The following is a 72089-nucleotide window of genomic DNA, read 5'->3' as shown; positions in this document are numbered from 1 at the left end:
GCGGCCTTCCGCAAGGCGACGACAATAACCCAATTAATTACGCAAGGAGAAGCATCCTGTACTACATCTGTAGTTTCATTAAATTTCCTCGATCCCCAATTTATAACAAGCGCTTCACGTCACATAGGATTGAATAGGAAGGAAATGAAGGCATAAGCCTCAAAGGAATCAAATCGAACGATGAGGAATCAAAAAGGGAAGTATTCCTAACAGCCGTGTAGCCTCTCGAAGATAAGCACGGACGTCTCTGTACCGATCCGCAAGACTCTATACTAGACTCGCTCATGACTCGTGAGACCTAAGTGAACCAAGTGCTCTGATACCATTTTGTCACGACCCAAAAATCCATTAAAGGTCATGATAGCGCCGGACACCATTGTCAGGCAAGCCAACAATACATACTTAACTTAATTACTCATTTTAGTATTTTTGAAATCAAAATTTCTTTAATAAAATAATAAAGATAGAACTCATAGAGTAAGTGATAAATATTTTTAGCAACTAAATTTCTAAACAATTCATAACCATTCCCAAAATCCGGTGTTACAAGTGCATGAGCATTTACTAGAAAATTAAAAATAAAATACAACATCTGTCCAGAATACAAAATTAGATAGGAAAAATATAATAACTCTGAAGGAGACTCTGTTGGCTATAGATCATAATATAGAATGCAGCTCACCTAAGTCCCCGCATTTAACCACACACCTACAAGACCGCTAGACATATCTGTTCCTGCACAATAAAAATATGCAGCAAGTGTAGCATGAGTACGTAAACAACATGTACCCGGCAAGTATCAAGCCTAACCTCAAAGAGGTAGTGACGAGAGGTCGACTTTGACACTCACTAAGGGTCAATAACATTAATAATAATAAAATAACAATAGCAATATTTAAATCGACCTGATTCATAGAATTAACAGAAGTTTTTCTTCAACCAGCAGAAATAATTAAATTCCTTCAAATGTGACAATTTCCAATTTATTAATTAACTTTGTAAGGTGAAATAATATATCAAGTATCGTGTAATTATTATTATTAGGCACGCTTTCTGCCGAGGTTGTACGGTCTGATCCATAGTATCGTGCATACTGCCGAGGGATGTGCGGCATGATCCATAAATGCATCTATCCTGCCGAGACATTCGGCCCACTCCACAAGAAAGGAGGACATTTTTTATGTACCTCCGGAAGGAGTGTATATTTATATAAGATCAATTCGAGTGGATGAATAATTTTTTTTAACAATTAATTAATTTAAACAGAAAAATAAGCATATGATATTTTCATCTTTTAATATCTTTCCCTAACAATTCACAGTATATATCAAATAATTAAATTAAATAAAAGATATAATTTACACAAGTAATTCATTCTTTGAGTCCCAAACTACCCGGACTTTAGCTTTAATAGTAGCTGTGCACGGACTCTCGTCACCTCATGCATACGTTACCCCCTCAATTAGCAATAATTATTAATTCAATTACTTATGGGATAATTTTCCCCTCACGAGGTTAGACAAGAACTTACCTTGTCTCAAAGCCTACTTCCGATCACGATGTCGTGTAAAAATCCCAATTTGGTGCCGAAAATCTGAAACTATCCAAATGTTATACAAAATAATTAGTACATGCTCAATAATTCGAAATAAGGCTATTAAATCAATTACCCAACTCAAAATGGTAATATTCCTTAAATTCACCCCGGGCCCACGTGCCCGGATTTCGGAAATTTCCGGAGGGAATCGTTTCCCATAATCTCAATAACTTAAACCCCGCTTTAAAAACGTTCTGCCCAGTCCAAGTCTACCCTTCTTCGCGATCGCGGAAGTGCCTTCGCGATCGCAAAGGCTAAGCACACTGCCTCCGTATTTTCCTCTACGCGACCGCATACCAGCCCATGCGAACGCGACGTTTTGTAACCCAAAACTTTGCGATCATACTCCTCCTCATGCAATCGCGATGAGCAAATGCGTAGCATCAGGCCATCCATCATTCCTTCTTTGCGAACGCGTTACAACAGCCGCGTTCGCATAGCACAACTACCCACAGCACCGCGATCGTAGGTCCATTATCGCGACCGCATAGAACATTTCACAACCGCCCCCAAACAACTCTACGCGATCGCGGACTTCCACTCGCGATCGCGTATAAGGAAACTAGCAACAGTCACGCCATCAACTTTAGCAGATCCCTAAAGTCGAATTTCAATCCGTTAACCATCTGAAATCCACCCGAGGCCCTCGAGAATTCAACCAATCATACCAACCAGTCCCATAACACATTACGAACTTGCTCGAGCCTTCAAATCACATCAAACAATATCAAAATTATGAATCACACCCCAATTCAAGCTTAATAAACTTTGAAACATCAAACTTCTACTATCGATGCCGAAACCTACCAAGTCACGTCCGATTGACCTCAAATTTTGCACACAAGTCATAATTGATATTACGGATCTACTCCAACTTTCGGAATCAATATCCGACCCCGATATCAAAAAGTTCACTCCCGGTCAAACTTCTCAAAATCATCCAAATTCCAACTTTCGCCAAATGACCTCAAATGACCTATGGACCTCCAAATCCACATGCAGACGCGCTCCCAATACCAGAATCACCATACAGAGCTATTCCCAAACTCGGAATACCAAACGGATATCGATAGCATTGAAATACCCCTCAACCCAAATTTATGAAATTCTTCCAAAATGTCAACTTCCACAATAGGCGTTGAAACGACTCCGGGTCATCCAAAACTCGATTCGGACATACGCCTAAGTCCAAACTAATCATACGAACCTGTTAAAACCTTCAAATCCTGATTCTGAGGTCGTTTATACAAAAGTCAAAGTTTGGTCAACTCTCCCAACATGAAGCTTCCAAATTTAGAATTTTCTTTCCAAATAAACTCTGAACTACCCGAAATTTAATTCTAACCACACGTACAAGTCATAACACCTGAAATGAAGCTACTCAATTCCTCGAACTGCAGAATGACATGCTAGGTCTCAAAACGACCTGTCGGGTCATTACATTGATTATCATTACCGTGACTCTTGCTTGCCATCTGCATAAAAATATATGTTACCACAAAATATAAATAAATATGAGACAAGAGTACTTGAAAAACTAATATGTTAATCCTCCTCATCATATTCTCACTCATCCGTCAATTCTTTCTCTTTGTTTGTTTTAATTCATCAACTAATTCTTGTTCTTCGTTTCCTATGGTTGTTATTTTCTACATATCAACTTCTTCTAATATGCGTTGAGGATTCTCCAAGTTATTTTCTAACTGATTTTCCACCAATTTTTGAACGATTGAAATGTCATTTTGATATGCAATATCTAACACATTCTCGACTTCTACCCTATTCACATGCTTAATTTTAATTACCACCTACCAATCAGACTTATTCCTCTGCAATAGATAAAAAGCATAATACACTTATCTAACGTCTTGTACAATGATAAAAAGATCATAACAATCATACTACCTCGTGTGATTACCATCAGTTATATTGTAATGCGAGTTTACACTTGTACCACTTTTTCATGTTAGGTCAAATCACTTGCATCGAAAAAGTATCACCTTCTTATTTGACCAACTTGAATCCTCTAACTCTGGAATCTCTAGAAGTACACCATAATAATTAGTATCTTCATCCTCGTTGCCATTGTCACCTTTAACCGACATCTCGTTGTTATTGCTTTTTTTATACTTAGCACATTCCTTGGTATAAAATTTACAACCATTCATATAGTAATTAGGTATTGTTGTGACCTATGGGGTTGACCCTAGATATATCTTTCAAGAATTGATTAACAATATTATTAGGATTAATGACCTACATATAGGGTGTGTTTGGTACGAAGAAAAATATTTTTCGGAAAATATTTTTTAATTTTTCCATATTTGGTTGGATTAAATATTTTTCTTATGAACTCATTTTCCTCTAATTGGTGAAAAATATTTTCTTTATCAAGAGAAAGAAAAATATTTTCCAAAACTCCTTCCCAACCTTCCCCACCCTCACCAACCCACCCCACCCCTCTCTCCAAAAAAGGCTTTATTTTTTCAAATTTTAGTTTTTCCTTTACCACCCACCCTATTACCCCTTCACCACACCCCACCCCCACCCCTACCCCCTCCCGCAAAAAATAAGTGGCACATGAAGCTGATTGTGAAATTTATAGCATATGGCACATGATTATCGAAGTAGTAAAAACAAAAATGAGTAATATTTGTTGCAAGATAGGCTTCACATATAGGTCCTTCAATCCTATTTCTATACTTAACAAACCATTTGCACTTTCCGGCAGTCATGCATAATTTCATATTAAACAAGAATGTTCAAAGAAAATTACAAGACATAATCATGTAATGATTTAGGATACATCCACCTGCATTGAACTGGGCCTCAAAATTGTGCCTCATGTATAAAGTGAATTGAAAGATGTTCTATCACATCTCAAAAACCACATAGAAATAGTATTTTCTGGCTTTGTAGTGATTACATGAATATTTTTATTCATCTTAAACAAGTTTCTCCTCTCAATAAGGTAGAATACAAGTCTTTGAAGAATAAACTTATTTCTGTGATTGATTTTCATATTCTTTCAGGCAAGCCATAAAATGCAATAGGAATTAAAGTTTCCATGAAAACATGACAATATTGGCTTTTCAAATGGGACAACTTCCCTTCATTCATATCTGCACGTTTTCCCAAATTTGATAAATATCCCTCAAGCAGCTTCCAGTTCTTAATCCACTTACAAATATATCTTTATCTTTCAAAGTGAACGTGTAACTAGACTTGGGCTTGAACATCATATTATTATTTGATGACTACAACCATAATTCATTTCGTCCAAAATATTGTTGTAAGTCTAGTCTAGCATTTGGGTTATCTTTTGTCTTACCTTTAACATCCATCACAGTAACGACACGACCGGTCATTATTTTTCTAGAACCTCTTCATGTATATACTTTTCTTGTTTTATGACTTGCGGGGTTAGTTGGTTTGGTTTTGGAGGTGTTCAGGTTAAATTCGAAATACTTAGTTCTAGTTCAACAATAATGGCCTAAGGTGACCATGTTTGACTTAAGTCAATACTTTGAGTAAGCAGCCTCGCAATAGGGATTTAAAGATTCTAAGTTATGTATGGTGATTTTGTACTTGGGCATATGTTCGGATTGAGTTTCGGGTGATCTAGGAGCAATTCACCGCTTATTGTTCAAAATTGGCACTTTGAAGGTTCTATAATTTGCAAATTTGATTTGGAGTGAACTCTAGTGATATCGGATCATGTTAAGCCTGGGGATGAATTCCTATTATCATATTGGACTTGTATGTAAATTTTGGTTCCATTCTGAGTTTTCTAAGTATGATTCGTCGCGTTTGAAGTTAGTTAAAAGAAGATAGAAGTTTGGAAAATTTATTAGTTTGGTTTGGGGTGTGATTCTTGGTTGTGATGTTATTTTATGTGTTTCGAGCCCTAGATTAGGTACAAATTTTATTTTTTGACATGTTGGTATATTTGTATAGGGTCCCAAGTAGCTCGGGTGAGTTTTGGACCACTCAGAGCATGTTCAAAGTTGGCAGATATTTGCTTGTACTGGTATGCTTCGAGATCACGAAGGAGGTCTGCAATAGCGATGAAGGAATTTTGGAGGGGCAATTGTTTCTCTTCAGGAACATGAAGTAGGCCCCACAAATACGATGTGGGACCTGGTTCCTATTCACGATCGTGAATGAGCCAATGTGAATGCGAAAAAGGAAAGAAAGAAGGGGGCTGGCAGGACTTGGCCTTCACGAACGCGGCAGGGGAGACCGCGAAGGAAAAGGGTTAGGTGGTAGTGGCCTTTGCGAATGCAGCTTGGAGCCAACAAATGCAAAGAGGCAGGACTGGCTAGGGTCAGCTTTGGTCTTCGCGATCGCTAGGGTTCTTCCGCAATCGCGATGAAGGATGCTTGAGTAGAATATAAGATTTAACTTTGGGACTTAACTCATTTCATTCTATATTCTCTTGGATTGGGCTATTTGGGAGCTTCTTGAAGCGCCATTCTCATCAAGTACCACTAGCTATATGATTCCTACTTGTTGTAAGCAAAACACATGGATTATAGAAATTATGGGGTTTTGGTTGGAAAATCTAGAATTGATAAAACTGGAATTTGATCACGAAAATTTGGCCTGAAATTAAAAATAAATAATATATTTGAGTTCGTGATGCTATGGGTAATATTTATCTTCAAATATTTCCGAAATCCAGGAGCGTGAGTCTGGGGTAGACTTCTGTTGACTTTTCGTGCAGGATTGAGAATTGTCTAACAATAATTTTATGGGTTCTTGAGTATATTTTGATTTTTTTTCACGTTATTTTGTCTAGTTTGGAGTCGCTCGGCATTTATTTGAGGTGTTCGCAAGGTATTGGAACCAATTATTAAATTTTGAAGCAAGGTAAGTCTAATTTATCCCCGTAAATATTCTATTTTCTATGTGCTACTTGCTATAGAAGCTGTGCACATACGAGGTGACGAGCGTCCGATGTGTAAGATAGATTCTTCATTATGTCCAGGTAGATTTAGACTTACATCAGGCCGTAACGACACTACTTGAATTAATCTTGTCTGATTAAATACTCGAATTAATGACTGTGCTTGAGACTACAACTTACGTGGTTGACCGAGCCTTGTTACTTTAAGTTCTGGGGGGGATACTTGATTATCTGTAGAGTTTATTTCTGCTGCGTTCATATCCTAGTGCAGTGCTTATTTGATCAGTAGTTTCGTGATTACTTAAACTCACACGTATCTTCGCGAATGTGGCTTGTGACCCGATAAAGGTTTCACTACTCTTATGGGATTGGGTTGTTCGCCTCAGCAGTATTATGAAATATTCTTAGGATAGTCGACCGTTCTTCCTGACGGTATCATGCGATACACTTATGGATCGGGCCGTACGACCTCGAGTGTTCTTGTAACACCATTCTTATGGGATTGGGTCGTTCGTCTCGACAGAATAATGCATAATATTTGTTAGGGATTCAGTGCATATATGATTCTTCCTACTTGAGATTTGACATTCGCACCCGATATTGGTCACATATATTCCATTTGAGGCTGCTATTGGTATGTGATGATGTTGTATTTATTCTTCAGTTGAGAATCATGTTATTCGTATTGATCTATATCGTTACTATTTGTTATGCTTTGTACCTGTCTACTTTTATGTACATTATTATCTGAATCACTAGTAAGTGTAGATGTCGACCCCCTCATCACTTCTACTTCAAGGTTAGACTAGATACATATTGGGTACACATTGATTTACGTATACATACTACACTTCTGCATTAATTATGCAACATGTATATCTGATGGTCTTTCTTGCGAAGCGGTGCAGAGACATTCATACTTACTTCGAGAGGCTATGGGTGTTAGTAAACTTCTCTTTCTTCATTTTATATCATGTTGTCGATGTTGTTCTTAAGTGGAAAATATAAAGCATGTATCGAGTGATGGCCCTGTGATGGATGACCCACTATAGGCATGATAGGGAACACATGTTTATGTGAAGGCATCGGGCTATAGCCTTGTGGTGGGCTATGGTAGGAATAGTGCTGGGTGAGATGATAGTATCTAGTGGCAGCCCCAAAGTAGTGTGGTAAAATAGATGTGTGCATTGAAGAATTCATTTGTGTAGCAAAATAATGAATATATGGAGTGGAAGGGAAAAATAGAGTAGTATTATCCTCAGAAGCAACTCGCCTCCTATTCTTCTTAGACTTCTCTCGACCTCAAAAGTTACCTTGATCATCATTACCTCGACTCGATCATCATTACCTCGACTCTTGCTTTCCATCTGCATAAAAATATGTGTTACCACAAAATATAAATAAATATAAGACATGCGTACTTGAAAAACTTATATGCTAATCCTCCTCATCATATTATCACTCATCCGTCAATTCTTCCTCTTTGCTTGTTTTAATTCACCAACTAACTATTGTTCTTCGTTTCCAATGGATGTTATTTTCTACGTATCAACTTCTTCTAATATGGGTTGAGGATTCTCCAAGTCATTTTCTAACTGATTGTCCACCAATTTTTTAACATTTAAAATGTCATTTTGATATGCAATATCTAACACATTCTCGATTTCTACCCTACTCACATGCTTAATTTTAATTACCACCGACCAATCAGGCTTATTCTTTCGCAATAGATAAAGAGCATAATACACTTGTCTAACGTCTTTTACAATGATAAAAAGATGATAACAATTATACTACCTAATGTGATTACCATCAATTATATTGTAGTGCGAGTTTACACTTGTACCTCTTTTTCATGTTGGGTTGAATCACTTGCATCGAAAAAGTATCACCTTCTTATTTGACCAACCAAATACTCTAATTCTAGAATCTCTAGAAGTACACCATAATAATTAGTATCTCCATCCTGGTTGTCATTGCCACCTTTAACGACATCTCGTTGTTATTGCTTTTTTTTTTTTTTATACTTAGCACATTCCTTGGTATAAAATTTAAAACCATTCACATAGTAATTAGGTATTGTTGTGACCCATGCGGTAGGCCCCTCGCTATATCTTTCAAGAATTGATTAACACTGTTATTAGGATTAAGGACCTACATATAGTGTTAAGAAAGTTATTAGTTGTATCATATGTATAATATGGAACTTTCAAAATCTATTATGATTTTACACTTAATGTCCCGACCCAAAATCTACTAGAGGTCGTGATGGCGCTTAACATCGCCATCAGATTAGCCAACAATGTATATTTAACTTAATTACTCATTTTAGTATCTTTAAAATCCTAATTTTCATCAATTAAATAGTAAAAAATAGAATTTACAGGGTTATTGATAATCGTTTCACACCTAAAATAAAGGACAACCCATAAGCACCCCAAAATCCGATTTCACAAGCGCATGGGCATCGACTAGGAAATAAAATAAAATACAACATCTCTTTGAGATACAAATTAGATAGGAGAATACAAATAACTCTGATGGAGACTCTGCAGGCTGCGGATCGTAACATGAAATGCAGCTCACGATAAGTACCTGCAATAGCCATGCCTCTGCGCCTAAAAGATCACCAGACTTATATGTATCTGCACAAAAATATGCAGCTAGTGTAGCATGAGTACATAAATCAACGCGTACCTAGTAAGTATCTGGCCTAACCCCAGAGAAGTAGTGACGAGGGGTCGCCATCGATACTTATTAGTGGTCCAATAAGACAGATACAATAAGAAGTAAACAGATATGGGGCAAAGTAAATAACCAAATTAAACAAGTGTAAATACGTCATACGATCCTCCTCTCTACAATAGACTCAAGCTCTTAATTAGAAATTACCTCCTCAATATATATATATATATATATATATATATATATATATATATATATATATATATATATATATATATATATATATATATATAATGGACCTCACCAGATAGGTTGTGCTAATTCAAATCAGGAAGACTCATAGATACACTAACTTCTTGTCAAAAATTACACACGATTTCCATGAGTATTTTATAGAAATGCCGAGGCGTATGGCCTGATCCCATCATAATCTATGCACTGCCGAGGGTCGAATGACACAAATCATAGATACATTTATTACTGCATAGGCGAACGGCCCGCTCCCATGAGAGTGTGGTTCATAATCTTGCTGAGGCGAAAAGCCCGATCCCATCATAATTTGTGCAATGTCGAGGGTCAAACAGCACGAACCATAGATATATCTATCCTTCCGAGGCGACCGGCCTGATCCCATTAGAATAAGAAGCTTTGACGGGTCCTTGACCCCACTCACGAAGGAACATGCGAGTTATAAGGAGCTTTGAGGAAACCCTTCGATGAGAACGCATAACGCGGGAGAAATTTATAAGAGGAGTACAATTATTCTGCGGCTAATCATAAAACTCGTTAAATCTCTACAATAGCAAGTTTATCACTATACATCTGTCTAGTCTCAAGTAGTAATGCGATGTAAAAGAATTTAATAAGCAAGAGATAACCCAAATAGTACAGTTATAGCATGGCGTGAACCTGACTCTATCCGGACAATAACATGAATGTAGCTACGTATGGACTCTCGTCACCTCGTGCGTACGTAGCCCTGGAACAAGTAACACATACCAATTACAACACCTAGGGGGTAGTTTCCCCCTCACGGATCTAGACATGACACTTACCTCACTCTAAAGTTCCATAACCGGCTCCAATGCCACTCTAACACCTCAAACCGATGCTCGTCGCTCCAAAACTAGTCAAGCAATGTGCAAACATTAAAAATATACTCTAATACTCATAATAAATCAATTTATAATAATTTTCAACTCCGCTCGAAAAGTCAATAAAGTCAACCCTCGGGTTCACGTGCCCGGATTCCGAAAATTATTGAAAATAAATATTACCCATAACCCATATGGTCTATATCCAGAAAATCATCCAATTTCGTCCATGAATCGATCCTCAAATCAAGGATTTACCATTTCTAAACTTTTGGGCTCAAAATCCCAATTTCTAAAATCCAAAAATGGATAAACCCAAACTTCCTTCATTGCGTTCACGGGACCTCCCTCGCGTTCGCGAAGAATAAAGTCCGCACTAGAGACCAGCAATTATTTCCGACACGGAAATGGGCATAACTCTCTCATACGATATCGTAATTCAGTGATTCTTCTTGCTATAACTCCATACTTACGATAAGGATCTAATCGTTCAATCCAATCACAAATAAAAGGTCGTTTTCACAATATGGTACCCTTTATGTCCAAAGAAACGACGTTGAAACATTAAATAAGAGCGCGATACAACCCAAACACATCTAAAATACACCTGAGGCCCCCGGGACCCCGACCAATCACACCGACCCGCTCTATAACATAGCACAGACCTACTCGAGGCCTCAAATCATACCAAATAATATCAAAAATATGAATTGCGCATTATTAAGCCTAATGAACTATTAAACTTCTAACTTCAACATATGATGCTGAAATCTATCAAATCACGTCCGATTGACCTCAAATTTTTCACACAAGTCTTATTTGACATTACGGACATACTCTAACTTTCGGAATCGGAATACGACCCTAATATCAAAAAGTCCACTCCCGGTCAAACTTCCAAAAACCTCCAACTTCCAACTTTCGCCAAATGACCCCAAAATGACCTACGAACCTCTAAATCCACATCCGGACGCGCTCCTAAGACCATAATAACCATACATAGCTATTCCCAGGCTCGAAATTCTAAACGGACATCGATAATATTAAAATACACTTCAACCCGAATTTGTAAAATTTTTCCAAAATGCCAACTTTCCACAATAGGCGCCAAAACATTCCCGGTTCTTCCAAAACCCGATCCGGACATACGCCCAGGTCCAAAATCATCATACGAACCTGTTGGAACCTTCAAATCCTGATTCCGAGATCGTTTACTCAAAAGTCAAACCTTAGTCAATTCCTCCAACTTAAAGCTTCCGAAATTAGAATTTTCTTTCCAAATCAACTCCGAACTTCCCGAAATTCAATTTTGATCACATGTACAAGTCATAATACCTGAAATAAAGTTACTCAAGGCCTCAAACCACCAAACGACATGCTAGAGCTCAAAACGACCGGTCGGATCGTTACACTTACACAATCTTTAAACCATGCATCAAATCTCGATTATATAGCATTATTCAAACTGACTCACGAAGTGGCTGTGCTACAAATTTAAAATTTTTATTAGTTGAATCTAATTAATCAATGAAATATTCCATGTTAATGAATAATAATTTTACATTTACTTAAGAAATGGTTGAACTTCCAGGCAATTTAGCAATACATGCGTTATAGCTCACTTATACTCTATATCACTCGGACCTCTTTTTCTACGAACTTCGACTTGGTTAATTGAAAACGGACATTGGTGGATGTAATGAATCATTATCATCTTTGACATTATGTTGATTTGGCCTATATCTAGCACATGGCACATGATTATCGAAGTAGTAAGAACAAAAATGAGTAATATTTGTTGCATGATAGGCTTCACATATAGATCCTTCAATCCTATTTCTATGCTTAGCAAAATATTTTCACTTTTCATTAGTCATTCATAATTTTATGTTAAATAAGAATGTTCAAAGAAAATTACAAGACATAATCAAGTTATGATTTAGGTTACATCCACCTACATTGAACTGGGCCTCAAAGTTGTGCCTCAAGTATAAAGTAAATTGAAAGATGTTCTATCACATCACAAAAACTACATGGAAATAGTATTTACCGGCTTTGTAGTGATTACATGAATATTTTAATTCATCTTAAACAAGTTTCTCCTCTCAATAAGGTAGAATAAATTTCTTTGAAGAATAAACTTATTTTTGTGATTGATTTTCATATTTTTTTAGGCAAGCCATAAAATGCAACAGGAATTAAAGTTTTTATGAAAATATGACAATATTGGCTTTTCAACTGGGACAACTTCCCTTCATTCATATCTACACGTTTTCCCAAATTTGATAAATATCGCTCAAGCAGCTTCAAGTTCTTAATCCACTTACAAATATATCGTTTATCCTCCAAAGTGAACGTGTAACTAGCCTTGGGCTTGAACATCATATTATTATTTGATGACTACAATCATAATTCACTTCGCCCGAAATATTGTTGTAAGTCTAGTCTAGCCTTTGGGTTATATTTTGTCTTACCTTTAACATCCGTCTTTGTAACGACGCGACCAATCATTATTTTTCTAGAATCTCGTCCCCCTATTTAAGACTCCATGTATGTACTTTTCCTGTTTTATGACCAATCATTAGTTTGTTTGGTGTTGGAGGGGTTTAGGTTAAACTCGTAACACTTAGTTCGACAATAATGGCCTACGATGACCAGATTTGACTTAAGTCAATACTTTATGTAAGCAACCTCGCAATAGGGATTTGAAAGTTTCAATATATTTGTATGGTGATTTTGTACTTGGGCATATGTTCGTATCGAGTTTCGGGTGATCTAGGAGCAATTCACCGCTTATTGTTAAAAGTTGGCACTAAGAAGGTTCCATAATTTGCTAACTTTGATTTGTAGTGGACTCTAGTGATATCGGATCCTGTTGAGCCTGGGGATCAATTAATATTATCATATTGGACTTGTATGTAAATTTTGGTTCCATTCTGAGTTTTCTAAGTATGATTAGTCGCGTTCGAAGTTAGTTGAAAGAAGATAGAAGTTTGAAAAATTGATTAGTTTAGTTTGGGGTGTTATTCTTGGTTGAGATGCTATTTTATGTGTTTTGAGGCCTCGATTATGTTCAGATTTTATTTTTCGACATGTTGGTATGTTTGGATGGGATCCCAAGTAGCTCGGGTGAGTTTCGGGCCACCCAGAGCATGTTTTAGGTTGACAGATTTTTGCTTGTTCTGGTATGCTTCGAGATCGCGAAGGAGGTCCGCAATAGCGATGAAGGAATTTTGGAGGGGCAATTGTTTCTCTTCAGGAATGCAAAGTAGGCCCCGCAAATGCGACTGGGGACCTTGTTCCTCTTCATGAACGTGAATGAGCCTATGTGAACGTGAAGAAGGAAAGAAAGAAGGGGGTTGGCAGGACTTGGCCTTCACGAACGCGGCAGGGGAGACCGCGAAGGCAATGGGTTAGGTGGCAGTGGCCTTCGCGAATGCAGCTTGGAGCCCACGAATGCGAAGAGGTAGGACTGGGCAGGGGAAGCTTTGGTCTTCGCGATCGCTAGGGTTCGTTCGCAATCGCGATGAAGGATGCTTGGGTAGAATATAAGATTTAACTTCGGGACTTAGCTCATTTCATCCTATATTCTCTTGGATTGGGCGATTTGGGAGCTTCTTGAAGCACCATTGTCATCAAGTATCACTAGCTATGTGATTCCTACTTGTTGTAAGCTAAATACATGGATTATGTGTGGATTTTAACATGATAATTTGTAAAAGTTATGGGGTTTTGGCCGGAAAATCTAGAGTTGATAAAAATGGGATTTGATCACGCAAATTGGACCTAAAATTGGAAATAAATATTATATTTGAGTTCGTGATGCTATGGGTAATATTTATCTTCAAATATTTCCGAAATCCAGGCGCGTGAGCCTGGGTTGACATTTGTTGACTTTTCGTACGGGGTCGAGAATTGTCTAACAATAAAATTATGGGTTCTTGAGTATATTTTGATATTTGTCACCTTCTTTTGGCTAGTTTGGAGTCGCTCGGCATTGATTTGAGGTGTTAGCAAGGTGTTGGAGCCAATTATTGGATTTTGAAGCAAGGTAAGTCTAATTTATCCCCGTAAACATTTTATTTGCTATGTGTTACTTGCTATAGGAGCTATGCACATACGAGGTGACGAGTGTCCGGTGCGTAAGATAGATTCTTCAGTATGTCCAGGTAGATTTAGATTTACATCAGGCCTTAACTACACTACTTGAATTAATCTTGTCTGATTAAATACTCGATTTCATGACTTAGCTTGTGACTAGAACTTAAGTAGTTGATCGAGCCTTGTTAGTTTAAGTTCTGGCGGGATACTTGATTATTTATAGAGTTTATTTCTGTTGCGTTCATATCCTAGTACAATGCTTATTTGATCAGTAGTTTCGTGATTACTTAAATTCACACGTATCTTCGCGAGTGTGGCAAGTGACCCGATAAAGGTTTCACTACTCTTATGGAATCAGGTTGTTCGCCTCGGTAGTATTATGAAATATTCTTATGATAGTGAACCATTCTCCCCGATAGTATCGTGAGATACACATATGGATCGGGCCGTACGACCTAGAGTGTTCTTGTAACACCATTCTTATGGGATCGGGTCGTTCGTCTCGACAGAATCGTGCGTAATATCTGTTAGGGAGTCAGTGCATATATGAATCTTCCTACATGAGATTTGACATTCACACCTAATATTGGTCATGTATATTCCATTTGATGCTGCAATTGGTATGTGATGATGTTGTATTTATTCTTCTGTTGAGAATCATATTATTCACATTGATATATTTCGTTACTATTTGTTATGCTTCTTACCTGTCTACTTTTATGTACATTGTTATTTGGATCACTAGTAAGTGTAGATGTCGACCCCCTCATCACTTCTTCTTCAAGGTTAGACTAGATACGTGTTGGGTACGTATTGATTTATGTACACATACTTCACTTCTGCATTATTTATGCAACATGTATATTTGGTGGTTACTCTTGCGAATAGGTGCAGAGACGTTCATAATTACTTCGAGAGGCTATGGGTGTTATTAAACTTCTCTTTCTTCAATTTCTATTGTGTTGTCGATGTTGTTCTAAGTCTATAACGCGCATGATGGTATCATCCCATGGTAGAGGGGTTTCTCTCCCGGTTGTCTGAGGTAGAAGCAGAGGTTGAGGAAGGGCTAGAGCTCCTGTTGGAGGACAAGGGCATCCTAGAGTAGCTATAGTGGCACCAGTGGATCCGGTGGAGGAACCTATTATTGAGGAGCAGAATGAGATACATGTAGCTAAGCAAGCCCCGATAGAGTTCACGATAGCGTTGGGCTTCCAGGAGATCATGGGTTGTATATTGCAATTTATGGACTCTATGACTCAGGCCAGACTATTTCAGACACACCCAACCACAACTCAGATTTGAGTGAGAGTCCATACCCCTACCGCTCATGCACCAAGGCATGCTGCGGCTATTTATCAGACCCTAGGGGCACTACCCGCGACAAGTGTTCAGCTGGTTGCAGAGGCTGGAGCAGAGACCGGACCGGTAGCGACAGTCGAGGAGCAAAAGCGTCTGGACAAGATTTTATTGACCGTTGCAGGGAGAGTCTGCATAATTTGAGTCTTCCGACCAAAACCATTTACTCGAGACACTACATACCTCGTCACATTTCTGGCACACGACCAAAAGTTGAATACAGTAACTGACCAAATTCGATTGGCAAATTTTAATATTTTCTAAATAACATAAGTTAACCGACCGAAATCAATCGGTCCTTACTAATATAGGTTTATTTTTTAAATTTAATAATAGTAGCCTACTGACTTACTTCAATCAATAAATACAAATATTTGTAATATTTTGCCCAATGTAGTTTTATTTTTTTGATTTTTTTGGGCCCTTTTTGACAAAAATCAGTTGGTATATTTCAATTTTGCATTTTGTTTTAATCGGCTAGTAATTAGAAATTTTTATTTTTAAACATACCGATCGATGTCGGTAGATATTCTTGGTAAATGCTGGCAGCCATTGCCTATTTTATAGAAATAGCAATATAATTAAAAGAAGAGTTATCAATTCACAAACATTATTCAAGCATTTCATCCATCAGTTGAAGAACCTTCATCTTTCGTACGTGGAGTGCGATCGGGTGAAGGACGAGCCTTAAGCAATGACTTATGAGATAACTGATAGCTGCAGACTCAAGGAGAAGTTTTTGTTGAGAATGAAGCTTTTCAAACTGTTCATCTGTAAGCCTATCTCACGCCTCTGCCGCTTGAGGAGCATAAGAAAGTTCTGGAGCTTCTTTATCATAGCCGCAATGGCCTCCCTATCAAGTGTCTTTCCCTATGTAGAAGTCCTTGTATAATGTTGTCCACACTTGTCGAGATGAAACTCTTTTTGTAACGATCCGACCGGTCGTTTTGAGAATTTAAATCCCGTTTGGCGGCATAAGGCCCTGAGCAGCTTCATATTATGTGCCTTGACTTGCGGCCGTGGTTGAATTCAATTATCTGGTGATTCGAAGTGATTTGGGACACTTAGTCCCTAAAACAGAAGCTTAAATCTTAGGATTTTGACCATAGTCAGAACTGTGTGAAGACGACTCCGAAATGGAACTACGGATGTATTTCTGGAGACCCCCCTCCCATACTATATAATTAATTCGGGATTACGGGACGGTATCCTGGTAGATTCCCCCTGTGGTTATATCTGTGTTCGGAGCTGCTAATCTTTCGTGCTTAGGTGTCACAGGGTGACTTGTACTCAAAGGATATTACTTGAAAAGTTGATATTTGAAAAGTATTTATCTTGAAAGATATATGTTTGAAACATATTTATTTGAAGGAAATATATTTCAAAAATAATTTCTTATTGGAAAGGATTATATTCTAAAGACCTCAATTTAAAAACTTACGGGTGAAAGTTTACGCTTAAAGGATTTGACTAATTTATTGGAGTTGTTGGCTAAGACCTAATGAGAAAACTATTGCAGCTGCTGAGTTACTACTTGCCTTTACTATATTGTGATTTTTGGATTTGGGTTGTATTTTCGTTCATTCTTCTGTGTCTTATTCTAGTGTTCCGCTGTTACTTGCTGTTTTTCATTCCTTATTGTAGTTGCTATGTCGTTAGCCATATCGCGAGGTCCTTAGATAGATGTCATGTTCTGTCATCCCTATACTTATGCTTGTTCAGTTTATTAGACCAGTGGGTGTCTTGATTAGTTCTCGTCACTACTTCACCGAAGTTAGTCTTGATACTTACTGGGCACCACTGTGGTGTGCTCATGCTACTCTTCTACACAATCTTTTTTTTGTGCATACCCACGTATTTGTTCGTTAGCTAGCTGTGTGGACTCTTACTGCAGAGACTAAAGGTAAACCTGCCGTTGCGTTCGCAGGTTTCGGAGTCACCTTCAAGTTTTTATTTTGCACTGTTTATTCTTATTTATGGACAGTTGTATTTAGAAGTTTTCTAGCAAAGACTCTATAGAGCTTACGACTTGTACTACCGGTTTTGGAAATTGTAAGAGATTTCTATTTATTTTGTTAGATGTTAATTAAATAATGTTGTTTCAATTAATATTAGGCTTACCTAGTCCCTATGACTAGGTGTCATCACGATACCAACCGAAGAGAAAAATTGGGTCGTGACACTTTTTGAGAAGAAAGGTCATATGTTATCCCCTGCTTTGGACAACCGACATCCAACCAAATTCTGTCAGCATTTTCATCTGAAGGTTCTGATGGCTCGCCCAAGTCAGTTGTCGGTTTACTATGTCAGAACTCCTCCAAGCTATTTTATAGCGACTCTACAATTAAAATATAAAATTGGTATATTAATAATATAATAAATATAAATTATAAATTTTAGGTAATTTGGAAGCATACATAGGTAGTCTTAGCCCGACCCTCAACCCATTTATTTGGATCCAAGATGTTCTTCTTTTTTCGAATGAGAATCTTCCTAAATAGCTCATCTTGACTCAATTTTCTCCCATATTGTTTTCTGGAAAAGAGATAAAATGTGTTAAATAATTTGAATCGAATATTGTTAGAAAAATAAGATTGTTAGACTTTAAGAAATTACTAATAGCCTCCTAATCGTGCCCAAGCTTACAACACCCCTATAATGCAAGGAGCTACCCTTCTCAGATGCTCGAACTTTCTTTCCTTATTCACTGTTCTTTAGAAATTCCTCTTCTTTCAACTGGCTTAATAGATCCTCCCATAAATACTGGAGACACCAATCAGGCCTCCTGTTTATCCTTCGAGCAGCCTAGAAATAAACTCGAAATTTGAGTAAATTGCCTCCTTATGGAAGGCATCTCATGCATATTTAGACTGAATAAAATGTGTGATGTTAGATATAGTACTTGATTAATATAATTCTTAAAACTACTTAAAATTACATTTGTATCTTAAACTCATTGAAAAATTACTGCTTGAGCTTGAATGGAAAATTGCACACGTCTGGTAGGGGGCATTATACAACCATAAATGGGATTGGTGATTATCTTCATAGTCTCCTTGATTGGTATGATCATTATATGAATAAAATTATACAAAAATTTTAGTTCAAGAAATAAAATATATAAAAACCAATAAGTAATAGATAAAGATAACCCATTCCTTGTAGGCTTGACAATATTATAACCATCATACTGCAATTCCTCTACATCATCCTGAGTCTATGCAGCCTGTATAACATGTATAGCAGAAGCATGTATAAATGGGATAGCATCGGGTTCAAAGCTACTGTCTCGAAGATGAAATCCTAAAATGTTAGGAGATGCACGACGTGGAGACGGAGTGGCTGATAAAGATGGCTGCGAGATAGAATACAATAATCCAGATGGCTATGATGTAAGTGGAAAAATAACGCATGTATCAGCGATGGCCCTGTGATGGATAACCCACTATAGGCATGATAGGGAACACATGATTATGTGAAGGCATCGGGCTATAGCCTTGGGTTAGATGATGGTATCTAGTGGCAGCCCCAAAGTAGTATGGTAAAAAGTATGTGTGCATCGCAGAATTCATTTGTGTAGCAAAATAATGCATATATGGAGTGGAAGGGAAAAAGAGAGTAGTATTATCCTTAGAATCAGCCCGCCTCCTATTCTTCTTAGACTTCCCTCAACCTCAAAAGTTATCTTAATCATCATTACCTCTACTCTTGCTTGCTATCTATATAAATATATATATGTTACCACAAAATATAAATAAATATAAGACAAGAGTACTTGAAAAACTAATATGCTAATCCTCCTCATCATATTCTCACTCATCCGTCAAGTCTTCCTCTTTGCTTGTTTTAATTCATCAACTAATTCTTTATCTTCGTTACCTATGGATCTTATTTTCTACATATCATCTTCTTCTAATATGCGTTGAGGATTCTCCAAGTCATTTTCTAACTGATTGTCCACAAATTTTTGAACGTTTGAAATATCATTTTGATATGCAATATCTAACACATTCTCGATTTCTACCCTACTCACATGCTTAATTTTAATTATCACCTACCAATCAAAGTTATTCCTCCGCAATAGATAAAGAGAATAATACACTTGTCTAACATCTTGTACAATGATAAAAAGATCATAACAATCATACCACCTCTTGTGATTACCATCAGTTATATTGTAGTGCGAGTTTACACTTGTACCTCTTTTTCATGTTGGGTCAAATCACTTGCATCGAAAAAGTATCACCTTCTTATTTGGTCAACCTGAATACTCTAATTCTAGAATATCTAGAAGTACACCATATTAGTATTTTTGTGACCCTTGGGGTAGGCCCCTAACTATATCTTTCAAGAATTGATTAGCACTATTATTAGGATTAAGGACCTACATATAGTGTAAATAAAGTTATTAGTTGCATCATATGTATATTATGGAACTTTCAAATCAATTTTGATTTCACACTTACAGAATCTTTAAACCACGCATCAAATCTCGAATATATAGCATTATTCAAACTGACTCACGAAGTGGCTGTGCGACAAATTGAAAATTGTTATTAGTTGAATCTAATTAGTCAATGAAATATTCCACGTTAATGAATAATAATTTTACACTTAATTAAGAAATAGCTGAACTTCTAGGCAATTTAGTGTAACGACCCGACCAGTCATTTCGAGAGTTACAACCTCGTTTTCCCCATTTTTACTTTTTTTTTGTGTTATTCAGCTATATTATATTATATCGGGTTAGTTAGTTCGGGACATGAGTGGTTTCAGAGTGAATTGAGACACTTAGTCTCTTAAGTACAAACTTAAGTTGAAAATGTCAATCGGATATTGACCTATGTGTAAACAATCTCGGATTTGAATTCTGATGCTTCTGTTAGCTCCGTTAGGTAATTTTGGACTTAGGAGTGCGTCCGAAATATGATTTGGAGGTCCGTGGTAGAATTAGGCTTGAATTGGCAAAATTGGAAATTTGCGATTTCGGTCGTCAGTGAAAAATTTGATATCGGGGTCGTAATAGAATTCCGGAAGTTGGAGTAGGTTCGTAGTGTCATTTGTGACGTGTGTGCAAAATTTGAGGTCATTCGGACGTGGTTTGATTGGTTTCGGCATCGATTGCCGAATTTAAAAATTTAGAAATTCTTAGGCTTGAATCTGAGGGTAAAGTGATGATTTGATATTGTTTTGAGTGATTCGAAGGTTCGACTAAGTTTGTATGTTGATATATGACTTGTTGGTATTTTTGGTTGAGGTCCCAAGGGACTCGGAGCGATTCCGAGTGGTTAACGGATTTGTCGAAGTTGGAATTTGCAGTTGGAGGTGCTGCTTCTACTATTTTCGCACCTGCGGAAGAAAGCCTCGCATGTGCGAGGCCATTGGTGCGCGTGGGGAGTGCACAGGTTTGGGCGATGCCAGGCAAAGGTTGGGAACGCAGGTGTGAAAAATTGGCCGCATCTGCGAGCCCGCAGGTGCGAGGCCTTGAGCGCAGATGCGGAGATGAGGAGTTTGGGTTGGTTTCGCAGATGCGCATCTGGGACCGCAGATGCGAATTCGTAGGTGCGAGAAAGGTGTCCGCAGGTGAGGAAGATAGGGAATTAAGTGAGTTACGTAGGTGCGACTCTTTGGACCGCAGGTACAGTCGCGCGGGTGCGAGAAAATGGCCGCAGGTGCGAAAAAACTGGGCAGAAACCATAAATAGAACCCTTCGCGATTTTGGTGCATTCTTCACCATTTCTATTCGATTTTTGGAGCTTTTGGAGTGATTTCTGAAGGGTGATTCAAGGGCTATCAATGAGGTAAGTTACTTGAGCCCTAATACTTGTATATATATGGTGATTTTCTATTATTTTAATCATGGTAATTAGTGAAAATGAGGGGTTAGGGCTTGGAATTTAGGGAGAGTAATTTAAGGATTTGAAGGAACAAACGATGTCGGATTTTGATGAATTTGGTATGGTTATACTCGTGAGTGAATGAGATTTCTAGTTTTGTAAATTTTGTCAGATTTCGAGACGTGGGCCCGGGGGCCGGGTTTGAGCCAATTTCGGGTTTTGGTCTAATTTTGTAGCTTTTCTTGTGGAATTCATTCCATTAGCGCGTATTGATGGTATTGTACTGATTATGAATAGATTTGAAGAATTTGGAGGCCGAGTTCAAAGGCAAGAGCATCGTGGGGTAGAAATTTGACCGGTTTGATGTAAGTAACGATTGTAAATCTAGTCCTGAGGGTATGAAACCCCGAATTTTGTATCATTCTACTATTCTTAGTGATGCACATGCTAGGTGACGGGAGTGTTGGCGTGCATTGTTGGGGATTTGTGACTTGGTCCATCCCGTAGCAACTGTAAAGTTGCATACTTTGTTGAAACCATATGACACTTATATGTTTTAGAAAGGATTTCTGTAAATTGGGTTGAATGCCATGTTTGGGCCTTGCGCCAATGTTGTTTGGACCCTTAAGGGCCGTTTCTTACCATCCTCTCATTATTTTAGATTGAAAATCTATACTCAGTCATGTTTATACTTATTTACCGCATAACTCAGTTTTATGACTCTATTTCAATGCAAATAAATGTTTTGGGCCGAATGCCCTATTTTACGGAAATGCCCGAGTGGCTTGAGAGGTTTATGACTGAGTGAGGCCAAGGGCCTGATTTGTGAGTATGAGTATGGATCGGGGCTGCCCGCCTGTAACATACTTTATTATTATAGCACGTGAGTTGTCCGTGCATATTATAGCGCTTGGGCTGAAGGAGCCCCTCCGGAGTCTGTACACATCCCTAGTGAGCGCAAGTACCTAATGAGTGAGAGTGCCGAGTGCTGAGTGACTGGGAAGCATGAGTGATTGTGAGGAATTCCCGAGTGGCAAGAGTGATTGTGAGGTATGCCCGAATGGCACGAGTGGCTGTGAAGTTTGCCCGAGAGGCTGTATATCAGTGATGTTTTGTCCGAGGGGCTGTTTATGATTTCATCATTTTTGCTCACCTTTGCATTTTCCTCTGTTTGAAAACTCTTGAAAAATATCTTTAAATGATTTTTACTGGAACCAGGTTTAAACGAGATGATTTGATTCAAACACTGACTTTTAAAGCATGTTGTACTTTATTGAGATTTCATGATATGAACGTTATATGCTTTATTGCTCGTCACTACTACTCAATCTTTATTTATTGTTATTACTTACTGAGTTGGCGTACTCACATTACTCCCTAAACCTTGTGTGCAGATTCAGGTATAGCTGGACACGGTAGCAGTTATTGAGTGTCCTGGTTGTAGATTTTTCTTGGAGATGGCAAGGTAGCTGTTTGGCGATCGCAACACCTTCTCTTCTCCCTTTTATCCTCCTCTAGTTGTATTTAGTTATTTTCCAGGCTGAGTTAGCCTTGATATTGTTAGACAGATTGTAGTAGATGCTCATGACTAGTGACACCCCGATGTCGGGCTTTTTTTTTTCTTTTTCGCACTTCTGTTTTTCTTTGATTTGAACTCCTTAAATGAAGGTTTTATGTTAAATAGTATTGAAATTATCTTTGAAATGACTAAATAGTATTGAAATTATCTTTGATGTTACTTTACCCATATTTTAACCGCTTTTTGATGCTATTTGATCTTTAAAATGCCCAACATAGTTTAATTATTGGTTTTATGACTAATTGAGTTGTGTGTGATGATTTAGGGTGTTTGGAGTGCAAATTTATGAAGAAAATGTGCTCTAGATAGAGGAAGAGGGGTTGGATGCGTCGCATCCAATCTAGAAAAAAATCTGATTTCGTGCACCCTTAGAAGTGAAGTCGGCCCATAGCATCCGCCTTAGCATCCGCACCTGGGCAAAGCTGAGATGTACGAACAAAGGGTGGATGCGAAACATCCACCCTAGCATGCGAAGCTGAAAAGTGGAGGACGAGGTGGATGCGACGCATCCACCCTAGCATCAACCCTGAAGCTGATTTGGATTAGAAATAGGAGAACTTTGGCCCATGACTTTTGTACGCAATATATAATCCAAAAACGCCTCTTTTAGGGCATCTAACATATTGGGAAGGAGAAAAAGCCACGACAAAGCTGGGGAACCACGGAATTCATCTTGAATTCTTATTTTTCATTCTTTTATTGATTATTATGCACTCTTGTGAATTATTTGATGATTGCATGAACATGAGTGGCTAAGAACCCTATTATTCTAGGGTCATGGGCGATACATGAATGTTGATGTTTGAAGTTTAATTTGACAAAGTTGATTTTATCATATTGGGTTGTTTATTTAATTCTGTTTTTAATTAATTTGCTGAGTAGCTAATAGTGAATTACTATCTACGAATCTAGAGTTGAACTCGAAAGTGTGAATTCTAGATTGCATATAGAATTAAATAGAGCAAGTTCTTGAACCCGGACATCGGGGAACGGATTCACAATTAGGATAGAAATATACCTAATTGTCTTGCTCGGTTGAAATACAGGAAGTGTAAATACATTCTTGTTAATCTCAATTCCATAGACATATAGGCATTAAGTTAGCTTGAATAGGCGAGTAAGAACTCGACAGATGTTTATGAGTAATATCAACCCTGTCAATCAACAATCCAGATAAATCAACTAGTTATTTTAAGCTAAGAATGCAACATGATTGTTGGATAACCCGTGACCCTGGAATATTATCTCCTATTGATTGTTATTTGAAATCATTTAAGTGTTGTGGTTGATCTTTAGTATTTCATTACTTGATAGTTTTTAGGTAGTAAATTAGAAAATTATTTATTTTGTAAGAAATCGCTTGAATCGATAAGTTATTTGAGTTTGAGTTAGTCAAAAGTTAATCATAAGTCTTCGTGGGAACGATACTCTACTCATTACTATATTACTTGACGACCACGTATATTTGCATGAGTGTGTTTGGTCGCAACACCTCGCGTTCGCGAAGCACAAAATTGTGCTGTCCCATTTTACACTTCGCGAACGCGAAGCTTGCCTAGCTTGGCCTTCGCGTTTCGCGAAGGCAATAATCCTGGCCAGCCTCTTTCCCTTCGCTAACGCGAGGCTTCGGTCGCGAACGTGAAGCTTTGAACCTCAAGCCTTCGCGAATGCGGTCAGTCTATCATGAACGCGAAGCACAAAACGTGCCAACCCTAATTTGCTCTTTGTGTTCGTGAGAGTACCTTCGCAAACACGAAAAGAACACACAAGAAGCCTGAAGTGTGCAGAAAACCAAATTTCGTAAGTCTGAAAATAATCCGTTAACCACCCGAAACCAACCCCAGCCCTCGGGGCTCCAAACCAAACATGCACCCAAGTCCTAAAACATCATACGAACTTGCTCGCACGATCAAATCACCAAAATAATACTAAGAACTACGAATCAGACACCAAATCAAAGGAAATTTCCAAGAGAACTTTAAAACTTATATTCTTACAACCGGACGTCCGAATCACGTCAAATCAACTCCGATTCTCTCCAAATTCGGCAGACAAGTCATAAATATTATAGTTGACCCGAGGTCAATAAATCCAAAATACGGACCCGAGGTCAATAAATCCAACATCAGTAATTTCTTAAAAATTATTAAGCTTTCAAGCTTGTAATGTTTCATCAAAATTCCATATCTCGAGCTAGGGACCTCGGAATTTGATTTCGGGCATACGCCCAAGTCCCATATCACGATACGGACCTATCGGAATTGTCTAAACACTAATCCGGGTCCGTTTGCTCAAAATATAGACTAAGGTCAACTTAGTTGAGTTTTTAAAGCTCTATTTTACATTTTAATCCATTTTTCACACAAAAACTTTTCGAAAAATTGTACAGACTGCGCATGCAAGTCGAGGAATGATAAATGGTGCTTTTCGAGGTCTTACAACACATAATTACTTAATAAATTTAAATATGACATTTTGGATCATCACATTCTCCACCTCTAAAACAAACGTTCGTCCTCGAATAGAGTTAGAAAAAGTTCCTGAGCTGGTAAATAAGTGTGGATATTTACTCCACATGTCTGACTCGAACTCCCAGGTAGATGCCTCTACCGGCTAACCTCTCCATTGCACTCGAACTGAAGGATAACTCTTAGACCATAACTGTCGGACTTGCCGGGCTAGAATAGCCACCGGCTCCTCCTCGTAAGTCAAATCTTTGTCCAATTGGACTGAGCTGAAATCTAACACATGGGACGGATCACCATGATATTTCCGGAGCATAGACACATGGAACACCGGATGAGCCGCTGATAAAATAGGTGGTAATGCAAGCCTGTAGGCTACTTCACCCACCCTTTCAAGAATTTCAAAGGGTCCGATATACCTGGGGCTCAACTTGCCCTTCTTTCCGAACCTCATTACACCTTTCATAGGTGAAACCCGTAGCAATATTCTTTCTCCAACCATGAATGCAATATCACAAACTTTCCGGTCGGCATAACTCTTTTGCCTAGATTGAGCTATGCGAGGTCGATCCTGAATAATCTTGACCTTATCTAAGGCATCCTGTACCAAATCGGTACCCAACAACCGAGCCTCTCCCGGTTCAAACTAACCAACTGGCAATCGACATCGCCTTCCGTATAATGCCTCATATGGAGCCATCTGAATGCTCGACTGGTAGCTATTATTATAAAAAAAACTCCGCAAGTGGCAAGAAATGATCCCAAGAACCTCCAAAGTCTATAACACAAGCGCGAAGCATATCTTACAATATCTGAATAGTGCGCTCTGACTATCCGTCTATCTGTGGATGAAATGTTGTACTCAACTCCACCCGCATGCCTAACTCAAGTTGTACAACCCTCTAGAAATGTGAGGTAAACTGCGTACCTCAATCAGAAATAATAGACACGAGCACACCGTGAAGGCGGACAATCTCACGAATGTAAATTTCAGCTAACCTCTCTGAAGAATCGATAACTGCCACTGAAATAAAATGTGCTGACTTGATCAACCTGTCCACAATGACCCAAACTGTGTCAAATTTTCTCTGAGTACGTGGGAGACTAACAACAAAGTCCATAGTGATACGCTCCCACTTCCACTTAAGAATTTCTAACTTCTGAAGCAAACCACCAGGTCTCTGATGCTCGTACTTAACTTGATGACAATTTAGACACCGAGCTACATGTGCAACTATATCCTTTTTCATTTTTCTCCACCAATAATGTTGCCGCAAATCTTGAAACATTTTGGCGGTACCTGGATGAATAGAATACCTGGAACTGTGTGCTTCTTCAAGAATTAATTCACGAAGCCTATCCATATTAGGCACACAAATACGACCCTGCATTCGCAAAACCCCATCTTCCCCCACAACATCCTGTTTGGCATCACCGTGTCCTTAAAGACAAGTGAGTTAGGATCATCATACTGCCTCTCTCTGATGTGCTCATATAAAGAAGACCGAGTGACTGTGCAAGCTATAACCCGACTGGCTTCTGAAATATCTGACCTCACAAACTGATTGGCCAAAGTCTGAACATCTGCAGCTAATGGCCTCTTACCAACCGGAATATACACAAGACTGCCCATACTTACAGCCTTTCTACTCAAAGCATCGGCCACCACATTGGCCTTTTCGGGGTGATACAAAATGGTGATAACATAGTCTTTCAACAACTCCAACCATCTTCTCTGCCTCAAATTAAGATCTTTTTGTTTGAACAAATACTAAAGGCTACGATGATCAGTAAATACCTCACACAAGACACCGTAGAGGTAATGCCTCCAAATCTTCAGCGCATGAACAATGGCTGCCAATTCTAAGTCATCAACAGGATAATTCTTCTCGTGAACTTTCAACTACCACGACGCATATGCAATTACCTTGCCATCTTGTATTAATACTGCACCAAGCCCTATGTGAGATGTGTCACAATATACCGTATACGATCCTGAACCTGTGGGTAATACCAACACTGGCGCCGTAGTCAAAGCAGTCTTGAGCTTATGTAAGCTCATCTCACACTCCTCTGACCATATGAATGTGCCACCTTTCTGGGTCAATCTGGTCAATGGGGTTGCTATAGATGAAAACCCTTCCACAAACCGACGATAATAACCTGCTAAACCTAGGAAACTCCGGATCTCTGTAACTGAAGTAGGTTTAGGCCAATTCTGAACAACCTCAATCTTCTTAGGATCCACCGTTATGCCTTCTGCCGATACAACATGTCCAAAAAAGCAACCGAGTCTAACCAAAACTCACATTTTGTAAACTTGGCATATAACTTATTATTCTTCATGGTGTGAAACACACGTCGAAGATGCTGCTCATGTTCCTCTCGACTGCTGGAGTAAATCAAGATATAATCAATGAATACAACCACAAAAGAATCCAAATAAGGCTTGAACACCCGATTCATCAAATCCATAAATGCTGCTGGGGCATTTGTCAACCCAAATGACATCACTAGGAATTCGTAATGCCTATACCGAGTTCAAAAGGCTATTTTAAAGACATCAGATGCCCTAAACTTCAACTGATGGTAACCAGACCTCAAATAGATCTTCGAAAATACCTTGGCACCCTGAAGCTAATCAAATAAGTCATCAATTCATGGCAGCGGATATTTGTTTTTAATAGTGGCTTTGTTCAATTGCCGATAGTTTATACACATCCGCATAAAGCCATCTTTCTTCTTTACAAATAATACTGGTGCACCCCAGGGCGAGACACTGGGTCTAATGAATCCCTGATCAAGCAAGTCTTGTAACTGCTCTTTCAATTCTTTCAACTCTGGCGGGGCCATACGGTATGGTGGAATAGAAATGGGATGAGTACCCGGAGCCAAATCAATACAGAAGTCAATATCTCTGTCGGGTGGCATCCCCGGCAGATTTGCAGGAAATACTTTTGAAAATTCACAAACAACTAGTACTGAGTCCATAGAAGGAACATTCGCACTGGGATCGCGAATATAAGCCAAATAGTCTAGACACCCTTTTTCTACCATACGCCGAGCTTTCATATAAGAAATAACCCTGCTGGCAGAATGGCCAAGAGTTCCTTTCCACTCTAACCGAGGTAACCCCGACATAGCTAGGGTAATTGTCTTGGCATGACAATCCAATATAGCATGATAAGGGGACAGCCAATCCATACCCGAGATGACATTATAATCTACCATATCAAAAAGTAGAAGATCCACACACAAACGATAGATATGATCTACAACAACATAGTCTCCCACCGATGTAGATACACACACAGAAGCACTCAGAGAATCACAAGGCACATCCAAATATGAAGAAAAATAGGAGGACAAATAGGAATAAGTAGATCCTGGATCAAATAGAACTGAAGCATCTCTATGGCAAACTGGAATAATACTTGTGATCACAACATCAGATGACTCGGCCTCAGGCCTAGTTGGAAAAGCATAAAATGGTTTGGGCCCTACCACTCTGAATTGCATCTCTGGGACGGCCTCTAACTGGCTGGCCTCCACATCTAACGGTCTGACCTCTACCTCTAATGGCCTGACCTTCACCTCTATCTGCCTGACCCTTACCTCTAGCTGGTTGAGCAGGCGGTGATCCAACCGGTGCCGGTATGATGGCACGAGAATCTTGCCGAGATATGTTACTCGCTAATCTAGTGCAATACCTTCAGATGTGACCAATATTCCCACACTCATAACACCCATCTTGATGCCATGGCTGCTGATGCTTAAGCTGACCCAAATGGGTCGGATAACTGCTGTAGTAACTCTAGAGTGGTGGTGCACTAATAGGAGCTGAATGTGCATTGAATGCTGGCTGCCAGAGTAAGGCATAATAGGATCTTGACTCCCTAAAGCACCGGGAGATGCATGAAGTGCTGAATGAAACGGTCTGGGAGGATGACCCCTACCAAAATTACCTCTGCCTCCAGACGAGGCACCACTGTAACCACCGAACTGAGGAGGCCTCTTATCAGACCTCTACCCTCTCTCCTGTGCAAGAACCATCTCGATCGTCCTTGCGACATTAGCAGCCGCCTAAAAAGAAATCTCACTTACAGTCTCCTTGGACATCTAAAGCCTGATAGGATGAGTAAGTCCCTCAATAAACCTCCTCACTCTCTCTCCCTCCGTAGGTAGTAAAAGGAGAGCATGTCAGGCCAAATCCACAAAACGGGACTCATACTGAGTAACAATCATATTGCCCTGCTGTAGATGCTCAAATTGCTTGCGGATTTCCTTTCTTAGTGTGATAGGGAGGAACTTTTCCATAAATAGCTGAGAGAACTGCTCCTATGTATGTGCAGGCGATCCAACTGGTCGGGTCAATGTATAATCTCTCCACCACCTCTTGGCGAAACCCGTCATCTGAAATACAGCAAAATTGACCCCATTGGTCTTAACTATATCCATGTTCCGCAGCACCTCATGGCAGTGTTCAAGATAATCCTATGGGTCCTCAGAAGGTGTACCACTGAAGTGAATGGGAAAGAGCTTGGTAAACTTATCCAGTCTCAATAAGTCCTCAAAAGACATGGCAGGCCTATCATCGATCTGTGCCGCAACAACTGGCTGAACTACCCCAACTAGTGGGGTTGCTGGAGCCTGATTTTGGGGAGCCATCTGCTCCGGAGCAAGAGTAGTGGGAGTTTGTGCTCCTCCCTCAGCCGGTGAGATGGCTGGTGCCACTGGAAATGTACCATTCTGGGCCACGTCCTCTATAAGACTTACCAAACAGACTAGAGCGTCCTGAAGTATTGGAGTGGCTATGAATCCTTCTGGGACATGAACTGATCCAACTGGTACATTCTGAACTAGAACCTTCTCCTGAAGGTCCAACTGAGGTTCTTCAACAGGTGCAGTTGCTCGAGCTCTGGACTGAGCTCTACCTCGGCCTCTAGCACAACCTCGACCTCGACCTCTACCCCTGGCCGTAGTTGCCACCGGGGGTTCTGGTCCCTGTCCATCGGTAGAGGTATTTCATGTTCTCACCATGTACGAGAGAATAAGAGTAGAATGGTTCAATCATCGATGATAGAATAAAATCGCATGATAGAATAAGAAAGAAGTGATATTGTTCCTAAACTTCATAGCCTTTGAGAGATAAGTACAAAAGTCTCCGTACCGATCCTTCAGACTCTATTAAGCTTGCTCGTGACTCGTGAGACCTGTGTAACCTAGTGCTCTGATACCAACTGTCACGACCCGAAATTTCCTCCTTCGAACAGTGATGGCGCCTAACATTTCACTTGCTAGGCAAGCCAACGTTAGAATAATATTAGTCAAGTTTTAAACAATTTTTAAATTAGTAATAATCAAGGAATCAAATGCGGATGCAAAGTTTGAAATATAGTGAAATAATCCATAAAAATAATTGTGTCTAAATACCATCCCAGAATTGGTGTCACAATTCACGAATATTCTAAAATAATACAAATAAAGGTCCGAATAAAATAAAGCTGTCTGGAAATACATACACAACTAAAGTAAAATAGACGGGGACTTCACAACTGCGACGCAATGCATTTATACCTCAAGTCTCCTTCGAATATCTGAAATCCGAGCAAGTCTATGGCACGCCGCTGGGACCAACTCCGAAATATGCACAAGAAGTGCAGAGTGTAGTATCAGTACAACCGACCCTATGTACTAGTAAGTGCTAAGCCTAACCTCGACGAAGTCGTGACGAGGCTAAGGAGGGTCACTTACATTACGTGTACGCAATATTAGTAATAACAACAATAATAGAAATAAATCAGGTAACTCATTTATAATAATTGAAGCCAGCTCAACAGTCACAACCAATTATCATTGCTATCAATTCTGTTGCAGCGTGCAACCCGCTCTCACAGTATATTCACATTCAGTTCTGTTGCGACATACAACCCTCTCCTCCAATATATTTATTTTAACCAAGTATGTTGTGGCGTGCAACCCGATACCCCAATATATATATATATATATATATATATATATATATATATATATATATCGACTTTTAAATAAGTCTGTTGCGGCGTGCAACCCGATCCTCAAATATGGACTTTTAATAAGTCTGTTGCGGCGTGCAACCCGATCCTCCAATATGGACTTTTAATAAGTCTATTGCGGTGTGCAACCCGATCTTTCAATATATTCATTATAATTAATTATGTTGCGGCGTGCAACCCGCTCCTCCAACATATTCATTTACCAATTCTTATAGAAGAATTTCCCCAATAAATGCAACAATTAATATAAAATCATAAAACAACAAGAATACAATAATTATGATTTAATTACGAAATAAACAAAAGCAATTAGCAAATTATTATAGAAACCAGCGAGAGATATACAATTTAATATTTAATAAGCTACATGTCAAATAACAATTAAGGCACATGATTCAAATAGCATGTGACAATTAATGCAGGAATTAAGGAATTAATATTTGACAAAGAATAGGAGAGAAATAATTATTATAATAATTAATTTATGATTTAAAATAATTTATAATTTTTCAAGTAAGCAGGCAAATAATTTATTTGATGACGTATAGACACTCGTCACCTCGCCTATGCGCCGTTCACATGCAATTCACATAACAAATAATTTAAGGGTTCTATTCCCTCAAGTCAAGGTTAACCACTATATTTACCTCGCTTTGCAAATTCCAATCAATTACTCGACCACAGCTTTTTCTTTTAAATTTATCTCTAAAAGCCTCAAATCTATTCACAAACAATTCGATATACTCAATACGAATCATAGGAATTAATTCCATATGAATTTATAAATTTTTCGGATAAAAATTCAAAATTCATTAAAATATTCGGCAGTGGGACCCACGTCTCATATCTCGGAAAAACTCATAAAATTAAAACACCCATTCCGAGACGAGTCCAACCATATAAAAATTATCCAATTCCGATGTCAAATGGGCCTTTAAATCTTAAATTTTCGTTTTTGGAAGATTTTATAAAAATCTGATTTTTCTTCCATAAATTCACGGATTCTGATATAAATGAGTATGAAATCATAAAATATAATAAATATAGGATAAGGAATACTTACCCTAATATTTTCTCATGAATATCGCCCAAATATCGCCTTACCCGAGCTCAAAAATGGAAAAGGGTTGAAAATGGGACGAATCCCATTTTCCAGAACTTAAGTTCTGTTTCTGGGACTTTTACCCTTTCGCAAACGGGTTAGTGCCTCGTGTTCGCGAAGCACAAATTTGTGTTGTCCATTTTACACTTCGCGAACGCGAGGGCTACTTTGCGAGTGGCCTTCGCGAACGCGAAGGCAATAATCCTGGCCAGCCTATTTCCCTTCGCGAACGCGAAGCTTTGAACCTCAAGCCTTTGCGAACGCAGTCACTGTGTCGTGAACGCGAAGCACAAAACGTGCCAGCCCCAATTTACTCTTCGCGTTCGCGAGAGTACCTTCGCGAACGTGAAGAAGAACACACCAGAAGCTTGAAGTGTGCAGAAAACTAGATTTTCTTACTCCGAAAATGATCCGTTAACCACCCGAAACCAACCCGAGCCCTCGGGGATCCAAACCAAACATGCACCCAAGTCCTAAAACATCATACGAAATTTCTCGCGCGATCAAATCAACAAAATAATATCAAGAACTACGAATCGGACACCAAATCAAAGGAAATTTCCAAGAAAACTTTAAAACTTATAGTTTTACAACCGAACATCCGAATCACGTCAAATCAACTCCGATTCTCTCCAAATTAGGCAGACAAGTCATAAATATTATAGTGGACCTACACCGGGCTCCAAAACCAAAATACGGACCCGAGGTCAATAAATCCAACATCAGTAATTTCTTAATAATCATTAAGCTTTCTAGCTTTTAATATTTCATTAAAACTCCATATCTTGAGCTAGGGACCTCGGAATTTGATTCCGGGCATACGCCCAAGTCCCAAATCACGATACGGACCTACCAGAATTGTCAAAACACTTATCCGGCTCCGTTTGCTCAAAATATTGACTAAGGTCAACTCAGTTGAGTTTTTAAAGCTCTATTTCATATTTTAATTCATTTTTTACATAAAAACATTTCGGAAAATTGTGCGGACTGCGCACGCAACTCGAAGAATGAGAAATGGTACTTTTCGAGGTCTTAGAACATAAAATTACTTATTAAATTTAAAGATAAAATTTTGGTTCATCACACACATATAAATCCTTCAATCCTATTTCTATGCTTAACAAACCATTTGCACTTTCCAGCCAGTCATGCATAATTTCATGTTAAACAAGAATGTTCAAAGAAAATTACAAGACATAATCAAGTAATGATTTAGGATACATCCACCTGCATTGAACTGGTCCTCAAAGTTGTGCCTCATATATAAAGTGAATTGAAAGATGTTCTATCACATCTCAAAAACCACATGAAAATAGTATTTTCGGCTTTGTAGTGATTATATGAATATTTTGATTCATCTTAAACAAGTTTCTCCTCTCAATAAGGTAGATTACAAGTCTTTGAAGAATAAACTTAAATCTGTGATTTATTTTCATATTCTTTCAGGCAAGCCACAAAATGCAATAGGAATTAAAGTTTCTATGAAAACATGACAATATTGACTTACCCCAAACCAACAGGTGAAGCACCCCTAAAATATCGCTCAAATCCGAGGTCTACAACTCAAGATATGATAAAAATGGCCAAACCCTCGAATTATAAATTTCTGCCGAGCACTTCCGCTTTTGCGGAATAGGAAGAGAATTTGCGCTCTTGCACATGCAAAAAATATTACTGCATCTGCGGACTTCACTTAACAGCCCAAAAATCGCACCTGCGACCACCCATCTCATCTGCGATCCCATAAAAGCGTAAAAAACTCCGCAGAAGTGGACGACCAACTGGAGCCTGTATTTCGCATATGCGATCACTATTCCGAAGATGCAACCTTATACCTGCGGTCCCCCATCCGCAGAAGCGAAGCAACAAAACGTGCACCAACTTGCAGAATTGACTAAAAGCATGCCAAAGCGGCCCCGCACCTGCGCTCCAAAATGTGTAGATGCGATGCACCAAAACCAGACTTGCCAAAAGTATGAAAATGATTCGAAACTTGTCCGAGACACACCTGGGGCCCTCGGGACCCCATCCTAACATACCAAAAACTTTCATAACATAACGCGGACCTACTCAAGGCCTCCAATCATATCAAACAATGTTAAAACTATGAATCACACCTCAAATTGAACCTAATGAACTGATGAACTTTTAACTTCTACAACTAGCGCTGAAACATATCAAATAAATCCGGAATGATGTCAAACTTCGCATGAAAGTCCCAAATGATATAAAGGAGCTATTCCAACCCTCAAAATCAAAATCCGAACCCAATATCAACAAGGTCAACTTCCGGTCAAACTTCTCAACCTTCCAAACCTTCAACTTCCCATTTTTTGCCAAAATGCATCCAATCAAGCTACGTACCTCAAAATCAAAATCCGTACACATGACTAAGTCCAAAATAACCATACAAAGCTATTGGAATCATCAAAACACTATTTCGGAATTGTCTACACAAAAGTCAAACTCTAGTCAACTCTTACCTCTTAAGCTTTTAAAACAAGGATCATCTTTCTAAACTAATCCCGAATCATTTGATAACCAAACTCGACCATACACGCAAGTCATAATACATAATATGAAACTACTCAAGACCTTAAGCCAATGAACGAAATACTAATTCTCAAAATGACCGGTCGGGTCGTTACATTCTCCCCTCTTAAATAAATGTTCGTCCTCGAACGTGTCAAAAACCATTCCGAAGTCATCAAGTCACTGAATAAACTCCCCATACATATACTCGCGGGTGATCCCATATCACCCCAATATACGTAGGCCCGACAAGACCATCTCAATTGAAAATTTCTCCTCCAACCCATAATAATAAGCCTTAGAACCAAATTTTCACTATCCAATCATTTCCTAAAGATCTGATTCCCACATCAACACACGGTATCAGCCTCAACCAGCTGCAACAACTCATGTCTACTACCACAAGGTACAACCACACGACGTAACACATCACACATATGCCCATAATAACAACTATGGCCACAATAGTTGCCCAAAATCAAATCCAGCACCAGCAATTAACCTTATATCAGCTAGAACCATGTTCCAAACCTTCACAACACTAACAATGATGCAAGAAACATGAAGATCCCATGACCATTCACTCAAATCAACAAGTCACATCTAACACCAACTGAGCACACACCTCGCAAGGTAAAACTTAGTAAGCACAACGGGAATATGACTGAATATGCAAGGAGAAACACATGAGAAAACTATCAAACAAGCCCGACAGGCATAACTCCCTATCAGTACCATACAATGAATCAATTCGACAAGGGAGAATCAAAACATATGAACTAATCACAAGGATCTTATCCTAATATAACCCCCGCAGCCCTGTCCAAACATATCAAACCGCATAAAAATACGAGGATCTCATCCTCAGCTCTGAATCACAAGTAGAATATACATTACACCAGCCGAAACCTTCTACTATTTTAATCCCGCGAAACAAAATCACAACACGTAACGAACTCCCCAAACCGGCAGAGCATCTAAATTACAATTCGTAACCAAATCATCCAGAAATCACACCAAAACCCAATGAGTAACAGAAAGTCACTTCTAGTCTCATAGGTCTCCTCTATAACAATCAAAACCATACACTTCTAGTCTCATAGGTCTCCTCTATAACAATCAAAACCATACTTGTAACGACACAATCTGGTGTAACGACCTCAACCCTACCATGGAAATCATATTAACGGGCTGGGCCTCCCCCTCTAGGAAGCCCTCTACCCGTCTGTCCTCCACCCTTAACTGGCTTTACAGGTGGAGTATCAACTGGAATGGGGCCTGTCCGCCCCTCCCAAGTCTGCGATAATCTCTTATGATGTGCCTAGTATCACCACACTCATAACAACCCTTCGGCGGGTGTGGATGCTCATACAGAATATGTGCCGAATAACTGTTGTAGGAACCCCATGTTAGTGGTGCACTAAAGGATGACTGTCCCACGTGAGTACCCTAATTAACTGGAGAACCACGAGTAGTCTAAAGTGGTGAATGTACTGACCGACTGCCCTAGCCTCCGCCATGATGGGTCATAGGTGAAGAGCATAATCCATTGAACCCTCCAGAACCTCAAGACATCTTGGTCTCCTTAGCCTCCATCGCCTCACCCCGAATATGCTCTAACAGCCTGGCAATCTACACCACCTGCTAAAATGGAGTATCAGTCTGTAACTCCCGAGCCATGCAGAATCTATGATCATCATTGAGCCCATCAATGAATCTGCGGACTCTCTTTAATTGTAAGAACCAAAGTAGGTTCATGAAGGGACAACTCACCGGGGTGGTGCTGCCCCGGCTGGTCTACCCTCCTCATAAACCCGTCACCACTGATACGCTGCTCCCGACAGTTAAAATGTAGTAAAATAAACTTCGCTCACCTCCACAATATCCATAGTGCGGAGAATACAATGACACTTCTCTTGAAACCCTGTGGATCCTTGATAGTTGTGCCGCTGAAAGTAGGTGGACTATACATCTTGAACCTCTCAAGCCTCTTCTGCTCCAACTCTGATACGCCTGGCATAACCTCAAGCTGAACCGGAATAACAGGCTGTACCGGCACCACTCCCGAAACTTGACCAATGTGAGTCCGCTTCTCTGGAGTATCGGCGGCGGAGTCTGAGCTCCTCCCCCAATCTGCGAAGTAGCTGGTGCAACGAAGATCAATCTCACTTGAGACAATATACCAAACATGCTCAGGAACTGTGCTAAAGTTTCCTAAAGTCCGAGGGTAACAACAGGTGCCTCCGGTGCCTGTCCCTCAACAGGATCTACTGGCAGCTCCTTAACTCCTGCTCTAGCAGGTACTCTAGCTGCGACACGTGCCCCTCCATTACCTCTACCTCGGACTTGGAATCTCGCGACTCTAGTAGGGGGCTAGGATATCTGCTCAGCTGATCTGGTAGCGTGTGTCCTCACCATCTATGAGAGAATAGAGATACAAAGTCTCAAAATTCAAAATAAACAAATACACACGACAGGAATTAAAGAAGTGGAATTTCCTAATAGTTCTATAGTCTCTACAAGAAAAGTACAGACGTCTCCGTACCGATCCGCAAGACTCTACTAAACTTTCTTATGACTCGTACCACCCATGAACCTTGAGCTCTGATACAGACTTGTCACGACCCCAATTTCACTTTGTAGAATATCATGATGGAATCTAGTCTTTAAGACTAGGTAAGCCTAACACTTACTGAATTAATGGCAAAAATTCAACAAACAACTATTAAATAAGAAACAAAAATTTCTATACAAGCCAACAATCCCAAAATCGGTAGTACAAGTCATAAGCTCTACTAAGTTCACTAGAAAATTTCTAAGTACAACAGGTCCGAAATAAAAATAAAGTGTACACAAATAACTTCCAAAGGTGACTCTGAGGCCTGCGAACGCGACGGCAAGGATACATTGAGTCTCCATAGTAATATCTGATCCATTATCGAATGATCAACAGACTCCGAAGTAATTGGATCTGCACAAAAATGTGCAGAAGTGTAGTATGAGTACACCACGATGGGTACCTAGTAAGTATCAAGACTAACCTCGATGGAGTAGTGGTGAGGTACAAGTCATGACACTTAATAGACAAAATAACTTGTGCAGTATAGAGGTATAAAGCTAATAATGGAAAGCAGAAATCATTAAATGGCTATAGACAGTAAAGAAATAAGAATGCCGTGAAGTATCATTGAAACCAATTGAGAAACGCAGAGGAAAACTAATTAATCAAGTTGTTCTACACTCGTTTCGCAACGAAATCGCTCTGTGATACATCATCTCATAGTCACAAGTCACGGGTCTCAATCCACCATCATATACTCACGGCACCTCGTGCCCTCATCTTGAATCACAATTGCACGGACAACTCACGTGCCAATATCTCAATTCTCCCGGCATGATCACAGGCACACATTCACAATCCGTCCAGCGCGGTCACTTGCATCACGATCATAATCCACCCGGCATGGTCATAGACTCATAATCACAATCCTCCGGGCATGATCACAAGCTCACAATCACAATCCGCCCGGCATGGTCACAGACTCAATAGCAACATGAATACGGATAACACAAGAACACATGGGTGTGATCAATAAACGTCAAGGTTTATACTCCAGAGTTAGTATAAGTGGCATGCTATGGTGTATGCTTGTGCGAGTGTACTACTGCGGCCCTAGTCAACAAGTAATATCAAAGACATTGAGTAGCTCATCGAACCAAATTTACAAACTTTGAACACCCATTTCAAAAGGAGTGCAACCATACAAAAAGTATCCAATTTCGTCATCGTATCGGCCTTCAAATCCTCATTTTACATTTTTAAAGGTTATCACAAAATTCTCATTTTTCTCCCATTCAAATATCTAATATAATGTTAAAAATAAAGATGGAATCATGGAATATAATCAAATCCGGATAAAGAATAGTTACCTCAAACCAACACATGAAGAACCCCTCAATAATCGCTCAAATATGAAATCTACAACACAATATATGATAAAAATGGCCAAACCCTCGAATTATAAACTTTAGGCCGAGCACTTCCGCTTTTGCGAACAAGGAAGGGCATATGCGCTCTCGCACATGCGAGAAAAATTGCCACATCTACAGCCTTCACTTAACAGCCCAGAAATCGCACCTGCCACCACTTATCACATTTGCAATCCCACAGAATCGTCAAACACTCCGCAGAAGCGGACGACCAACTTTAGCGTTTATTTCGCATCTGCGATCACTATTCCGCATATGCGACTTCGCACATGGGGTTCCCCATCCGCAGAAGCGAAACATCAGGACGTTCACCAACTCATAGAAGCAACAAAAATCATGCAGAAGCGGCCCCGCACCTATGCTCCAAAATGCACAGATGTGACGCACCAGAACCAGACTTGCCAAAAATATGAAAATGATCTCAAACTCGTCCGAGACACACCCGGGGCCCCCGAGACCCCGTCTGAAAATACCAACAAGTTGCATAACATAACGCGGACCCATTCAAGTCTTCCAATCATATTCAACAATGTCAAAACTACGAATTGTACCTCAAATCGAACCTAATGAACTTATAAACTTTCAAATTCGACAACTCGCGCCGAAACATATCATATCAACCTGGAATGACGTCAAATTTTGCATGTAATTCCCAAATAAAATAACAGAGCTATTACAACCCTTAGAATCGAAATCCAAACCTGATATCAACAAGGTCAACTTCCGGTCAAACCTCTCAACCTTCCAAACCTTCAACTTTCTAATTTTTGCCAAAATGCATCCAATCAACCTACGGACCTCCAAATCGAAATATGGACACACGCCTAAGTTCTAAATCTACATACAAAGCTATTGGAATTATCAAAATACAATTCCGGAGTTGTCTATAAAAAAGTCAAACTCTCGTCAACGCTTACCACTTAAGCTTCTAAAATAAGGATCATCCTTCTAAACTAATCCCGAATCATCCAAAAATCGAACTCGACCACACACGCAAGATATAATACATAATGTGAATCTACTCGAGACCTCAAGCCACTGAACGGAACGCTAATTCTAAAAACGAGCGTTCGGGTCGTGACACCAAATTCCCAAATCAAATCGTTGGCCTAACCCAAAATCCCAAAGTCTCGATCCTTTTCTATTATTCGGAGAAGAGAAAGAATCAAAGAAGAACAAAGAAAAATCTAAAAGGCACAATTAAAGGTGAGACACTACAAGAAATACGCTAAAAACTAACCAAACATACGAACCAAAGTTGGTCGGTTATGGCCGATTATCGACCAAAACGTGACTATTAGGATGTGGACGGTGTTTTGATAGTCAGAATGGCTTACCGACCAAAGTTGGTCAGAAATTACCGACCAACGTTGGTCGGTAGCTTAAAACGACCATCTGACAAGATAAAGTACTTCCGACCAACTTTGGTCGGAAATATATTTTATTAATTTAATTTTTCCGACCAAAGTTGCTCGGTTTAACTAAATTATGTTATTTTTATTAATTATTAAAATTAAAAAAAACCGACCAACTTTGGTCGGTAATTGAAAATATATTTATTTTTTAAATAATTAAAATTAAACATTACCGACCAACTATGGTCGGTAACTTCAACAGTGCAGGCAAAATACCGACCAAAGTTGGTCGGTAATGTTGAATTCTGGGAATTCAATGTTCATTAACCGACCAACTTTGGTCGGTATTTTGGAATAATATTTTTTTATTAAATACCGACCAACTTTGGTTGGTTTTTCTGGGTTTATTTTGGTATAAAATGCCTGTTTTGGCAGCTACACCACCTGCCAGCATTCTAATACACCCAATAGCAACGGAATTATAACAACAACAACAACAACAACAACAACACAACAACCAAAACATTCAATAAATACTTTAAAACTAACAAATTAAAGTTCAATTGAACATAAAAATCCAAAAACAAGTTAAACCTAATTACAACAAGTTCAAAATTGGTTCTATTTGTCTAGTTCAAAGTATATTAAAGTCAAGGGGCGTTTTCTACCTTCCCCCTTTTTGGACCGCCGACAGACTCCAACCCTTTTGGACCGCCAACAGACTCCAACCATATACTTTCAGCATCCTTGTCTGAAGGTTGGGTTGGCTCACCCGATTCACCAACTGGATGACTACGGATGAATTCCTCCACGTTACTTTGGTAGAGACCCTATATTATTTTAAATTAAATTAGTATTTTAAATTTTTTATAAAAGTAAATTATAATACTTAAAGAAAATTGAAAGCTTACTTATGTAGTCGAGGCCCGGTCCTCGACCAACCTATATTGATCCCCCTCTTTCTTCTTATTCACAATATGCATCTCCTTGAATAGCTCATCATGACTTATTGGACGCCCATACTTCTTTTCCTGAAAACAAATTAATTTAGTTAATAAACATAATAGATATACTTAGAAAAGTAAAATAATTTAAGCAATTACGTACCAATCTTCTTTTAATTGCACCTAGGTTGATCGCACCTCCAGTGTGCAAGGAGCCTCCCTTCTCGGATGTGCGAGCTTTCTATCCTTTTTTGCTCCTCTCTAAGAAATCTGCGGTAAACCATTGCCTTTGCAAATCATTCCACAGATTCTCAAGTAACCTGTCACGCCCCGAATCTGGAGGGACGAGACTGGCACCCGGTGCCTCACCTAACCTTACGTACCAACTTGCGACTAAGGAACTCTGATCATGTGATGTCATACTTTGGCCATGGGCCACATTGCAAGACAAATGTGAATGCTAACTAAATATCAATATAAAGCTGGGTCGACAAGGCTGTCATAACTACTACAGCTGGCAAACTAACAAAATATATATAGAAGGCCTACTAGCCCAACATACTGCACTAATTGACAAGATATGTCTACAAGCCTCTACTGGTGGATATACTGTGATCAGAACAGCTTCCCGACCTACTCATAACATATATACATTTATACACAATATGTACATAAAGTGCTAGACCCGGCAACTCCGAAAGGCATGGAGCTTACCTATCAAGCTGAACTCGGGAAACACTTAATGAGGAGGTATACCCGTCTGTCTGTCTGAACCTGCACGCATGAAATGCAGTGCCCTCAGAAAAGGGACGTCAGTATGAAATAATGTACCGAGTATGTAAGGCACTATATTGAAAGCTGAACTGATAATATAATAACTGAAAGCAACTGGAAGTCAATGATAATCTGAAGATATGCTTACCTGCTGATACTGACTCAACTCTCTCAATATAGTAAGTAAAATAGTTGTCCGGCCTTATAAGACTCGGTATATATATAACTGCTCTGCCGTAGTAGGCTCGCTCATAGGCGCTTGGCCATACTAGGCTCTATATCTCGGCCAACTAGGCTCGCTCATAGGCGCTCGGCCACAGTAGGCTCAGTATATAATTTACCATCTGAACGTTTCGCTAACTTATAAAGAATTGAAATATTTTTTTTTTTGTGAACAATCGATCAACTAAATATAACAAAGCAGAAAACAAAAAGTATGTGAAAGTATCTAGAAGGAAGAACGAACTAATGAAATAGATGTTTCTTACTACAAAGAAAGAGATCAATAGGTTGTACAACTCTTTTTGCCCTTTTTAATAACATTTCTCAATCAAAATGAGATAAAGGTAACTTTGCCACCTTGCAAAGTGATTTAATAGTCACTTAGTGGATCATATGTTACTTCCACGTTGAATTTCAAGGCTTATTCAAAAGATTTCAATTAATTATCCCTCAACTTCTTAATTAACTTGATAATCCCCCATTAATTCAATAATTAACCAATTACCCACATACTTAAGAATTATCCCAAATTACTTAAAATATTACTCATTTTTAGCATACGTTATACACCTCACTATCATGGCCATGTGGTACCTTGTATGGTACGAGTCCATAAATACCGGGTATTTTAACTCGGGCCATATTTTATCCCAAAATGTCAAACTTTGACGAAATTCATTTTCTTCGATTTGCTTACCCTCTCACCTTCATGAATTTACTCATCACTTATTTGAAATAGCATAATACTTATAATCTCACAATAATCTCATTCCCGAACTTACCTCGATTACCTTATGATAAAACTTTAACATACGAAAATACGGAATGTAACATCTCATTTCCGAGCTTATATCAATTTACTTATGGCGTAATTCCACGTACTAAAATATGGGGTATAACATTATTCCCCCCTTTGAAATATTCATCCTCGAATGTTGACTGATGCCCTTATCATTCTTATGACCGAATAGCTCTTATGAATACTTTAATACTCTCCTTGCCATCTAGGTAATTGTCCTGTGAATAAATCCAATGTCCAGGGTATTCCTCCCTTTAGGCCTCTTCCTCTCACCACGACTTGTAGTCGGAATCCTTCTAATTTCATAACTGTTGCTACTTTCTATCATGCATCCTGTACGACTCTAACTTTGTATGTGCGCATATGCGATGCTTCTCTCCCCTTTCCTCAATCAGCAATGATAGAATAAAAATTGCACGACATAGAAGAATATAAGTGAAACTATTCCTAACTCCATAGTCTCTGGAAGATAAGTACAGACGTCTCTGTACTGATCCTCCAGCTCTTAACCAATCTCTAGGCCTCACTTAGTGAACAGATACAAAATTATGTCAAACTGTCCCTCTGGGCGTCATTAGCTTTACTATATCTAAGTAGGCTATACTATACCATAATTCTTACTTCGCTTTATTGTTACTGAGGTCTACTACAGAACTCCAGGTTACTTTCTTTACTTATCCCATATGCATAAAGCCAAGTCTTTTAACTCTTCTTCATTACTGTTCGTCTTAAGAATGATGGTCTAATCACATCTCGTATCTTTTATCTCTTTCATGACCTCCCTTCCACATAGGTATAATTCACGTCTATAACTTGAAGCTCTATTATAATACTTGCACCTCTGGTGCATACACAATCCGGTGGGAGCTTCATACTAACTTCTTAGGAGACTGGTACTTTTCTAACCGGCTTTATCGTAGGGCCGTTATAGAATATGGTTGTTGTACTATCCCTCTTGTACTTCTGATATTAAGAGTGATCCTGTAATGTTCTCAATCATGATTTCTATAAATTTTTGGGTCTAATAATCAGATTCCTGATTTACTTAGTTGATGTAACTCTTTAGTTTCCTCTTTCTTCTAATTATCCTTTATGTAGTCTTAAGCTTTCTTCCGATCTACGGCTCATGGCATTTAGTTATTACTTTAGCCTTTCATGGACGCTATGGAAAACCATGATACAATCTTCTAATGATTCCATCCTTTGTCTATGACCTAGACCCAATTCCTTCTTTTAACTTATACCGGAGTCTTCTATGGTTGATCATTCATTTCAGCTTTCTTCAAACATAAGCAATTGCTTTTCCTGGTCTTTTGCCCCTTGTTGCGTGCATACTTAGCTTATCTGAGTTCTCACACATGCCGAAATATTTGTGCAACTCATATGGTCTCGAATATTACTTTTGGTTTTACTCCCCGTTCATTAGACATGGTAGGTGCCACTTTCTTTTGAAGTGCATACAATTTTGTAGTGGGACTGTTGTTACAAAACTATTTCCTCTTTAGGTCACTGTTCTTTGGTTGAAGCCTTCTTACTTATTTCCTCACCTAGTCTTTCATTGTAGTACTTAGGGAAGACCTTCTGACTCTTGTAAAGCTGCCAGCTTATTACATCGCATACCCGATGGAATTCTTGATGTTCGTACTCACCTATAATTATTCGTAGTTCTTACCTCCACACCCTTGTGCTTGTAGTGTTGCTTCTAAACTGATATTTTGACTGTCTTCCCAGTGGCACTCTCTTTTATTTCCATAACATTCATATGATACCTTTAACTACCCCAACTCCTATCTGAATATTTCTCAAGTATTACAATATCATAACTGCGAGACTGAATTTCTCATGTTGGGGTTCCCTACATTTATCTTGCATTGATCTGTTGATTTGTCTTTTATCCTTTTGTCTTGCCATAACTGGACTCTTCCTGAATCAACTACTAACTACTCGTTGGCCCATTCTCATCTTAATATTCTGCATAATCTTTCTTAGGTTATTTTCTTTGCCTTAACTTACGTCTCGCACTGGCTCCTTATATTAATAACAGCTTGGGCAGGAACCCTTACTTTTTCTCCTTGATGTCGTGTTTGCACAATATTCTGGAATCGTAGCATATCTATAGGCTTTGAATAAGTGCAATCTCATCCCTATTTTATTTTTATCGCATTTTTCCTTTCCTATTCCGTAATCACTAGAACCACTTAATTCTGACTTAATGCCACATCACTCCATATCCCCTCCTTTAGGGGAGTACTAAGAGTTGGAGCTATGACGATCTACCTATAGATGTTTTACCCTTTCATCTTTGGCGTCCTTTCACATTATCGATGACCCTTACTCGCCTTGCGGTAATCCTTCTGTACCAAGGATAACAAAATTCCTAACTTACGAGGAAGGCACCTAGTATAACTGGCATATATAGTCCCTTAAGCTTAACTTTGCTCACATTGCTTGCTTTAGGGAAGCATCTTCCTGAACGACTATTCTCTGAATTTCTCATGAATCTTCTTCTTTTGTCCATTCTATTATCGCCGGAATGAAATCAGAAACTTTCATGATGCCGACTATTATCCAATCACTCAGTTCCTAATTCATGTTTGGTTTATCTTGTTCACCAGCCCATACTGATTCCTATTATTCTGGGGTCTAACGTTTCCTTCCGGTAGTTGCATTGGAGTAACAAACTTATATCTTGAAGTGAGGATATGACTTTATGGCATATACTCTTTTGTTGTCTTAAGGCCTATCACCTCTCATCTCTTCCTTCACTTGACTATAGATTCTGTAATACTGTCATCTTTTGATCTACCGTTGTCATTTATGTATCATATCTTACTCTTAATACTTCATTAGCCCTCTTCTTATTTCCTGCTAACATTTTTGTCTATCACTTTATTCTGAAAACTTCAACAAGATATTCTTTTGCTTTTAGCTCCCCTTTGCTCCATCCACTGGCTCATCGGGTTGCCTAGCATTATCTGTCTACTAGGAACGGGAGCCATGCTAAGATAATATTTATCCTTTCCAGGCTTTCAGTGCCTATCTTTGTAGCACTCATATCTAGTTGTACTATTTTAGAGTGCGGCATTTGGGTGTCTCATAAGGAGACCTGTTAGCACATTTGTAATATCCTTCGAAAATGTCAACTAACGCAAACAATCAATTCACTATTTTGGGTTACTCTAACCCCAACCAGATTCTGATATCCCGTCCTTTTATTAATCTACACCTGTTAGCCCCCAATAAGGTATAACAGAGATGGGTGTGGCCAATTCTACATACGTCCGTTACTGTTGAGGGTAACTCACAATGCTTATAATTTTTTTGCCGGAACTGTAATACTGATAATCTTCATTAACTGGGTGCCTCGTACCTTTCTTCACCTTGATTCTTTTATTTACTGAAACTTGTGTCTCTCTCCTTATTCCTTTTTACCGTAAGAGTGGATAGGCATTCTTGCCTTAAGGATCCTTATCAAGAAGCTTACACATCTTAGTATACACATGATTTGTTGAATGCCTCATATTTATCCATCATAAACATGATGCAAAAATCGAGTTCCTCTGACTCAACTCTTCCACAACTATATTTCTTACCAATCGTCTTTCTAGATGTAGGTATCGTCGTACTATAAGTAAGATAGAGTTTAGAAAATTGAGTTCTTACAACTGAGCTCTACCACACGATCTAGAGTAGGAAGAAAGAGTGACAGTGTTAAATGCCCCGTAGCCTCCTGCTTATAAGTGTGGTGCACGACACACCCATAAACAAGACTCTACAAGACACAGCTTGTAGACTCCCTAGAATGGAACTGCTCTGATACCACTTTTGTCACGCCCCGAACCTGGAGGGACGAGACTGGCACCCAGTGCCTCACCTAACCTTACGTACCAACTTGCGACTAAGGAACTCTCATCATGTGATGTCATACTTTGGCCATGGGCCACATTGCAAGACAAATGTGAATGCTAACTAAATATCAATATAAAACTGGGTCGACAAGGCTGTCATAACTACTACAGCTGGCAAACCAACAAAATATACATAGAAGGCCTACTAGCCCAACATACTGCACTAACTGACAGAATATGTCTACAAGCCTCTACTGGTGGATATACTGTGATCAGAACAGCTTCCGACCTACTCATAACATATATACATTTATACATAATATGTACATAAAGCTCTAGACCCGGCAACTCCGAAAGGCATGGAGCTTACCTATCAAGCTGAACTCGGAAAACACTTAATGAGGAGGTATACTCGTCTGTCTGTCTGAACATGCACGCATGAAATGCAGCGCCCCCAGAAAAGGGACGTCAGTACGAAATAATGTACCGAGTATGTAAGGCACTATACTGAAAGCTGAACTGATAATATAATAACTGAAAGCAACTGGAAGTCAATGATAATCTAAAGATATGCTTACCTACTGATACTGACTCAACTCTCTCAATATAGTAAGTAAAATAGTTGTTCGGCCTTATAAGACTCGGTATATATATAACTGCTCTGCCGTAGTAGGCTCGCTCATAGGCGCTTGGCCATACTAGGCTCTATATCTCGGCCAACTAGGCTCGCTCATAGGCGCTCGGCCACAGTAGGCTCAGTATATAACTTACCATCTGAACGTTTCGCTAACTTATAAAGAATTGAAATATTTTTTTTTTGTGAACAATCGATCAACTAAATATAACAAAGCAGAAAACAAAAAGTATGTGAAAGTATCTAGAAGGAAGAACGAACTAACGAAATAGATGTTTCTTACTACAAAGAAAGAGATCAATAGGTTGTACAATTCTTTTTGCCCTTTTTAATAACATTTCTCAATCAAAATGAGATAAAGGTAACTTTGCCACCTTGCAAAGTGATTTAATAGTCACTTAGTGGATCATATGTTACTTCCACGTTGAATTTCAAGGCTTATCCAAAAGATTTCAATTAATTATCCCTCAACTTCTTAATTAACTTGGTAATCCCCCATTAGTTCAATAATTAACCAATTACCCACATACTTAAGAATTATCCCAAATTACTTAAAATATTGCTCATTTTTAGCATACGTTATACACCTCACTATCATGGCCATGTGGTACCTTGTATGGTACGAGTCCATAAATACCGGGTATTTTAACTCGGGCCATATTTTATCCCAAAATGTCAAACTTTGACGAAATTTATTTTCTTCGATTTGCTTACCCTCTCACCTTCACGAATTTACTCATCACTTATTTGAAATAGCATAATACTTATAATCTCACAATAATCTCATTCCCAAACTTACCTCGATTACCTTATGACAAAACTTTAACATACGAAAATACGGAATGTAACATCTTATTTCCGAGCTTATATCAATTTACTTATGGCGTACTTCCACGTACGAAAATATGGGGTGTAACATAACCAGTCAGGCCACTTATTCTTCTTTCTAGCATACGAGAAAGCATCTGCCAATCTCTTGCGAGCTTTATGATGAAAATTTGTAGCCACTTCCGCGCTATAGCGGTCTTCCCATACACACTTGCTCTATATTTCAAAAGTTAAATATTAGATGAAAACATCATAAATATAAATTATTAAACTGTTTAAAAGAACATTTATACCTTAAATTGATTGAAAATTTGCTCCTTCAGTGAGAATGGGAAATCAGTCCAAGTCGCATAAGGGCCATCATAAAGGTTTCTGATGGCATTGGTGATTATCCTCGTAGACTTATTACCCGGCCTGAACTTGCAATTTAACAATAAAAATACATTAATATCTTAGTAAAAATGTTACAAATCAATAGATGCAAAAATAATAAATAACACTTACCCATCACCCCCAGGGACTATGATGATACTGCCATATCGATCATAATGCACTACCTCGTCATCATCATTCGAAGCATGTGTATCAGAGGCATGTGTAGATGGTATAGGAGGGTCAGAGCTACTGCCTCGCAGGCGAAGGCCTGTAATAGATGGAGTCGATGATGAAGATGGTTGCGATCCCTATGACTGTGACATAGCTGGATGCGACCTAAGTGCCTATGATACTGATGGCTGTGACCCGAGTGGCTGTGACATGGATGAATGCAATCCATGTGGCTGTGATATGTAGGAATGTGATCCACGTGGATGTGATGTAGATGGCCGCGATGCATATGGCTATGAGGCAGCTGGACTGTATGTCGGACGTATAGTCTTATGGTACTGTGATGGAAGACCTGGTATCTGAATAAATGTGTATGGCTCGTGATGCTGTTGCAGCTCAGTATAGCCGTGTGGTGGAGGATAAGACATAGGCATCTCTGAAAATGGTGGACAAGAGGGACTATTATTTTCTACCCTTCTCTATCCCTTCCTACCCTTTTCTCGACCCCGAGAACTAGTAGGGTCATTGTTACCTTGACCCTTGCCTTCCATCTGCATAATATAATACACATTTAGATTGAAACATATAAGAAACTAGCTATAAAACTAGAGTGCTTTAAAAAACTAACTTTTTAATCCTAATCGACGTATTGTTCCTCGTCCGAGAATTCTTCGTCCTCACTTGTTTGAGCTTCATCAGTTGATGCTTTGTCCTCATTTTCTATAATTGTTACTTCATTTATATCAACTTCTTTCAATATGCGTTCAGTATGTTCCAAATCATTTTCTATCTGATCGTCCACTATTTGGTGAACACTAGAGATATCGTTTTGATATGCAACATCTAACACATTCTCGACTTCCACCCTACCTACATGCTTAGTTTTTATTACAACACACCAATCGGACTTATTCCGCCGCAATAGATAAGGAGCATAATACACTTGCCTAACGTTATGTGCAATTATGAAAGGATCATAGCGATCATACTCCCTCGTATGATTAACCTCAATTATGTTGTATTGGTGGTGTACTCTTATACCTCTTGTTGGATTTGGGTCAAACCACTTGCATATAAAGAGTATCAATTTCTTATATGGCCAACATGTATGTTCTAGTTGTAATATTTCTTTGACCACAACATAATAATCAATATCTCCAACTTGGTTGCCATCACCACCTTGAACCCACACCCCGCTGTTGTTGCTATTTTTATTTTTAGAGCAATTCTCTGTATGAAACTTATAACCATTCACTACGTACTTAGACATTGTTATGACCTGAAGCCCAGGTCCCCAAGATATATCTTTCAAAAATTGATTTACACCATTATTTGGATTATTTACCTACATAGTGTTAAAAAAATTCATAAGTTAGCAAAACTTATGAATCAATTTTTGTACATATATATATATATATATATATATATATATATATATATATATATATATATATATATATATATACACACACACACACACACTTACAAACTGTTTGAACCACGTATCAAATCTCGTATATAAAGCATCATGGCCAAATTGACCCACAAAGTGACTGTAACACATCAAATATTTTTAGTAGTTGCATCAATATGTAGTCACAGTAAATTTTATATTTTGATAACTAATAAATCAATACTTACTTGAGAAATAGTACAACTTCGGGATAATTTAGCAACACATGAAGTGTAGCTAACTTGTCCGCCATATCACTCAAACTTCTCTTTCTAACATCCTTAGAACATCGGTCTGGTTGATTGAATATGGACATTGGTGGATATAATGGATCATTCACACATTCGACCGTGTGCTTATTGAGCCTATTCCTAGAACATGCCACGCTACTCTCAAAATAATAAGAATAAAAATGTACAGTTTCCTTTGCAAGATAGGCTTCGCATATAGATCCTTCAATCCTATTTCTCTGCTTAACAAATTATTTGCATTTGCCAATTGTCCTACATAATGTTATGTTAGCCAAGAACATTCAAATAAAATAGAATATTACATCAAACTTATAATATTAACTCTCAAAGGGATACATCCATCTGCATCCATGCCGTTTAGGATAATTCCTATTGTACATCCAAGTACGATGTTCCATCTAAACAAATAAAACAAGAAAAAAATTAATTTATTCTAAAATTATAAATTAATTATATCTTTTTAGTTAATTCAAGATAATTATTTTTTCCTAGTTACACCAATTTATATCCTAAAAGTTTAATTCATATCCAAAAGGTCCAATTCATATCCTAAAAGTTCAATTCATATCCAAAAAGGTCCAATTCATATCCTAAAAATTCAATTCATATCCTAAAAGTTCAATTCACAAGAACAAATCCTAAAAAATAAAAGTTCAATTTATATCCTACGAGTTTAAACATAAACTAAAAGTTTAATTTATATCTTAAAAGTTCAATTCATATCCAAAAGGTCCAATTCATATACTAAAAGTTCAATTCACAAGAACAAATCCTAAAAACTAAAATTTGAATTCGCATCCTACGAGTTTAAACATAAACTAACTAAACTGAAGAAATTCAACCCATACCCTAAAAGTTCGATTCACAAGAATAAATTAATTTATTCTACAATTATAAATTAATTATATCTTTTTTAATTAATTCAAGATAATTATTTTTTCCTAATTACACCAATTTATATCCTAAAAGTTTAATTGATATCCAAAAGGTCCAATTCATATCCTAAAAGTTCAATTCATATCCTAAAAGTTCAATTCATATCCTAAAAGTTCAATTCACAAGAACAAATCCTAAAAATTAAAATTTCAATTCATATCCTACGCGTTTAAACATAAACTAACTGAACTAAATAAATTCAACCCATACCCTAAAAGTTCGATTCACAAGAACAAATTAATTTATTCTACAATTATAAATTAATTATATCTTATTTAGTTAATTCAAGATAATTATTTTTTCCTAATTACACCAATTTATATCCTAAAAGTTCAATTCATATCCAAAAGGTCCAATTCATATCCTAAAAGTTCAATTCATATCCAAAAAATTCAATTCACAAGTAAAAAAAATCCAAAAAACTAAAATTTCAATTCATATCCTACGAGTTTAAACATAAACTAACTAAACTAAAGAAATTCAACACATACCCTAAAGGTTCGATTCATAAGAATAAATTAATTTATTCTACACTTATAAATTAATTATATCTTTTTTAGTTAATTCAAGATAATTATTTTTTCCTAATTACACCAATTTATATCTTAAAAGTTCAATTCATATCCAAAAGGTCCAATTCATATCCTAAAAGTTCAATTCACAAGAACAAGTCCTAAAAACTAAAATTTCAATTCATATCCTATGAGTTTAAATATAAACTAACTAAACTAAAGAAATTTAACCCATACCCTAAAAGTTCGATTCACAAGAACAAATCATAAACCGTAGATTCTAACTAAACTATTCAAGACAATACAAACTCAAAATTGAAACACTCATCAATTAAAACTAATTCATAACTACCTGACTAATTAACAAAACTGATTAGTTAATAAAACTAATTAACAAAACTAATTAAAACAAGACCTAAACCCTAGTCCTCAATAAAATACAATATTCAAATAATTGAAACACTAATCAATTGAAACTAATTCATAACTAATTAACAAAACCTAGAAATAATAAAGAAATGTGTTGTAATTCAAACATAGAATATTTAGGAGGTGGAGAAGGAAAGGGGCGGCAATGGCAGTGGCAACGGCGAGGGCGAGGGCGATAGCTTGGCGGTGGCGATGCGGGGTAGGGAATGTGATTTGTGTGAGGGAAATAGAGAAGGAGAGGGGAAGGTATTGAGTGAGGAGTAAGGGGAAATTTGGAGAACAAAGGTAAGAGAAATGGGGGTTCCCCCATTATTTCAATTCTAATTTCAGAATTACCGACCAATTTTGGTCGGTACATTACGTGTTGACCGTTTGACCAAAAATCGACCAACTTTTATCGGTTTTGTTAATAGAAAAACTAAATTTTATTTTTGTGTTTTTTTTCTTAAAATGTTATATACTATAAAAAAAATATTATAAACTATAAGCATAATCTTTATAAATAATTATATTAACTATTTACTTTTAATAAATTACAATAGCATCTATCTAAGTAAATTTCCTAAGTTATAATTAAGTATATGAGTAATTTCTCACACAAACACACATACACTATATTGTAATTGATGCTAATAACTTCTTTTTTTATTCGTTCATCACTAATAATGCATGACATAGATTAATCGATATATAGGTTGAGACGTTTTGATGAATCATCGACTAATATTCGTCGATGCATCTAAGTAAGTTATAAGTCGATGAATCAATTTACAAATAGATATATTTGATGATAAAGTATATATACTAATTAGGATCTTCACAAGTCTATCCCTAAAATAATCCGACCCTGTGGTCTTAGCACTTCGTGTTCTTATATATATATATGGCTATACCTATATACACACACACACACACACATACACACACACACAAAAAAAAACTTTCACGGCCCAAAAACCTAACCTGTCGTGATGGCGCCTATCATGGAAATAGGCAAGCCGACTCATTCCAAAACAAACCGTTATTTTCTTTTCAAAGAAAATTTCAAGGCTATTTAGCATAAAAACCTTCGTAAAGGAGTTCAAATCAAAACAAAAGTGCAGAAAAGAAAAGCCCGACATCGGGGTGTCACTAGTCACGAGCATCTACTACAATCTATCTAACAATATCAAGGCTAACTCAGCCTGAAAATAGCTAAATACAACAAAAGTAAGATAAGAGGGAGAAGAGTAGGGGGCTGCGATCGCCAAGCAGCTACCTTCCTATCCCCGAGAGAATCTGCAACCAGAATAATCAACAACCGCTACCGTCTCCAGATACACCTGGATCTGCACACAAGGTGCATGGAGTAACGTGAGTACGCCACCTCAATAAGTAACAACAATAAATAAAGACTGAGTAGTAGTGACGAGAAATAAAGCATATAACGTTCATATCAGGAAATCTCAGTAAAATACCACATGCTTCTAAAATCAGGATTTGAATCAAAACACCTCGTTTAAACCCAGTTCCAATAAAATCATTTAAAGATATTTTTCAACAATTTTCAAACAGGGACTAAATGCAAAGGTGAGCAAAATGATGAAATCATAAACATCCCCTTGGGCAAAACATCACTCATATACAGTCCCTCAGGCAAACCGCACAGTCACTCATGCCTCTCGAGCATACCTCACAATCACTCTTGCCACTCGGGCATACTTCGCAATCACTCTTGCCACTCGGGCATACATCGCAATCACTCTTGCCACTTGCGCATACCTCACAATCACTCATGCCTCCCAGTCACTCAGTACTTGGCACTCGCACTCAGTAGGTACCTGCGCTCACTGGAGGTGTGTACAGGCCCTGGAGGGGACCCTTCAGTCCAAGCGCTATATCAAGTCAAATCGTGGCATAAATCACTCAGGCCCTCTACCTATATCAAACATGCTGCGGCGTGCATCCCGATCCCATAAATATCCTCACAAATAAGGCTCTCGACCTCACTCAATCATAAACCTCTCAAGCCACTTGGGCATTTCAGAATAAATAGGGTGCTCAACCCAAACAACATTTATATGCATCAAAATCGAGTAATAAAACTGAGTTATGCAGTAAACAAGTATAACCATGACTGAGTATAGATTTTTCAATCGAAAACAGTGAGAGGGTAATAAGAAAAGGCCCCTAAGGGTTAAAACAACACTGGCACAAGGCCCAAACATGGCATTCAACCCAATTTACAAAAAATATTTTCTAAAACATATAAGTACCATATAGTTTCAACAAAATATGCAACTTTACAGTTGCAACGGTACGGACCAAGTCACAATCCTCAATAGTGCACGTCCACACGTCCGTCAGCTAGCATGTGTGTCACCTCAAATAGAAGAATGATACGAAATACGGGGTTTTATACCCCTAGGACTAGATTTACAATCGTTACTTACCTCAAACCGGTCAAATCTCTAACCCGCAATGCTCTTGCCTCTCGACGCGGCCTCCAAATGCTCTGAATCTATTCATAATCAGTACAATACCATCAATATACGCTAATCGAATGAATTCCGTAAGAAAAACTATCAAATTAGCCCAAAACCCCAAATTGGCTCAAACCCACCCCGCGAGCCCAAGTCTCGAAATTCAACAAAATTTATAAAACTAGAAAGCTCATTCACTCACGTAGTTTGTACATACGAAATTTATCCAAATACGACATCATTTGGTCACTCAAATCCTTAAATTAAACTCTTAAAAATCCCAAGCCCTAACCCCTACTTTCACTCCAAAATCCTACTAATTAATGATGAATAAGGCCATAGATTCACGAAATTTATACCAATATGGGTTAGAATCACTTACCCCAACGTTGTTCCTTGAAAACCTTCAAAAAATCGCCTCTCTCCCGAGTTTCTCGAATCCAAAAATGGAAAATGAAGACAAAACACACGAGCTGGGGCTTTTCTGCCCAACACAATCGCACATGCAGCCAAATGTCCGCTCCTGCGGAACCGCAACTGCAGTCGAATCCTCGCACTTGAGAGAACCACTTAAGCCCTCAATTCCGCCACTGCGGGCGTGCACCTGCGTAACACTTTCGCTTCTGTGTTACCAGCCCAACTCTTTCTTTTCGCATTTGCGCTCAAGGCCTCGCACCTGCGAGCTCGCAGATGCGGCCAATTCTTCGCACCTGTGTTCCCAGCCTTGGCCTTCCATTTCCGCATCTGTGGCTACCCAAACGCACCTGCGACTCCCCTTACGCAGGTGAGGAAATAACAGTAGCAGCAGCTTCAACTGCATTTTCTAACTTTGACAAATCCGTTAACTACCCGGAATCACCTCGAGGCCCTCGGGACCTCAACCAAAAATTCCAACAAGTCATATATCAACATACAAACTTAGTCGAACCTTCGAATCACTCAAAACAACATCGAAACACCAAATTACCCTCGGATTCTAGCCTAAGAACTTCTAAAACATCTAAATTCGACAACCGATGCTGAAATCAACCAAACCACGTCCGAATGACCTCAAATTTTGCTCACACGTCACAAATGACACTATGAACCTACTCTAACTTCTGGAATTCCATTCCGACCCCGATATCACATTCTCCACTGCCGACCAAAAATTGCCAAATTTCCAATTTCGCCAATACAAGCCTAATTCTACTACGGACCTCCAAATCACATTCCGGACACACTCCTAAGTCTAAAATCACCTAACAAAGCTAATGGAACCATCAAAATTCAAATCTGAGGTCTTTTACACATATATCAACATCCGGTTGACTTTTTCTAACTTAAGCTTCTACTTTAGAGATTAAGTGGCTCATTCCACTCTGAAACCACTCCGGACTTGAACCAACCAACCCGATTCAACACAATAAAGCTAAATAACACAAAAAGAAGTTGAAATAGGGAAAACGGGGCTGTAACTCTCGAAATGACCGACCGGGTTGTTACATCCTCCCCTTCTTAAATAATCGTTCGTCCTCGAATGGGTCTGGAAACATACCTGGAGTCTCGAATAGGCATGGATATCTTCTCCGCATCTCCCGCTCGGTCTCCCAGGTGGCCTCCTCCATAGGCTGCTCTCTCCACTGCACCTTCACTGAAGCTATGTCCTTTGACCTTAACATTCGAACATGCCGATCAAAAATAGCCACCGGCTCCACATCATAAGTCATATCACCCTCCAACTGAACCATGCTGAAATCCAAAACATGGGACGGATCACCAATATATTTTCGGAGTAGGGAAACATAAAACACTAGATACACACTCGACAAGCTGGGTGGCAAGGCAAGCTTATAAGCCACCTCCCCTATCCACTGGATCACCTCAACATGCCCAATGAACGGGGGGCTCAACTTGCCCCTCTTCCCAAACCTCATAACACCCTTCATGGGTGATACCTTCAGCAAAATCTTCTCCCTAACCATAAAAGACACATCACGGACCTTCCTATCCGCGTAGCTATTCTGCCTAGACTGCGCCGTGCAAAGCCGTTCCTGAATCAATTTCACCTTATCTAATGCATCCTGGACCAAGTCTGTACCCAAGAGCCTAGCCTCACCCGGCTCAAACCATCCGACCGGAGATCTACACCTCTTCCCATATAAAGCCTCATGCGGAGCAATCTGAATACTCGACTGATAACTCTGCAAGTGGCAGAAACTGGTCGCATGAACCCCGAAAGTCAATGACACAAGCACGTGACATGTCCTCCAATATATGAATAGTGCGCTCGGACTGCCCGTCCGTCTGAGGGTGAAAATTTGTGCTCATCTCAACCTGAGTACCTAACTCTCGTTGCACGGCCCTCCAAAACTGCGATGTAAACTGAGTACCTCTATCTAAAATGATGGAAACTAGGACACCATGCAGGTGAACAATCTCTCGAATATAAATCTCAGCCAACCACTCTGAATTATAAGTAGTACCAATTGGAATGAAGTGCACAGACTTGGTCAGCCGATCCACAATAACCCAAATAGCATCGAACTTCCTCGAAATCCGTGAAAGTCCAACTACAGAATCCATGGTGATCCGCTCCCACTTTTACTCTGGGATCTCTAACTTTTGAGGCAAGCCACCCGACCTCTAATGCTCATACTTAACCTGCTGACAGTTGAGACACCGAGATACCAACCCAACAATATCCTTCTTTATCTGCCTCCACCAATAGTGTTGTCTCAAATCCTGATACATATTCGCGGCACCCGGATGGATGGAATACCACGAGCGGTGGGCTTCATCAAGAATCAACTCCTGAAGCCCATCTACATTAGGCATACATATCCAGACATCCTTAACATACCATCACTAGCAATAGTTACATCCCTAGCATCGCCTCTCCGAACCTTGTCCTGAAGAACGAGTAAGTGGGGGTCATCATACTGACGCTCCCTGATACAGACATAAAGAGAAGGCCTGGAGACCACACAAGCCAATACCCGACTAGGCTCCGAAATGTCAAATCTCCCAAGCTGGCCCGCTAAGGCCTAAACATCCAATGCTAAAGGTCTCTCTGCTACTGGAAGATATGCTAAACTCCCCAAACTCTCTGCCCGGCGACTCAAAGCATCGGCCACCACATTGCCCTTCCCTGGATGGTACATAATAGTGATATCATAGTCCTTAAGAAGCTCCAACCATCTCTGTTGACGCAAATTAAGATCCTTCTATTTCAAAAAATACCGAAAAATCCCCATGATTAGTATAGATCTCACAATGAACCCCATACAAATAATGACGCCAAATCTTCAAGGCGTGAACGATGGCTGCTAACTTAAGATCATGGACAGGATAGTTCTTCTCATGGGTTTTCAACTAGCGCGAGGCGTAGGAAATCACCCTACCCTCTTGCATCAGAACACATCCAATGCCTATCCTCGAGGCATCACAATATATAGTGTAAGAACCTGAAGCTGATGGCGGAACTAACACTGGAGCTGTGGTCAAGGCAGTCTTGAGCTTCTGAAAGCTCTCCTCACACTCATTCGACCACCTGAATGGAGAACCTTTTTGGATCAATTTGGTCAAGGGCGAAGCAATAGATGAAAATCCCTCCACAAAGCGAGGGTAATAACCCGCCAAACCAAGAAAATTCCTGATCTCTGTGGCTGAGGACGGTCTAGGCCAACTCTGCACCACTTATATCTTCTTCGGATCTGCCTGAATTCCCTCACTAGAAACCACGTGTCCCAAGAATGCTACTGAACTCTGCCAAAACTCACACGTGGAGAACGTTTCATAAAGCTTCTCCTCCCTCAATCTCTGTAATACAATCCTCAAATGTTGAGCGTGTTCCTCCTGGCTACAAGAGTACACCAGGATGTCATCAATGAATACAACAATGAATGAGTCCAAATAGGGCTGGAATACACTATTCATCAAATGCATGAACGCTGCTGGGGCATTGGTCAGCCCAAAAGACATTACTAAGAATTCATAATGGCCATATTGGGTCCTGAAAGCTGTCTTAAGAATATCCGAATCCCGAATCTTCAACTGGTGATAACCGGACCTCAAATCAATCTTGGAGAACACCCTCACTCCCTGAAGTTGGTCAAATAAATCATCAATACGAGGCAAAGAATACTTGTTCTTGACTGTGACCTTGTTCAACTCCCTGTAATCAATGCACATTCTCATGGAACCATCATTATTCTTTACAAATAGAACCGGTGCACCCCAAGATGACACACTAGGCCGAATAAACCCCTTATCAAGGAGTTCCTGAAGCTGTTCTTTCAATTCCTTCAACTCCGTCGGTGCCATACGATATGGTAGAATAGAAATGGGCTGAGTGCTCGGCACAAAATCAATACCAAAGTCAATATCCCTATCAGGCGGCAAGCCCAACAGGTCTGCAGGAAACACATCCGAAAAATCACGTACCACCGGAACAAAATCAATGGCAGGAGTCTCTGCAGTAACATCCCTCACAAATGCCAAGTAAGACAGGCAACCCTTCTCAACCATACGCTGAGCCTTCAAATATGAAATCACCTTACTTGGTACATAATCTACAGAACCGCTCCACTTAACCCTCGTCAATCCTGGCATAGCCAACGTCATCGTCTTAGTGTGACAATATAGAATGGCATGACATCGAGATAACCAATCCATACCCAATATCATATCAAAGTCAACCATACTGAGCAGCAAAAGATCTACTTGTATCTCCAGACCCCCAATAGTCACAACACATGACCGATAAATGCAGTCTACAACAATAGTATCTCCCATAGGAGTAGATACATGAACAGATGAAACTAAAGACTCACGGGGTATATCCATAAAATGGGCAAAATACAAGGAAACATATGAATACGTGGAACCCGGGTCAAATAATATTGAGGCATCTCTGTGAGAAACTGACACAATACCTGTAATCACAGCATCTGAAACAATAGCATATGGTCTGGCAGGAAGAGCATAGAAACAGGCCTGGCCACCCCCTGATCTGCCTCCCCGTCAAGGGCGACCCCTAGCTGACTGACCTCCACCCCGAGCTGACTGGGCGAGTGGTGAAATAACTGGTGCTGAAGTTGGAGGTTGGATCCCCTACTGAGATAGACTTCCATGACGACGAGTACACTGCCTTCGCATATGCCCAAACTCCCCATACTCAAAACGCCTCCCTGTTGCTGGTGGCAGGAACTGAAGGGAACCCCTAGCACTGGAATAACTGATAAAAGAACCTGACATAGAGGAGCCCTGAATAGGTGGAGCACGAGACGCACTCTAAGGTGGAAGGTCACTAAGTGATGAGTGGCCCTGATGAGAACTGTGAGAACCATGGCCAGATGATGCACCATGGTGAAATGCCCAAGCTGACTGAGCCTGTCTGAAATGACGACCGCTACCGTGCTGGAACTGACCCCCAAAAGGAGCACCACTGAATCCACCCTAACCACAAGGCCTCTTGGCCTCCCTTTTAATCCTCTCCTGACCGCGAACCATATCAATTTGCCGAGCAATGTTGACAACCTTATCAAAAGTAGCACCCAAAACCCTCTCTCTGGTCATGAGCAACTCTAGCTGATAAGTGAGACCATCAATAAACCTCATGATCCTCTCCCTGTCTGTGGGAACCAACCAGATAGCATGACGGGCCACAGAGAACCGCATCTCATACTGTGTCACAGACATATCACCCTAGCGAAGGCGCTCAAACTGTCTGCGCAGCTCCTCTCTGCGGGATCGAGGCATGAACTTCTCCAAAACGACCACGGAGAACTGCTGCCAAGTAAGGGGTGCTGTGCCAACTGGCCTACGCCTCTCATAAGTCTCACACCATTTGAGTACAGCCCCGAAAAACTGAAAAGTAGTGAATGAGAGACCCCATAAGTCTCCAGAATACCAGCAGTACGGAGTATCCTCTGACACCTGCCCAAAATGTCCTGAGCATCCTCTCTCTCTCTGTGCCACTGAAAGGTGGTGGCTGGAGTCTCCCCAACCTCTCCAACCTACGCTGATCATTCTCAGGCATAGCAGGAACCATATAATCCTTAGCAACTACAACCGGCTGGGCTGGTGGTGCCCCGGGTGTCTGGAGTCCCTGAACAACCTGCTCGGGTGTGTGAGCGATGGGAGTCTGAGTGCATGTGCCTCCCCCGACCTGAGAAGTGGCTGCGGACGTCGAGATAGAGACCGCCTAAGCAAGGCTAGTACACGCTGTCATAATCTGAGCCAGGGCCTCCTGAAGTCCTGTAATCACAATAGGCACATGTGGTGCCTGAGCTGGTGCATCAACAACTGGAATCTGGTCCTGATCTAGGACAACTGGTGGATCTGTAGGCACTGCCCCAGCTACGGTACGGGTAGCACCTCTTCCCGTACACCGGCCTCTACCACGGCCTCGGCCTCTCGCGGCCCGGGCTGGTGGTACTGGTGGCTGGCCCTCTATACCAGTAGTACGAGTCCTCACCATCTCTGAGAGAATGAAACAACAGATATTTAGTTAGTAGAATTAACAGATTTGCACGACAAGAATTCAAGAATATGGAATTTTCCTAAAGGTTCTGCAGCCTCTCGAAGATAAGTACATACGTCTCCGTACCAATCCGCAAGACTCTACTAAACCTGCTCATGACTCGTGAGACCTATGTAGCCTAGGCTCTGATAATAATATGTCACGACGCAAAATCCTAACATGTCGTGATGGCGCCTATCGTGGAACTAGGCAAGCCGACTCATTCCAAAAAAACCGATATTTTCATTTCAAAGTAAATTTAAAGGCTATTTAGCATTAAAACCTTCGTAAAGGAGTTCAAATCAAAACAAAAGTGCGGAAAAGAAAATCCCGACATCGGGGTGTCACTAGTCATGAGCATCTACTATAATCTGTCTAACAATATAAGGCTAACTCAGCCTGGAAAATAGCTAAATACAACTAAAGGAAGATAAGAGGGAGAAGGGCAGGGGCTGCGATCGCCAAGAAGCTACCTTGCTATCCCCGAGAGAATTTGCAACCAGAATAATCAACAACCGCTACCGTGTCCAGCTACACCTGGATCTGCACACAAGGTGAAGGGAGTAACATGAGTACGCCAACTCAGTAAGTAATAACAAAAAATAAAGACTGAGCAATAGTGACAAGCAATAAAGCATATAACGTTCATAGCAGGAAATCTCAGTAAAATACCACATGCTTTTAAAATCAGGATTTGAATCAAAACACCTCGTTTAAACCTAGTTCCAGTAAAATCATTTAAAGATATTTTTCAACAGGTTTCAAACAGAGACTAAATGCAAAGGTGAGAAAAATGATGAAATCATAAACATCCCCTCGGGCAAAACATCACTCATATACAGCCCCTCGGGCAAACCTCACAGTTACTCATGCCTCTCGGGCATACCTCACAATCACTCTTGCCACTCGAACATACCTCACAATCACTCTTGCCACTCGGGCATACCTCACAATCACTCATGCCTCCCAGTCACTCAGTACTCGGCACTTGGCACTCGGAACTCGCACTTAGTAGGTACCTGGGCTCATTGGGGGTGTGTACAGACTCCGGAGGGGCTCCTTCAGCCCAAGCGCTATATCAAGCCAAATCATGGCATAAATTACCCAGGGCCTCGGCCTATATCAAACATGCTGCGACGTGCAGCCCGAACCCATAAATATCCTCACAAATCAGGCCCTCGACCTCACTCAGTCATAAACCTCTCAAGCCACTCGGGTATTTCAGTAAAAACAGGTTGCTCAGCCCTAACAACATTTATATGCATCAAAATCGAGTAATAAAACTGAGTTATACAGTAAACAGGTATAACCATGACTGAGTATAGATTTTTCAATCGAAAACAGTGAGAGGATAATAACAAAAGACCCCTAAGGGTCCAAACAACACTGGCACATGGCCCAAACATGACATTTAACCCAATTTACAAAAACTCTTTCTAAAACATATAAGTATCATATAGTTTCAATAAAATATGCAACTTTACAGTTGCTACGGGACGGACCAAGTCACAATCCCCAGCAGTAGACACCTACACGCCCGTCACCTAGCATGTGCTTTACCTCAAATAGTAGAATGATATGAAATTCGGGGTTTCATACCCTCAGGACTAGATTTACAATCGTTACTTACCTCAAACCGGTCAAATCTCTAACCCGCAATGCTCTTGCCTTTCGACGCAGCCTCCAAATGCTCCGAATCTATTCACAATCAGTACAATACCATCAATAAACGCTAATGGAATGAATTTCGTAAGAAAAACTATCAAATTAGCCCAAAACCCAAAATTGGCTCAACCCTCCCCCCCGGCCCACGTCTCGAAATCCGACAAAATTTATAAAACTAGAAAACTCATTTACTCACGAGTTTGTACATACAAAATTTATCCAAATCCGATATCATTTGGTCCCTTAAATCCTTAAACCAAACTCTTAAAAATCCCAAGCCCTAACCCCTACTTTTACTCCCAAATCCTACTAATTAATGATGAACAAGGCCATAGATTCACGAAATTTATACCATTATGGGTTAGAATAACTTGCCCCAACGTTGCTCCTTGAAAACTTTCGAAAAATTGCCTCTCTCCCAAGTTTCTCGAATCCAAAAATGGAAAATGAAGACAAAACACACTAGCTTGGGCTTTTCTGCCCAGCACAATCGCACCTGCGGCCAAATGTCCGCTCCTGTGGAACCACACCTGCGGTCGAATCCTCGCACCTGCGAGAACCACTTAAGCCCTCAATTTCCCACCTGCGCCCCAGGTTCCGCACCTGCGGGCGCGCACCTGCGTGACACATTAGCTTCTGCGGAACCGGCCCAACTCTTCCTTTCTGCATCTGCGCTCAAGGCCTCGCACCTGCGACTCCCCTTCCACAGGTACGGAAATAACAGTAGCAGCAGCTTCAGTTGCATTTTCCAACTTTGACAAATCCATTAACCACCTGTAATCACCCCGAGGCCCTCGGGACCTCAACCAAAAATACCAATAAGTCATATATCAATATACAAACTTAGTTGAACCTTCGAATCACTCAAAACAGAATCGAAACACCAAATTATCCTCGGATTCAAGCCTAAGAACTTCTAAAACTTCCAAATTTGACAGCCAATGCCGAATCCAACCAATCCACGTCCGAATGACATCAAATTTTGCACACACATCACAAATGACACTACAAACCTACTCCAACTTCCGGAATTCCATTCAGACCCCGATATCAAATTTTTCACTGCCGACCAAAAATCGCCAAATTTTCAATTTTGCCAATTTAAGCCCAATTCTACTACGGACCTCCAAATCACATTTCGGACACACTCCTAAGTCCAAAATTACTAACAGAGCTAATGGAACCATCAGAATTCAAATTCGAGGTTGTTTACACATAGGTCAACCTCCAGTTCACTTTTTCCAACTTAATCTTCCACTTTAAAGACTAAGTGTCTCATTCCACTCCGAAAATCACTCCGGAATTGAACCAAACAACCCGATACAATACAATACAGCTAAATAACACAAAAAAAAGTATAAATATGAAAAACGGGGCTATAACTCTCGAAACGACCGGCCGGGTCGTTACACAAACACACTTCAATGTAATACTTTAACTATATATATATATATATATATATATATATATATATATATATATATATATATATATATAGCTTTTTATAGTATATGTTAGTGTGTATATATATAGCTTGTAAAAGTTTGACCATGTTTGACCTATTAATTTAACTCGTTTACTTTATATATATATATATATATATATATATATACATATCAAAAATATTTAGTATTAATTCTTCTATTTTTCATTCATTCATCACTATTAATGCATGACATAGATTAATCGATATAGGTCGAGATGTTTTATTTTTACTATAATTCGATATAGGTCAAATATTTTATTTTTAATATTCATCGATGCATCTAAGTAAGTTATAAGTCGATGAATCAATTTATAAATAGAAATATTTGATGATAAATTATATATACTAATTAGGATCTTCACAAGTCTATCCCTAAAAGAACCCGACCCTGTGGTCCTTGCGCTTCGTGTTCTTATATATATATATATACGGCTATACCTCTCTCTCTCTCTATATATATATATACACACACACACGCACACATACTTCATTGTAATACTTTAACTATATATATAGCTTGTTATAATATATGTGTGTGTGTGTGTGTGTGTATATATATATATATATATATATATATATATATATATATATATATATATATATATATATATATATATATATATAACACACGCTTCGTTGTACTACTCTAACTACATATATAGCATGTTATATATATGTTAGTGTATTTATTATTTGTACTATAAAAGTGTTAACGGATTACATTTATATTATTTAGATAGTAAATATAAAAGTAATTCAAAAGTTTGACCAATGTTGACATAATAACTGACCAACTTTGGTCGGTTGTTATGCAGAAAATAAAAATTACCGACCAAAGTTGGTCGTTAAATGCTTCCCCTGCATTAACCGATCAACGTTGGTCGGTAAATGCTTTTCCTGCATTAACCGACCAACGTTGGCCGGCAAATGCTTCCCCTGCATTAACCGACCAACGTTGGTCGATAATTTTAAATATAAATTATTAAATTTTATAAATCATTTTAAATAATAAAATAATTATTAATATTTAAAAAATTGGGTCTAGATTACCGACCAACGTTGGTCGGTAATCCAAAATTTTCTTTGACTAAGCAAGTCTGACCAGCTGGGTAAACTTGTTGACTATTTAGTTTTAAAAAAATATAAAATATTTTTTTTCCAATTTCCGTCCAAGCTGGATGGTTTTTGGTCACTGTTTTTGACCGGCCAACGTTGGTCTGAAATATTTGGTCGGTTTTTATCAAATTTCTAGTAGTGAGAAAACTACTTCAATCGAGAGAAATTTTCGACCCAAAAGACACTCTGTGAGAAACTTCAGGTGTAAGTTTTTCTTTTCTAAGTTGGGTATTTTCTTCTTTAATCATTATTTTTCTTTAATCCTTAGGGTGTGAGCAATGTATTTGATTTCTTGCTTTAACTGTAATATTATTCAAGAAAAGAGGAAATGGAAAACCAGGGGGCTAGACTTTGCTGTATTACTTATTTTTAGGGTAAAAGGCTGCTTAACAACTACTCTCATCAACAAAACTAAGTAAAATGAGAGGCACGCCGTAAATGTTAAAGGGTGTCCAAAGTGATTTCTATTCAGGTCTTTGTTAGTTTTTGGTTGGTTGTCTCTTTTTTCTTGCATGTATGCATTTCTTGGAAATGCCCGGTCATGCGAGTTTTTGTTTTTCCAACTTCAATAGGCCTAGTCCAGTTGCTTTTTTTAATTTCTACATCTTTCTTCTCCAATGTCTTGTAAAACATATCTGAAGTTGTACTTGGCTTATGTTATTGTAGCTTGTATTTTGTGCATTTATTTATTGTGAAGTTCTTACTGTACATTCGGCACAGCATGAAGTCACTTTAAGCTCCTTGAGAGAATTAGTTAAGAGTGGTTTCTGTAAGTTTTTGAGTGCCTAGTGCTTACAGGCTATTGTCATTAATTGTATATAATCGTTCCAAATGTCCCATTTTAACCACTCAATTGCAATGGGAAGGGGTTTACGTCTTCAGGCTAATAAAACTGGGTTCGAGCATCGCTTGCTTCCCTATGGAGCACTTCTCTGTCATTTGCTGGATTTTTGCTATGCAAGGGGAGACACGGGAATAGTGTAGTAGAATGTTCACACTTAAAAAGGTGCATAAGTAAAATACTACCCTTCAAACGATAGTTTATCACATATTCAGGGAGGTTTTTTCTACTATTATGATTTTCGTATTTAGTTTTATTTAATATATATGTAGATTATGTTCTACGGCCTAGAATTTCTCCCTGTAGTATAAGGAAAGTGGGAGAACCTTCACAAATGTGTGCAACTAATCAAAAGAAGTGGTTACCAAAGTAAAGAGCTTTGAAAACCGAGAGTTCATAGTGTTGTGCGATTTATTTCTCGGAAAAATAAATTTTAGATTTCGAAATTTTGTCTTGTTCAAAGATTGTGTGGTTTCAGAATCTTACTCTGAAGCTGTTGGAATATTCAGTTAATAAAGGATTTTAATGATTTGAAAATAGATGAGATTAGTCGGTTGTTAGCTATTTTAGAACCTCTCAAACTAGACAATTCAGATATCATAGAGTATCACTTTTGATTTTCAGTAGACTCTGATACATTGATTGTTTTGCTAAAGCTCTATCCATGTTTAACTATGGCATATGTCGCCCCCCTTTTTCTCTCGAAAGCGGGTTTCGACATGTGATAACTCTTTTGAATGGGTATTAAAAGAAAAGAGTCGCCACCTAACGATTTTGAGGTGCGTTAGGGCACCTATTTGTAAATAACTCTGTTTTAACTAATCCGTGTTACCAAAGATCGGGTAAGAGCTCAAATTAACTCAAAGAGAAGGTTTTAAACACTATTCGAGGTCCACAACTGTAGCTCCCGGCCGAAGTTTACACTGTAAGATTATCGGATTACAATCGTCCTAAGCAATCATATAAGTGAGGGAAGACAAGGAATTTAAAGGTTCTATTACGAACAAGTGCAAAGAAAATCGGGAAACAATTAAACTATATAGATAATCAATACAAGTCTTTAGAGGTTATAAGGTACAACATAATTATTCGACGACTAAGTGCAAATAATAACATATAGGGGGGGGAGGTCCTAAGTTTTTTAGCCTAAATGATCACCCCGTGCGAGATAAATAATACTTCGCAACTCCCTTAGGGTAAGAGTTGCTCATATTATTCAGCGGGCATATACTATCATCTCCTGCTACCCGATTATTATGTTAAAGTTGTTTACTTAAAGCGCTCTAATTCAATTTTTGATCGTCTCCTATGCGTGCGCTACCCGCTCCATGCCTATAGTCCGGGAGGCTTTGGACCTACTATTTGGATGGCTCTAGACTCTACTAAGGATGCTCAAAATGATAAAGCTAGGCGCGCATTCATAACATATAGGACTTCACATAAAGTTAATAGATGGCTCAAGTTAGCCTCCACACATAAGCAATAAATTGCACGCGGGCATATTCATACATTAGGCGGCAGACAATTTTAGAGTTAAGAAGCATGAGAGTCATTGAATCCTATAGGCATGGTTTTCATGTGATTCTAATTTTCAGTATTATACAGGCAGCGCTGCAGCTTTAGATTAACATATTGGCAGATTACAGGTATTGCAGGTCCTATAGACATGATCTCTAATTATTTACACAATGAGGTGGTACAACTGTTTGAAAGCTCAGAATTAACAACATTGATTTTATAAACATGCTTGTTAGGTCGATGATAGTATCATATAGGCAGGACTTCTAATAATTGACAATCGAATTTGATTTTATAAATACTTTATCCCTATAGGCATGTCAGCTAGGTGGGGTAGTATAATGAGAGTAACTGAAGCCGATTGATTAATTAGTTAAAACCCTATAATCATGGTATGTAGATGAGTATTGGCGAAGGCATGTATTATTATATCCCTATAGACATGCTGTCTAAGAATGTACAGTAGTAGACATAGAAACAAGTATAGCAATTACTTAAACTAACATGATTTGAATGATGTATAAGTATTAGACAAGTTAAGTGAATTGTGTGATTCCTGTAGGCATGATTTCTATTAGTGTGCAGAAATACATCATGTTAAACAAAATAGCAATTAATACACGTAGACCCTATAGGCATGCTTTCTACCCTTTTATGTGAGAATAGAGTATACTTGTTCCCCCTTTTTCACTAATTTCCCCATCATTCATTATTACAGATTATTACAGGCACAAATAAGAGAAATAAACAATTACAGACTTGATAGGCGGCTATAAGCCCAAATACAACAAATATAGGATACCTAGGGCTGCTTCTGGGCCTTCAACTAAGCCTGGCACCTTAGGTGATGATCAAGCCCACAATCCAGGTGGCTATTATTATGCGTCCACTCTGAGTACCAAACTAGCCCAACAACTAAGCCCAAACCATAAGACAATTGCCTTGCTCATCCATGGAATATCAAATAGCCATAACAATACTAGTGACAAACTAGGTACTAAGCCAACCCAAACAAACTTCAGGATTTAGGAATCTCATCCCCTTAACATTATAGCTATCAGAGAGCAGAGATTTCCATACAACGATATATAAGTAAGGTTACACAAAATCCTTTACAGGCACATATGGCACAGACAGAAATACGTTTTTAATAACATGTTTGAACAACGTAGGACAACAAAAGTAGAAATTCAAAGTAGGCATGATTCTAACTAATCTCAGTAGGGTTTTAGATATGGGAGTCTTGGCATGGAAGTCCAGAAGAGCCACGATCAGAACAAACAAGGGGTGAAACAGTTTCACAAGAATTATTTTGACAAGAGAGCCTAATGATCACAACTAACTTGCGATCTTAACATGTGAAATGTTCAGAAAAATACCAATCTCACAAAGGTTCTAAATCTAACAGGTAAGCATTCATGGCAGATGAGAAGAAGTAGAATTTCAAGTGAATAAGGCGAATATGCATCACATGAAGAGGGCTGGGACTTATTTAGTCGACATAAGGGGAAGTAGACTAGACATATATTAGAATTCATCCTAGGGGGCTTAAGCAATCAGCGAGCACACAACATCAAAGCAAAGAAAAAAATCTTCCTGGGAATTATAATAGTATTGCCCTATAAAATTCATGTAATCACAAGTTGATTTCAGGGAAAATAACAGGTGTACATGAAAGACTTAGCAAGAACACATTTCAATAAGTTCTGGGCATGCATTAGTTCCCTAGGAGATTCTAAGTCATGAATGTGTGATAAGAAACAGACTTTAAGTAATCAATTACACTTAAACATGAAGATGAGCAAAAAATCAGATTGGACACCCACAATGGGCATGCATTAAGGCTAGTAATATCAAGGAAGAGCATATTAGGCTAAGCATTTAGAGAGTGTCGTTACATGACTTGCAGAGAAACAGGAGGTGATGTCTAAGGAATTTAACAGGAAGAAAGCAATTATGAGCAATGACATAGTTTCCAAGAAATCTAAACAAGGTGCGATAAACATCAAACAAGTTTAATTACAAATCAATCAAACATCATGAATCGACTTAGCTACCTATGTGAAAATCAGGGCTGGAACAGAATTGAAACTACAAGATGTAATTAAAACAAGCAGGCTTGTACACGAAGTAGCATAACATTAAGCTTAAATAATTCCAAGAAACGCCAATGCGCATAACATAAACATAATCAGAGGGAAGTAAAATTGTGAGAGTATAAAGTACTAACCAGTTGCTAACAAATTAAACAAAGAATAAGAAACTCAAAATCTCAGGAATAACTACGATTACTGGAGAATGATGAAACCTAAAATCTTTAGTGCTTCAGAGTTCACAAGAGCCTCGAAGTGGGCTCCGAGCAGTGCTTGCACTGGAGGAGGCTAATGACCAGAATCTGGTGGCCATAGCTTTCAGCCGGCCAAAATCAAAGTCTCACAATAATATAAAATAAGTGAGAGTGGGAGAATAGTAATAGTAACAATAGTCGTAGCAATAATTGCTAAGATCTTAGGGGAATGTGGAAGGGGTATATATAGTGACCGATTAGGATGAACAAACAAGGAAAACAATCAATTAAACCTAAATAAGAAAAGAAAAGATAACAAACAATCCCTAACATAGCTGGTTAAGGGGTGAAAGAAATTTCAAACCCTAGTTGAGTCCAATTGCCATGAATCAGATCGGAAATGCAAGAATCATTCATTATGGAGTTTATATAAATGTAACATCGGTCAAATCTTCACGAAATTAGAGCCAATTAGCTATGTCTTGAAAGGCAGTATTTACCAAAGTTGGGTAAACACTAAGTAACACCGTGAACACGTGAGAAGTAGCGGAATAAGGCAATAGAATCACGAAGGAATTCCATATTGTAGCCGGATTTGGAGAGGATTTAGGGATACGGTGGCTAGGGTTTGTAAAGAGAAGAGAGTAATAGAGAGATAGAGGAGGCAAAAATGGAAAAAATGTCTCTAGGGTTTGGGGGTGAAAGGTATAAGGAAAATGGGAGGTTTATTATGGGTCATTAATCATTTGAGATCAACAGCCAAGATTAAATAGGAAGCGAGGTGGATAAAAGGTAACAGGTCATTTGGTTGGGCTGCTGAGAGATTAAATGAAGTGGGCTAAGTGTTTGGGCCTGTAATGTTGGTCCGAAATTAGCCTTGTATTGGGCTATAATTTAAATTTGCAAAATGTGTTAAAATAATTTATAAAATATAATTTATAAATAATTAAAATATTACTTATGCAGTAAAATAATTAAAAATAATAGCTTAACATTATAAAAATATAAAAATGCTATTTTAGTATAAACAATGTAAATAATGTGGTTATGTATAGAATATACGCTACTATTGCAAAATTATATGAATAGCTAAAAAATACAATTGTAATTATATGAAATGAAGTAAAGATGTTACTAAATATATATGTGGTGGTAAATAATAAATTTGAATGATTAAGTCATCACAAAATAATTTGAAAGAGTAATTAATAAATATTTGAACAATTTAAATGCAATAAAATTAATTTTAAAGTCTTAAAAATTATGAAAAATTATAGAAAATACTTGTATGACTCTTGTAAATTGGTTATGATGCAAAAAATATTATTTTGAAAGTATATATGATGTTTATAAAATATGAGGGCAAAATTGGATATCAACAACATATACACTCCAT

Source organism: Nicotiana tomentosiformis, chromosome 11, assembly GCF_000390325.3.
Source record: "Nicotiana tomentosiformis chromosome 11, ASM39032v3, whole genome shotgun sequence".
Lineage (NCBI taxonomy): Eukaryota > Viridiplantae > Streptophyta > Magnoliopsida > Solanales > Solanaceae > Nicotiana > Nicotiana tomentosiformis.
This window is presented reverse-complemented; position numbering follows the sequence as displayed.